Source organism: Melospiza melodia, unplaced genomic scaffold (genome assembly GCF_035770615.1).
Source record: "Melospiza melodia melodia isolate bMelMel2 unplaced genomic scaffold, bMelMel2.pri scaffold_37, whole genome shotgun sequence".
Classification (NCBI taxonomy): domain Eukaryota; kingdom Metazoa; phylum Chordata; class Aves; order Passeriformes; family Passerellidae; genus Melospiza; species Melospiza melodia.
The window spans coordinates 2,129,245-2,201,333 of record NW_026948690.1 but is presented as its reverse complement, the minus strand read 5'-3'; the positions used below and the strand labels follow the sequence as shown (position 1 = coordinate 2,201,333).

Genomic DNA, 72,089 nt, shown 5'->3' with positions numbered 1-72,089 from the left:
GCTGTGTCAATCTATACGTTACTCCGTTCAGGTACCTCATCTCTCTTTATGGCCACCCCTGGGGAATGATCCAGCATTTCTCACTTTCCCCATCCCTTTGCCCCCAGCTCTTTCTGCCCTGAGCACCGTCCAGAGCAGGAGGTGGAGGCGACTCCTGAGCCGGACACCGTTTGCCCCATCTGCATGGAACCTGTGGAGGACAGAAAGACCTTCACAACATTGGTGTGCCCAACGTGCAAAAAGGCCTGGTTCCACAGGGACTGCATCCAGGTAGGAGCCCTCCCCTGAGCCCCGGGGCACAGCAGGTGCTCAGCAGCAGCAGCAGCAGCAGGGCCTCGCTCACCCTGCCTGTGTTTGCCCTGCAGGGACAGGCCTTGCGCACTGGTGCTTTCTATTTCCAGTGCCCCTTGTGCAGAGACAGTGGGGAATTCCCTGTTGAAATGTTCATCTTGGGGATCCGAGTCCCCTTCAGGTTGGTGTCCTTCTGCCTGGCCCACCAGCCAGGAGGGTGCAAGTGCTGTGCTGTGCCAGGCCCTGCCCCAGGAGCCCTGGCCCTGCCCTGTCCTGTGAGTCTGGGCTTCAGCTTCACCCCCAACTTGGAAAAGCGCTGGAGAAAGAGCTGGGACACCCTGGACCTCCGTGAGGGAGAGCAGCAGAAATTCATCATCTCTTCCTTTCTCCATCAGACAGCCAACGTGGGAGGACAACGATGCCTTCGCAGATCTAGGAGTGAGGCACAGCCAATGCAATGCCAGGGATTGCCTTTACCCTGGGGGCAGGGAGGAGGCAGAGGAACAGGGGTAAGTTGGGAAGCTGCACCTGGGGCTCTGCAGGGAACCTGTGTCTCGACAAGGGCTCAAAGCAGGAAGAAGCAGAAACGCTTGGCTAGACAACCATGTGCTGGTACACTTTTTGTTCTCAGTGCTATGAGCTTGTTTGCCTCCCCAGGCCCTGGCAATTGCTCCTGTGCTCCTCCTGTGCTGCTGAGGGCACCCACAGGCGCTGCTCTGGCCTGAGGAACAGCACACAGAGATGGGAGTGTGACAGCTGTGCTGGGCTCGGAACATGTATGAGTCAAAGTCCCTGGTGTCCCTGGGCTGGGGGCAGTGCCCAGGCCGGGCTTGGCAGAGCGCAGCATCCACTGCTGGAGGGCTGGAGGCACTGCTCTGGCCTGGCCTGGCTGGGGCCTGGGTGATCTTTGACATTCCTGCTTGCCCTTACAGCCTCCAGGGATGAGACAGAGCTCAATGGCCCCAGGCCGGCCAGACAGTCAGGACTACAATCTGCTCGTGGCTGGTCAGAATCTGAGGCCATCAGCCCCAGCTCCCACAGCCCTGTGCCATTGGTGCTGGTTTCCCCACCTCCATCTCCGGAGACGGGCAGCCACAGCAGGCCCCAACGCGCAGCATGGCAGCAGGCGCTGCCATCTTCCTCACTGGACACCAGCAGCATCAGCAGATCAAGGGCAACACGCAGCACGTCCCCTGACCCTGAGGACAGGGTCCATTCCAGACGTGCTGGGCCCAGCCGCAGGCGAAGCTACTCTCGCCGGCAAAGTCGCGCCCAGAGTCCACCTGTCTGGTCCAGGAGTCGCCGTGACAGGAACAGTAGGACAGGGCCAAGGGCTGAGAGGCCCAAGCAAAGGGAGACACCATCACGGACATCCCCCAGACGCAGGTGCTTCCGCCAGCAAGGTCGCGCCCAGAGTCCACCTGTCCGCTCCAGGAGTTGCCATGACAGGAGCAGTGGGACAGGGACAAGGGCTGAGAGGCCCAGGCGAAGGGAGACATGGTCAGGGCCATCCCCCACACGCAGGCGCTCCCGCCAGGAAGGCTGGGCCCGGAGTCCACCTGTCCGCTCCAGGAGCTGCTGTGACAGGAGCAGTGGGACAGGGACAAGGGCTGAGAGGCCCAGGCGAAGGGAGACATGGTCAGGGCCATCCCCCAGACGCAGGCGCTCCCGCCAGCAGCGCCGGGCCTCGACTCAAACTGTGCGGTCCAGGAGTTGCCAGGACAGGAGCAGGAGGACAGCAGTGAGTGCTGAGAGGCCCAGGCGTAGGGGGACATGGTCGGGGACATCCCGCAGGAGCAGCCGCTCCCACCAGCGACGTCGTACCTCAACTGGGACCTCCAACAGCAGCACGTAGCGCCGTCATCTTTTCTTTCTAGGCCGTGTGTTCCTTGCCGGAAGTGAAGGTGAGAACGGTTAGTGCAGGGACCCTGAGATGTGCAGCTCTGTGGGCAAACCCGATTAGCTCTTGATGTTTCTACTGGCAGGAAGAAGTCTGGGCTAAATACCTTGATTTCTGTGTAACTGTGTATTCAGTGAAAAGTCACTTAAGGATGTGGCTAATTAAAAAGGACTCTTGTTCCTGCCTTTAGACTTCAACCTCAGATGTTTCCCCACTGCTTACCCTTGATAATGAACCACTCCTTAATGGGCTTGGATATGCTTAGGGAGACATTCAGAGCAAGGTGGCTCTTAGGGAAGCTGTGTCCAAAAAGGACGTGTGCTGTGTTGCTATCCTTGAACAATCTCATTTCAGTAAAGCCAAAAAAAGAAGAAAGAGAGTGAGACACTGCCTCAAGTGTCTGAAGACAACTCCTACACCATTGCTGCGGATTTGAAAGAGGCCTTTCAAAGAACAAACCAGAATAGACAGTATTTCCTCTGTCTATTCTGGTTTATTCTTTGAAAGACCTTCAAAGAGCAAACCAGAATAGACTGAGGAAATACCCTGGGACAAAGAGGATGCACAGGACTCTGCCCCAGATGACCATTTGGGACCTTTGCCTGAGGATGATGCAGCTCAGGAGACGAGTTACTTCAAGTTTTCTTTCTTTGGAGGCACAGAGGAGTTGGGCATCAAAGAAGGTAACAGCAGAACCCTTCTAACAGTGCCATTGCTAAGGAAGAGCTTCTGGCAGGCACTGTAGGGCAATATGGTGTAAAAAAGGTCAGGATGCAGGGGATTTTCAGCAACAGAAGTCAGTAATTAGGCAGAAGCATTTTGATCTTCATTTCTGCTTGCTAGGGTTGTGGTAGATTATTGAGAGGTGCCTCATGCTTGCATCTCAGGAATTCTGAAAGGCATGCTTTGAGAAGGCATTGGGGGTTTTTGCTGAGTGGTGGAAAAGCTTGTTCTCATGCCCTGAATTCCTCAAACAGGGAAAAAGGTGACACACCAGTCATATCAAGTTTCATAGGAACTCACAAGGCTTTTAAGGAAATGTGCGTTAATGTAGAGGGAGGAGCAAAGTCCGAGAGCTGGCCCCAAGATCCATGAACATTCTGTTTGTTACTGAATTCTACTCTTGGACCTTTAGAAAAAGGAAATGGAATGACACATGATCATTGGGGTGTCCTAACCATAGATAAAATGAGGCCGTCTGAAATGAAGATGAAACAACATTAACTCAAGTCCCAGTCATGTAGGAGAGAAAAGAAACCCCATGAAGTTATCCCAAATATTAAAAAACCCAATGCAACAGCACAAAGCAATGAGCCCCCCAGACTTGTGCTGAACTGAAAAGGTATTCAGTGTCTTCTGAATGCAATGAGAAATGTTTAAGAATACATAAGGGATCCCTGGAACAAAGTGGAAAATACTGGAGCAGAAATGTAGCTTAGAAAATCTGGCAGGAGCAGACTCTGTCCTTCCTAAATCTCTCTTCTCCACTGTAAGTATTTCACTTGAAAGGAGGAATTTTTCCTGATGATTAGAGGAATAATCTGGTTTTGGCTTTTTTTCTCTATTGGTGCTGTCATTGCAGAGCCTCACGCGCTTGGGACAATAAAGCCAGTAAAAGCCACATGGCAAGAGGATCCACGTTTCCAGGACAGCAGTTCTGAGGGTGACGATGAGCCTGAGATGACAGAAATGGAACAGGACCAAGAAATGCAAGTTGCATTTCTCTTTGTTGTCTACTTGGCTGTAGTAGTTGGATGCTGTGGGAATATTAATAGCAGCACTCAGGGAATGGGAAACTGACATTGCACACCTCTGAGCAATGAAAGTCATCTTAGAAAACCATTTGTGCTGCACAGAGTCAAAACTCTCAGCAACCCATTGGATGTGAATGTGAATATGGAAAGAAAGAGCAGAGCACAGGAAATTAACTGGGTCATTTTGGTTTGACCAACTCCAAACTGAGTTTGGTCAAAAGCCAAAGACACAGACAGTTTTCTCTTTAAAAGAGGATTTGGAAAATAAAAAGATTTATTTGGTTTCTAGGGAATAAAGCTTTTCAATGTATGGCATTTCTCTGAAGCACTACAGGATTAACTTGTGTTCATGAAATTTGATAGTACAATTTAGGATGCTCAAATCCCTTTGTCCTTTTCTAGGTTTCTTTCTTTACCATGCACAGGAAATGCTAGAGTTTTTTTTTTTTTTTTTTGTTCTCCAAAGATGATGAACGCCTAAGAGGTATGATAGAATTTCTTTATGCTCTTTTATATTTTTTTTTTCCTTTTAAACCCTTCCTGTAATTCAGTGAGGAGGAAAAAATGCTGTCTAGTTATCAAAGTTTTCTAGTCAAAATTTGCCACCCTCACTTGTGATCCAAGTTGTGGTAGAATCCCGTGAGAAAGTCCTGGCAAAATAAAGGTCAACCAGATTTCTGGCTTTCTTTTCTTTCAGACAATTACCGAATAGGAATCTGGACTTTTAGAGTTTACCAAAAACTTAGTCACTTGACAGCTTATGTAGACATTTCGGATCCTTTCAGGTATTTAAATCATCTTTATCTTTTTCCTCTCTTTCTGGCGTTACCGTTAGAAATGAGGAGTGTTCTTGTCAGCCACATATGTCTCTGTGGTTCTTTGTTCTAATGAATCTGGGGTTTCGCTTCTGAATCCAGTGAATTTTGTATTTAGAAACAAAGAAAACAACATCCAAAGGAAACATGCACAGTCCCCAAAACCTGCACAGGCCACCAAAACAATTGCTGGCTAGATTTTGTAGAATAGAGTCTTAAGCTTAAAGGATGTGCCTTCCATGTGAGTGATTCCATAACTCTGCTGAAATGCACTGCTGTGTTCACACAGTTACCAACCTGCAATCTTCCAGGCAGCCTGATTTACAGGGTGTGTTGAAATGGAGAGCTCAGGCCTCAGCAGGCCTCAGTTCTGGGGGAAGATGTGGGGTGCTGGTGCTGAGCTTCTAATGTAACAGCTGCAATTTCACTGCAATTCAGATTGCAGCATGTTGAGGAAAAGTGCTGCTGCCTTTGATTGTTCTTAGCACACCAGGCTGCAGTAGGGAACATTTCTGCTGGAGCCAAGGCGTGGTGGGGGCAGGAGAACAGGAAGGATGTGAAGAATTGATTTCTGATTTTAGTGCTGTGTTGGTCAAGATTGTTAGAAGTAGCAGCACAATCACAAGTGTTTAAGGCTATTAATTGGATGTTTCTTTTGTGCAGAGGGTCCACAGTTATTTTGTAGATTAGTAGAAGTCAGTGAAGAAAAAGAGGGTTAGGAAGACAGACGTAGATTATTGCTTGAGGTGAGTATGGAACATCTGTTCCCTGGTAAGTCTAGGTGAAAACTGAGCATGGGGAGGGATTGCAGGTATGAATGTGCATGCAAAATTAAGTCAGGACCTCGAGAAGAGCTTTAAATTTGTGATGAACAGGGAAGAGAAGTTTTTTAGTGTAGGGGTGTGTATAACATCCTGTTGTGTGGTCCAGTCAGGTAAACCACTACATCTTTGTGTGTTACAGGAGCAGCTACTTAAGTGTATGTAAGGATAGTGAATGTAGAGACTTCTCCTCATAGTGGATTCAAGAACTTCTCTTTAGAATTTGTTAGATTTTCATTATTTTCTGGAACGCCAAAGGAAGCATTAGGATACCCTATAGGAAGTGCAAGCAAACCAATAAAGTTTTTACTGATTAGAAGCGAATCACGTTTGTTCCTTGAAGGAGTTGCAAAACAAGGTTACTTTCAAAATGCTTTCAAAGGTCTAACAGGGATCAATATTAGCAAACCCTGTTAGGTCGTGTTTGGGAGCTGGGGCTGAGGCTCTCGTGCCCTGGGGAGCCATGGGAAGGCTCCAGGCCTGAGTGTGCGGCCAGGCCGGGGCCATTGAGCTGCAGCCCATCCCTGGTGGATGCAAGGGCAAGCAGGAATGCCAAGGGACCCCAGGGCCGGGCCAGGCCAGGCCAGAGCAGTGCCCTCAGCCCTCCAGGAGCGGACGGGCTCTGCCAAGCCCAGCCTGGGCACTGCCCCCAGCCCAGGGACAGGCGGGTGCTTTGCCAAGGGCTGGGCCCAGAGCAGCAGAGCTGTCACGACCCCAGCTGGTTCTGGTCTGCGTGCGGCCCAAGCAGGGCCTGTGGGTGCCCTGGGCAGTGCAGGAGCAGCACAGGAACAGTTGCCAGGGCTTGGGGAGGCATAGGGCTCAGCCTCGGCACAGCGACACAGCATGCAGGCTGCAGGAGACAGAGCCAATGGCACCGGGCATGAGCAGCTCTGCGGGGCTCTGAGCCTGCAGCAGCATCGGCCCCAAGGCTGCTCTGTCCCTGCCTGGCTGATGGGCAGCGCTGGAGGCCTTGCAGAGCAGGGGCCATTGCGGGCACGGCTGTCCCAGGAGCTGCCCCCTGGCCCAGCTGGGCCCCACTTGGGCAGGAAGGAGGCTCCCAGCCCTGGCATGGCCGAGCAGCTCCTGCCTCCCCCTGCCTCTGTTCTGATCCCCACGCTGCCTGCTGCCACAAGAGCCCCTGGGCCAGGCTGTCACAGGGCTGCTTTGCCCTCACTTGGCTCCCTGGCACCAGCGCCGTCCTGCTTGCTGCCAGACATCGCAACTGTAAGCAGATAGTCCCTTTCCAGGAATGACGCAGTCACCTCCAGGTGCTGATCCTCTCTTTCTGTGGGATAAACAAGAGCTTGGGGCGCTGCCATGGCAGGGCTTCCCTCAGCTGTCGGCACTTCCAGCCCGGCTCTGCCAGGGGCTCTGGCAGTGCCACGGCGCACGGCAGCTCTGGCATGGCAGCTCTGCACTGCAGCCTCGGCCAGCAGCCAAATCTGCGGGCTGGGACTCCGCAGCAGCCGCACGCTTCTCCCAGAGCCCGAGCAGCGGCGGCTCGCTCCCAACCCCGAGCCGGGAAGGCGCCGAGGTACAGCGCGGGCTCGGCTCTAGGCACGAACCACCCCGCCCCTCACACCCGCCCGCCCTTTCCCGCCCTCTGGCCCCGCCGCGCGCCGCCCGCGCTGTCGAGGCGACTGTTGCCCACAAGGAGGCGCCCTGAGCCCTGCAATGGCGCCGCGAACCTTCTGGCGCTCTGGAAGGCGCGGGCCTGGACCTGTTGCAAGCTGGGCCCTACGTCCCATTTCCTGAAGAAAACATATCCTGTCATGCCTGGGCTCAAGTGTGTTAGGAGAATACTGTGAGCATTGGCAGCGGTGAACAGTCAGTGTGAAAAACGCCAATCACTTGTTTTTAAAATTTTAAAAAGTTTAATAGTAATAAAATAGTTATAAAAATAGTAACACAATTAGAGTAATAACAATTTGGATAAATTGAATTAAGACAATATGAGACAATAAAAACAAAGAGTTACGGATGTCCGGGTACCTTTTTCTGGGCATCAGGAGCCTGAAAAAGGACACCCATTAACAAAGGATTAACCCTTAAGAACAATAGCCTGTTGCATATTCATATACTTCATACATGATGCATAAATTCCATTCAAATACAGGATTCTGTCTGGTCATTGTCAACTTCTTTCCTTCTAATCCTAACAGTGCCTCCAAGGTGAGAAGAAGTTCATTTTTTCTGATAAGAAGGCAATAAATTCCCTTTCTCTGAAAGATCTAGATGTCCTGTGGCTGCTATCTCGCTGCAAGCCCTTTCTGTTAAACAAAGCATCTTACATAGCATAGTTTCTATTTTTATAACGTAAAACTATATTTAACACAGTGCTTAAGAAAATTAATACAGCATTGCTTTCTAACACAACACATATAATATTCATTTTAATATTTGCGAAAAGCCAATCATAAAATACATGCATTTTTCACAATCCCCACTCTTATTCTTTGTAAATCATTTGGCTTGAGCAATATTTTTTTTCTACCTATATCTTCTGTACTATGCTGGTAAAATAAAACACGGGATTACACAAGAAAGAAATATAAAAACAGTTGTAACACAAATGAAAGATCTTAATTTCTTCTAATACATTACCCCACCAGCTAGATTTTAACATTGTTTTCTAATTTTTGGACTGGTACCTGGGTTGTTATATGCGTATATATTTTTCTTTTTGATTTCTTTTGCTTTTTCTAGAATGACTTTTCTGTGGTCATCAATTTTCAACGATCTGATATATTGAACTTTCCACAAACACCCCCTTCTTTGGCCAATAAATAGTCTAAAGCGAACCTTTCTGATACCCTACAGTTTTTGTTTGGCTTAGCTGACTTAGTATTAACTCTAATGCCTGGGCAGCCTTATTTGCTATCATTTCTATAACTGCTTGGAGTCTTGTAATACAATTCAACAGATAATTTGGAGTCAATACAGAGTTAGATTGCTGTGCTGGTTTTACCTTTTCCTTTATTATTTGGGGTTTTTTTTCCAAATCTTGAACCGCATCTTCAAGATTAAATTTAAAACAAATCCATCTCTCTCCTTTTGGACATTCAGTTCTAAATCTATTGCCGCTTTTTCTTAAGTTTCTTGTAATCCAATAATTTACTCAGTTTTGCCTACAGGTTCTTAATTTGGATGGGTTATAACAGTGGCTGTTGACATAGGTGTGTGTAATAAAGGAGGAACTTTGGTTTCTTTCTATGTGATGCTTTCTGTAGCATTTGTGACACAATCCTGCTGGTATCCCGAAAGGGAAAAGACAACAGATGAGTGCCAGAAACAGGAATAACAGAAGTCCAGTATGGCTTATACTCCCACCTCCCATGACTGTGAGGCTGCAACCCACAGCAGGTTTATTTGATCTTCTCGGTGGCAAAATACAGAGGCCAATTTGGTCTTGCCCTCTATTTCCTTGTCACTTTCTCTTAACTAATTTCTAGGCAAATTGTTTTTGACACTCTTTAACTGTGGTCTCTTACTGTTCCTCAGGTATCTCTCATTTAACAGGCACTAATAATTCCCATCCACAAAACCAAGTCAGTACTTTAACACTTTTTGCAATAAGAGCATAAATTTTGCGAATCACAACACTAATTACTCTTACAATTTAAGCATTTACTTATAACCCACCTAGCATGTCCAGTATTGGAATGAATCAAGTAAAGTTTACTAATGGAAATAGTAATTCCCCTTCTCCCTTGTACAATTCTAGGGCTAAGGTCAGAATACAAAAACATTCTTGATCTTTCTATCTGAGGTATTCCTCCCCCAAGGAGATGTTTTATTCAGGCAGTGCTCAAAACCAGTGATATAAGCATTATCTTATTTCTTAATTCAGTGTAATTCTTTGTACATTTCTTGGATTATTTGGGTTTTCTCAAACCATTACCACTCAGTCCCCATTGGAAAGTCAGTTCAGTATCACCTGGTTTAAATATGATAGTCCGTTCCTCAAGTTTCTTCACAAGTCCTTTGATTCTGCTGGCATGAATTCACTCTCTTTCCGTGATTTTGATTGTTGCTTCAGTAGTACCTGGAAAGGACTTCTTAATGGCATAGTAATAAAAGAAAGATAATACTGCATTAACTTTTACTATTCGCTTTCCTTCTAAACTTTCTGGGTTTAGCTAAAAGCTTTCTCTACAGCAGCCTCTTCTTCAGGAAAAAAGCCTTCTCATTAACGGCAAACAAAACACACAAAAGAAAAAAAAACCAAAAAACTTCTTACTTAAGGAAAACAAACCGCTTTGTGAGGTTTGGAGAGTCAGCAATCTCTGCTTTGATTCTATCTTTTAGTGCTAGTCCCCCTCCCCCTCTCTTCACGGCCTTGCTATCAGTGCTGTTCTTGGCCCTTCCCCTGGTGCTGCCCCTTGGCCGGAGCAGGGGACAGCAGCCACGGGCATGGGGACCCTGGGGGCTGCCCTGGGTCTCTTTCGCCCTCTCTCTCTCTCTCTCTCTCTCCCCTTCTCTCTCTCTGCCCACTTCCCGGACCGACGCTGCCATCCTGGGCTCGGGGCCCCGACAGTCTGGGAGCCCCCCGGCAGCTCTGCCCCAGAGCCAGCCCGCTCCTGGCCGGCAAACCTGTGTCCTCTGCTGCCAGCACCGCCCGGGGCACCTCCATGGATCGGTCCCTGCCGCAGCCCCTGAGACCCCGCCGCTCGTAGGGAGCGCTCAGACACCTCCCAACCTTGACGACCCCAAACTCGGCGTCCCCAGGTGCTCCTGACATTCTTTTTCTTTCTCTAGGCAACTTACCCTCTTTTCTCTTCAAGGAGGGCCCGTTCTGCTAAGGCTTTTCTGGACCCCAGTGTGGCATTGAATAACCTCTTAACAATCATGTGTTAAGATAGTTCTCTGCCTTTCATGCAAAAAACTTGCATTCACACTTCTGCTCTCTTCTAGCACGAAGATGTCATCACATTCTAACATCTCAGAGTTTCCTAACTACTTCTCTACTTCAACTTCTCTCTTTCTCCTCTCTCAGTTGTAACCCTTATGGGGTCGATATTTATTCTTCCCCTATTTCTTTCTCCAGCCCAAACTTCTTTGTTGATTTTTTTTTCTTCATCCTCTTGGCTTAATTTCAAAACTCTAGCTGTCATTTTCTTATTTTCTGATATAACTCTTACTCTTAATTGCACTTGTAAGACTCTTCCCAATAAATTGCTACCTGCCCCTGGGACCAATAACACATCTCCCATCTAAATTTTAGTTTCTTCCCTCAATTACCACATCTTTAATGACCAGAAATGTAAAACTTCCTCTTTTTGCCCCTGTTACTTTCACTATATGTTTGCTTACACTATAACCTTTTGGAACGTTTAACAGGCAGGTTTTCTCTGCCCCTGTGTCTATAACAAATTCCAATTCTTCTTCTTGGGGACCCACTTTTAAAGTTATCACAGGCTCCTGATGGTATTTGTTTGTTCCCCCCCAAAAAAATTAAAGCCTATGACTTTTTATTTTTTAATGGGCCCATTTCTTTAAAGATTTTCAGATCTTCTGCTTACTTAGGACCATTTTCCTTTTTCTCTAAAGTTTGTTTATCTATTTAGTTGGAGTTTTTTCTTTCCCCTCTAAAAGCTGTCTCTCAAAAATCTTTTGTTTTCATATTTCGCCTTTGATATGCTGTCTGATTTATTCTCTTGGTTATGTAATTACAATAACTGTTCATGTGTTTACTCCCCTCCTCATTATTTTAACCCCATTCAGGAGGTACAGTTGGCATTTTGTCTTCTCTGGGGGTCCCTGCAGATTATCTTTTTCTTAAGCTTTTATTTCAGTTGCTCTGATTAATTGCTTTTCTTCCTGAGAAAAATATTATTTTCATTACCAACCTCATCTGTTCTCAAGTATACATGTTTGGACCTAAAAGTTGGTCTAATTGTTCAGCTATGCCTATGGGATTCTCCAAATATCTCTTTTATTTATTTCTTAAAATTTCAGACCTCAGACAAAGTCAAAGAAGCATTTACAAACTCTGATCCATCACCCCCCTTTGAGAACCTCTCTTAATGGAAATAGACCAATCTCTTTATCCCATTCTTTTTGGATTTTTATCTTCTACAGCCTTTCTCCCATATTTTTAGGAAGAATCAGGAGAGGGCTTTCTTCTAACTGATTTTTTAGTGTTTCAATAAAGTGATTCCTTTAGAGAGTTTCCTTAAGCAGCCGGAGCTGTGGTTACCAAGGGAATGGAGCTCAGGGCAGGACGGGGAGACTCGGCCCAGCTCAAGAGTCTCGGTGCTCCAAAGGCGGGGTCTGCAGCCGGGATGGCCCGAGGGGATCGGCACAGCTCAGGGTCTGGGGGCTCCAAAGGCGGGGTCTGCAGCCGGGATGGCCCGAGGGGATCGGCACAGCTCGGGGTCTGGGGGCTCCAAAGGCGGGGTCTGTGGCTGGGATGGCCCGAGGGGATCGGCACAGCTCAGGGTCTGGGGGCTCCAAAGGCGGGGTCTGCAGCCGGGATGGCCCGAGGGGATCGGCCCAGCTCAGGGTCTGGTTGCTCCAGAGGCGGGGTCTGCAGCCGGGATCGCCCGAGGGGCTGTTCCGGTGCAGGCCGAGCTGGAGCGTGGATCGCCCCCACACGGCTCACGGTGGCTGATCCGGCACAGACAAAGCCGGGACTGACCCCGGCTGCAGCGGCGGGAGCCGACAGAGTCAGGGCAGCCGGGGATGGGACAGATGGGACAGACGGGACTCCCCTCGGTGCGGTCAGCGCGGTAACCGCGGTGCACAGGGCAGGACAGACCCCCAGCCCCGGCACGGCCAGCGGAGAGACCGCGGGCCAGCCGGCCGGACTGGGACAGACGGACCGGGGCAGACGGACCGGGACAGACCGACTCTGCCGGAGCCGGCACAGGGGCTGGGAGGGGTGGTGCAGCAGCCAACGAGTGGGGGAACGAACGGGAATGGATGAGATAATTTGTTCTCAGCTTTATACTTTCCCCGTTTTGCTTTTATTGCCTTTCAAAAATGTTATTTTCTTGCAGCCTCCCCCTTCCCCACCATGTGGCATTCTCTTTTTCTTCTGGATTAATCGGTTTTTACAAATAAATCCAGAGTTTAACTTAATTTAAATCTAAACTTCTGCTTGGATGCTTTGAAATGGTTGATAAGCTAACTCACAACCTTCTCATATTGGTTTTCTCATCACCCTTTTATTTATCTTTTGGCAAATTATACATGTTTCAAGTACTTGTTTTTCTACTCCTAAAGTCTCAGTGCACCCATAATTCTTTTAAAAAAATGATCACCCAAAGCCTGAGTATCCCACAGGGCTTTTTGATACATATCCTCTGCTGTTCTCTAATAAGGGTTTTATTATCTAATTGTCTTCCATCAAGATGTTTCTATTTCCCCGATTTCTCTTGTTCGCGACCTATCTTGTTTTAATTCCCTTTTTTTTTTTCTTCTCTAAACTTAGGAATTTCCAATTTTTCTTCATTTGGAGTTAATATTAACTCTTTCAGCTCTATTTTCTGCTGCATTTTTAGCTTCTTGATCTGCCAATTATTTTCTCTTATTTCTGGGTTTTTACCTTTTTGTGTCCTTTAATATGTATTATTACAATATCTCTTAGATAATTTTAATGCCTCTAAAACCTCGAAAATAAGTTTCTCATGTACTAATCTCTTTCTTCTTTAATGAAGTAATCTCCCTTTTTAAATTTTTCTTAAGGTATGTCCTACTCCAAAGGCATACCTTCAATCAATATATAACTCCTTCCTTTTGTGTTATATTTTCTAATGCTCTTTTTAAGTATATAATTCACAAGTTTGCATGTTTTTTCTCATCAACTTCTGCATACCCTGTATTTTGCAAGGAGTTATATTTCTGTTTGTTAACATAACTCCCAAAGTGCTATCTTGTGGTATTTCTGTTGGTAATTTTTTTTTTCTCCTGCTTTTCTTTGCTGTATCCACCTTACTGGATTTTTGTCTCATTTTTCAATATTCTATCTATTCGTCCCCTGCTTCCATTTTTCACTTTTTACTAACAATTTAAATACCAGTTTTCTTTCAACTACTTACACCCAAAAATCTTTTTTTCTCACACTGCTTTTCAATACAATCCACCTCCCTCCAAGGAGATATGGTAAGGCTTAAAATGCACAATCGACATTACCTATACTTTCATTCATCTACCTTCACTCACTTTTATTTCTCATTCACTTTCACACATTCCTTCGCACTCTCAAGACACAAAGTGGATCCTTATTGCTAGAAAATCATGGCTCCCTGTGGACCCCTCTTTTGCTTTGGGGTTTACAAACTCCAGGTCTCAGTGTCTCCAGGCCCCCTAGAAGAGCCCTGACTCTGGCTGCCTCTGGTGTCTGTTCACCTGTGAGGCTGTCTGCGTGTCTTTCACACTCTTCAGCTACGGCCCCTCACACACCCAGGGAACACTAGCTTGGTTCGCAGGTCACTCACTCCTCTTTGGCCCAGAAGCCCACACCTACCCGGGAGCTCCAGCCTTTTGTGCAGGTCACTCACTCCTCTTTCCACTGCCTCCCCCTTCCCACCTGCCCGGGAAGTTGAGGCTGACTTTGTGTGGGTCTCACTCTCACACACCACAAAGCAACAATAAGGTTCCTTTTACTTTTACATCACCTACTACAAGTTTAGGTGTTACTGGCCAGTCCCGGTGCTATTGGATACCCCTCAACCCAGCTGTGTTATCCAACCCCAAATGCTCTTGGGCAATTTTTCCCTCAATCCTGCTGTGTTGTCCAACCCCAGATGCTCTCGGGTAATTTTCCTTCAGTCCTGCCGTGTTGTCCAACCCCAGATGCTTTTGAGTATTTTTCCCTCAATCCAGCTGTGTTGTTCAACCCCAGATGCTCTTGGGCATTTTTGTCCCTCAACCCAGCGGTGTGGTACAACTACAGATGCTCTTGGGTATTTAATTTGTTTTGCTGTGTTGTCCAACCCTGGATGTTCTTGGGCATTTTTATCCCTCAATCCTGCTGTGTTGTTCAACCCTGGGTCTTGTTGGGCAAAAATTTTTCCCTTAATCTAGCTGTGTTGTCCAACCCCGGATGCTGTTGGGCAAAATTTTCATCCCCCAATCTAGCTGTGTTGTCCCACCCTGAGTGTTCTTGGGCATATCCTCAGTCCGACAGAATTCTGCTCAACCCTGCTCTTGGATGCTCTTGGAATAAAATCCCTCAACCCAGCAGGTTTTAGGGGCCCCTCCTGTCCCGTTTCCTAGTGGATTGGGCTAGGAAACCCTGCTCCCTACCTCCGAGGGGTCCAACCCCTCCCTGAGACCCAGTCCCAGTCACCCCGGGGGATTCTTTCACTCTCTTATCTCTCACTTTGTCTCTTTACTGGCCGCTTTTCTTGCGAAAAGACAAAAATGCAGCATGGTAGACTCCTCACTCACTGTGCGGGTCTGGGACAACCAGCCCGCCTGTCATTCACACACATTCATCCCCCCATACCTGCCCCCCCGAGAAGTACTTACCAATCCTTTTTCCTTCCCGGGTTCTTCGTGCGCACTACTAGTCTTAGGGGGCCAATTACCACGGTTGTAGGGAGCCTTTTCCCCTTCTCTTTGTTTTATTGCCTTCTTTTGTCCACAGATCGTAACCTGCGTCTGTCGGTCACCCCAGGGGAGACAGAGCGAGGCTGCCAAAGAGGGCAGGGCTCGCCTTCCCCACTCTGACTCTCCTAAAGCATCGGCAGCGAGGTGTTAGCAACCATCCTCTGCTACCAAATTGTGAAAAACGCCAATTACTTGTTTTTAAAATTTTTAAAGTTTAATAGTAATAAGATGGTTATATAGTAACACAATTAGAGTAATAAAAATTTGGACAAATTGAATTAGGACAATATGAGACAAGAAAAACAAAGAGTTACGGACGTCCGGGTACCCCTTCGTGCCCGCCTCCGCCCATCTCGGCCACGGCCCTGTGGTTGTCCTTGATGAGGCCGAAGGCCCCCAGCCCCTCACGGTGCCCCTGTGCGCCGCCCACGCCCAGCGCGTACTTCTCGGCCGCCCTGAAGCCGGGCGTGCCCTTGCGCGTCCCCGCCACGACCCCTCCCCAACTCCGGCTCTCGGCGACGCCCCGGGCCCGGGCGGCCATGGAGGCCACGCCGCTGCAGCGGCCCAGGACGTTGAGGGCCGTGCGCTCGGCCAGGAGCAGCCCGGAAACGGGGCCGCGAACCTCGGCCAGCAGCGCCCGGCCCGGGCCCAGCCGGGAACCTTCGGGAACCTTCCAGAGCACGGAGCAGCCCGACACCGCGAACACCGCCTCGGCGAACGGGCAGCCGGCCAGCACCCCAAAAAACGGGGGGGTTTTGGGGTTAAATGCGGGGGTTTCGGGGTTAAATCGCGGGGTTTTTTGGGTTTTTGACGAGGATGTGGGCGTGGATCTCGGCGTTCCCCAGTGGCGCCACGGTGGGGTCGGGCCAGGGCGCGTCCTCGTCCAGCCAGGAGCGCGCCAGGGCCCGCAGGCGGTGCGGGGGAGGGGGGGGGCGGCCAGGGGGTCCCCGAAGTGTTCGGGGGGTTCGGGGGTCCCGCGGGGTTCGGGGGCGCAGAGCTGGACATGGTGCGGAGAGACCTGGGGAGAGAGAAAGGGAATTAGGGGGGGGATATTGGGGTCCTTGGGGGGCATTTTGGGGGTCTTTGGGGAGTCTCTGTGAGGATTTGGGGGTCCCAGGAGGGTCCTTGAGGGGATTTGGGGGTCCCAGGAGGGGATTTGGGGTAATGGGGAGGGGTCTTCGAGGGGTTAATGGGGTCCCAGGGGAGATTTGGGGGTTCCCATTGGGATCTATGGGGAGATAATTGGGTCTGGGGGGGATTTTGGGGGTCCTAGGAGGGTCCTTGGGGGGATTTTGGGGTCCCAGGAGGGGATTTAGGGCGATGGGGAGGGGGCTTGGAGGGGATTTGGGGGATCCTTGAGGGGATTTTGGGGTCCCCATTTGGATTTCTGGGGAGCTATTTGGGTCTGGTGGGGATTTGGGGGTCCCAGGAGGGGGCTTGGAGAGGATTTAGGGGTCCCAGGAGGGTCCTTGAGGGGATTTTGGGGTCCCCATTGGGATCTATGGGGAGATATTTGGGTCTGGGGGAGATTTGGGGGTGTGGGGAGGGGGCTTGGAGGGGATTTTGGGGTCGGTTTTGGGGGATTTTGAGGGGATTTTGGGGGTTTGGGGGGTCCCAGGAGGGTCCTTGGGGGATTTTGGGGCTCTTTGGGGGATCCTGGAGGGGATTTTGGGGTCCCAGGAGGGGATTTGGGGTAATGGGGAGGGGGCTTTGAGGGGTTAATGGGGTCCCAGGGGAGATTTTGGGGTCCCCATGGGGATCTCTGGGGAGATTTTTGGGTCTGGGGGGATTTGGGGGGTCCCAGGAAGGTCCCTGAGGGGCTTTGGGGGTCTTAGGGGGGGGCCTGGAGGGGATTTGGGGGTGTGGGGAGGGGGCTTGAGGGGATTTTGGGGTCCCCATTGGGATCTATGGGGAGATTTTTGGGTCTGGGGGGGATTTTGGGGGTCCCAGGAGGGTCCTTGGGGGCATTTTGGGGTGTTGGGAGGGGGTTTGGGGAGATTTGGGGGGTCCTTGAGGGGATTTTGGGGTCCCCATTGGGATCTATGGGGAGATATTTGGGTCTGGGGGAGATTTGGGGGTGTGGGGAGGGGGCTTGGAGGGGATTTTGGGGTCGGTTTCGGGGGATTTTGAGGGGATTTTGAGGGTTTTGGGGGTCCCAGGAGGGTCCTTGGGGGATTTTGGGGCTCTTTGGGGGATCCTGGAGGGGATTTTGGGGTCCCTGAAGGGATTTGGGGCAATGGGGAGGGGGCTTGGAGGGGATTTGGGGGGTCCTGGTGGGGATTTTGGGGTCCCAGGAGGGGATTTGGGGTAATGGGGAGGGGGCTTCGAGGGGTTAATATGGTCCCAGGGGGGATTTTGGGGTCCCCATTGGGATCTATGGGGAGATTTTTGGGTCTGGGGGGATTTGGGGTCCCAGGGGGGATTTTGAGGGATTTTGGGGTCCCAGGGGGGTATTTGGGGGGGTCCTTGAGGGGGTTTTGGGGTCCCCCTTGGGGTTTTTGGGGAGGTTTTGGGTCTGGGGGGGATTTTGGGGGTCCCTGGGGGGATTTGGGGGCGCTGAAGAGCAAATTTGGGGTCGGGTTTGGGGGATTTGGGCCAATTTGGGGCCGATTTTTTTCCACTTTTTTCCCCATTTTGGGGATTTTTGGCCGATTTTGTGCCAATTTGGGTCAATTTGGTGCCGATTTTTGCCTTTTCCCCCCTTTTTTGGGATTTTTTGGTGATTTTCGAGTTAATTTGTGTCAATTTTTGCCAATTTGGTGCCGATTTTTCCCCTTTCTTTCTGGTTTAGGGTATTTTGGGGGGATTTTAGTTTAATTTTTGCCAATTTTGTGCCGATTTTCTCCCCTTTCATTGGTTTTGGGGCTTTTAAATAATTTTGTGTCAATTTTTGCCAATTTTGTGCCGATTCTTTGCCTTTTTTCCCCTTTTTTAGGATTTTGGGGTAATTTTGGGGTGAATTTGTGTCAATTTTTCCCAATTTTGTGCCAATTTTTCCCCTTTCTTTCTGGTTTTGGGTAGTTTGGGGTGATTTTAGGTTATTTTTTTCCAATTTTGTGCCGATTTTTCCCCTTTCTTCCATTTTAGGGATTTTTTGATTATTTTGTACCAATTCTTGCCAATTTAGTGCTGATTTTCCCCTTTTTTTCTGGTTTTGGGGCTTTTTAGCTGATTTTTTGTCAAATTTTGCCCATTTTGTGCCGATTTTTTGCCTTTTTTTCTGCTTTTGGGCCGATTTCTGTTGATTTTGTGTAATTTCAGTCGATTTTATGCCAATTTTTCCCATTTTTGCGCTGATTTTCCCCCTTTTTTCCGGTTTTGGGGCAATTTCTTCTGATTTTGGGCAATTTAAGCCGATTTTGTGTCAATTTTTGCCATTTTTGTGTCGATTTTCCCCCTTTTTTTTCCCTTTTAGGGATTTTTGGATTATTTCGTGACAATTTGAGTCAATTTAGTACCGATTTTCGCCCTTTATTTAAATTTTGGGAGATTTTAAAATAATTTCGTTTCAATTTTTGCCACTTTTGTGCCGACTTTCCTCCTTTTTTCCTGATTTTGGGCAATTTAGGGCGATTTTGAGTAATTTTAGCTGATTTAGTGCCGATTTTTCCCGATTTTGTGTATTTTGGGATGGTTTTGGGTGATTTTGTGTCAATTTTTGCCAATTTTGTGCCGATTTCTCCCCTTTTTCTGGTTTTGGGCCGATTTCTGCTGATTTTGTGTAATTTCAGCCGATTTTATGCCAATTTTTGCCAATTTTGTGCCGATTTTTCCCCTTTTTTTTCCGATTTTGGGCCGATTTCCGCTGATTTTGTGTAATTTCAGCCGATTTTGTGCCAATTTTCGCCAATTCTGCGCCGATTTTTCCCCCTTTTTTCCGGGTTTGGGCCGATTTCTGATGATTTTGGGTTATTGTAGCCGATTTTATGTCAATTTTTGCCAATATTGTGCCGATTTTTCCCCTTCTTTCCCGTTTTGGGCCGATTTCCGCTGATTTTGTGCAATTTCAGCCGATTTTGTGCCGATTTTTGCCCTTTTTGCCCCAAAACCCCCGGTCCCGGGGCCGTTTTGGGACCGGCCCCGCCCCCTCCCCTCACGCGCCCCTCCCCCACTCACCTGGCGCGCGCCGGGCCCGAGTGAGGCCCCGGGGGGGGAGGGGGGGGATCTTACCCGGGGGGGCGGGGCCACAGCGCGGGCGCTGATTGGCTGCCGCCGCTGATTGGCTGCCGCCGCTGATTGGCTGCCACGCCCACCCAAAAAAAAATTTCCGAAAAAACCCAAAAATAAACCCGGAAGTGTTTGGGGGGAGGGGCAATGGGGGGGTGGAAGTTGGGGAAAAATGGGGGGAAATTGGGAAAAATTGGGAAAAATGAGATTTGGGGACATTGGGGAAAATTGGTAAAAAAATGGGAAAAATGAGATTTGGGGACATTGGGGACATTGGGGGAAAAAATGGGGAAAATAGGGGAAAATGAGATTTGGGGACATTGGGGGAAAATGGGGAAAATTTGGGAAAATTGGGGAAAATGAGATTTGGGGACATTGGGGAGATTGGGGGGACGTTGGGGAAAAATTGGGGGAAAATGGGGGAAAATGAGATTTGGGGACATTGGGGAAAAATTGGGGAAAATTGGTAAAAAATGGGAAAAATGAGATTTGGGGACAATGAGAAAAAAATGGGAAAAATTGGGAGAAATTTAGAAAAATGAGTTTTGGGGACATTGGGGACATTAAGGACAATGAGAAAAAAATGGGAAAAATTGGGGGAAATTTTAAAAAATGAGATCTGGGGACATTGGGGGAAAATGGGAGAAAATTGGGAAAAGTTGGGGGAAAAGTGGAGAAAAATCGGGGAAAATTTAGAAAATGAGATTTGGGGAAAATTGGGGAGATTGGGGGGACATTGGGGAGAAATTGGGGGAAAATTGGGAGAAATTTAGAAAAATGAGATTTGGGGACATTGGGGGAAAATTGGGGGAAAATTGGGAGAAATGAGATTTGGGGACATTGGGGACAATGAGAAAAAAATGGGAAAAGTTGGGGGGAAAACGGAGAGAAATTGGGGAAAATTTGGGAAAAAATGAGATTTGGGGACATTGGGGAGATTGGGGGGACATTGGGGAGAAATTGGGGGAAAATTTAGAAAAATGAGATTTGGGGACATTGGGGGGAAAATGGGAAAAAAATGGGAAAAATGGGGAAAATTGGGGAAAATGAGATTTGGGGACATTGGGGAAAAAATGGGGAAAATTGGGAAAAAAAGAGATTTGGGGACATTGGGGACAATGGGGGAAAAATGGGGAAAATTGGGGGAAAATTGGTAAAAAATGGGACAAATGAGATTTAGGGGAAAATAAGATTTGGGGACATTGGGGGAAAAATAGGAAAAAAAAGGGGAAAATTTGGGAAAAAATTGGGGAAAACAAGATTTGGGGACATTGGGGACAATGGGGGAAAAATTGGGGAAAATTTGGGAAAAAATTGGGGGAAAATTGGTAAAAAATGGGAAAATGAGATTTCGGGACATTGGAGGGAAATTGGGGGAAAATAGGGAGAAATGAGATTTGGGGACAATGGGGGAAAAATGGGGAAAATTGGGGGAAAATTGGTAAAAAATGGGACAAATGAGATTTGCGGGAAAATGGGGAAAATAAGATTTAGGGACATTGGGGGAAAAATGGGGAAAAAATGGGGAAAATTGGGAGAAAATTGGGGAAAATGAGATTTGGGGACATTGGGGACGATGGGGGAAAATTTGGGAAAAAATGGGGGAAAATTGGTAAAAAATGGGAAAAATGAAATTTGGGGACTTTGGGGGAAAATTGGGAGAAATGAGATTTGGGGACATTGGGGACATTGGGGACAATGAGAAAAAAATGGGAAAAGTTAGGGGAAAATTTAGAAAAAATGAGATTTGGGGACGTTGGGGACATTGGGGGAAAAATGGGAAAAAAATGGGAAAAATTGGGGGAAAATATATTATATTATGTTATGTTATGTTATATTATATTATATTATATTATATTATATTATATTATATTATATTATATTATATTATATTATATTATATTATATTATATTATATTATATTATATTATATTATATTATATTATATTATATTATATTATATTATATTATATTATATTATATTATATTATATTATACTATATTACATTACATTGTATAGTATTATATTTTATTATTTTATATTTTATTTATTTTATTGGATTTGATTTATTTTATTTCATTTTATGTTTTAATACATTTTTATTTTATTTTATAGTATTTATTATTTATTTTATTGTATTTTATTGTATTTTATTTTATCTTGTTTTATTTCATTTTATCTTATTTTATTTCATTTCATTAATTTTCATTTTTATTTTATTTTATTTTATCTTATTTCATTTCATTTCATTTTTATTTTATTTTATTTTATTTTATTTTATTTTATTTTATTTTATTTTATTTTATTCTGTCTTTCCCCAGCAAAACTCGATTTTATCTCTGGTTTTCTTCAGATTCCAAATTCCAAATTCCATCAGGGGCCAGAAATGCTCTGCAAACAAACCCAAAATGCTCTGCAAACAAACCCAAAAACAGATTTGGGTTTTATTTATTTTTATTTCATTTCATGTTTTAATCCATTTACATTATATTATATTATATTATATTATATTATATTATATTATATTATATTATATTATATTATATTATATTATATTATATTATATTATATTACATTATTCTATATTACATTACATTGTATAGTATTATATTTTATTATTTTATATTTTATTTATTTTATTTTATTTTGTTTATTATTTATTTTTATTTCATTTTATGTTTTAATAATTTTTTATTTTATTTTATTGTATTTATTATTTATTTTATTGTATTTTATTTTATCTTATTTTATTTTATCTTATCTTATTTCATTTCATTTCATTTTTATTTTATTTTATTTCCTTTCATTCATTTTATTTTATTTTATTTTATTTCATTTCATTTCAATTTATTCTGTCCTTCCCCAGCAAAACTCGATTTTCTCTCTGGTTTTCTTCAGATTCCAAATTCCAAATTCCGTCCTGGGGCCAGAAATGCTCTGCAAACACAAAAACCCAACAAACAGATTTGGGTTTTATTTATTTTTATTTCATTTCATGTTTTAATCCATTTACATTATATTATACTATATTATATTATATTATATTATATTATATTATATTATATTATATTATATTATATTATATTATATTATATTATATTATATTATATTATATTATATTATATTATATTATATTATATTATATTATATTATATTATATTATATTGTATAGTATTTTATTTTATTATTTTATATTTTATTTATTTTATTTTATTTTATTTATTATTTATTTTTATTTCATTTTATGTTTTAATACATTTTTATTTTATTTTCTTGTATTTATTATTTATTTTTTTTATTTTATTTTATCTTATTTTATTTTATTTTATCTTATCTTATTTCATTTCATTTTATTTCATTTTTATTTTGTTTTATTTTATCTTATTTCATTTCATTTCATTTTTATTTTATTTCATTTCATTTCATTTTAATTTAATTTAATTTTATTTCATTTTATCTTATTTTATTTCATTAATTTATTTTATTTTATGTTATTTTATTTATTTTATTTTATTTTATTTTATTTTATTTTATTTTATTTTATTTTATTTTATTTTATTTTATTTTATTTATTTTATTTTATTTTATTTTATTTTGTCCTTCTCCAGCAAAACTTGATTTTATTTCTGGTTTTCTCCAGATTCCAAATTCCAAATTCCAAATTCCATCCTGGGGCCAGAAATGCTCTGCAAACACAAAAACCCAAAAACATATTTGGGCTCTGCAAACACAAACCCAACAAACAAATTGTGGTTTTTCAGGGCATTTATGGCCCCGAGCAAAGGGCAAACCCAGCCCAGGGAGGAGAGGTTTGGAGAAAATCAATCCAGCAATAAAATCAATCGATAAAATCAATCAATCGATACATTAAATCGAACAATAAAATCAATCCAAACAATAAAATCAATCCAGCAATAAAATCAATCAATCGATAAATTAAATCCAATAATACAATCAATCCAACAGTAAAATCAATCGAATAATAATTTAAATCAGTCGATAAATTGAATCGAACAATAAAATCAGTCCAAACAATAAAATCAATCGAACAATAAAATAGATGGAAATAAATAAATCAAACAATAAAATAAATCCATTAAATAAATCGAACAATAAAATAAATAAGTCCATAAATTACATCGAACAATAAAATCAATCCAACGATAAAATCAATCCGGCAATAAAATCAATCAAAGTAAATGAATCAATCAATAAAATCAATCAATCGATAAATTAAATCGAACAATACAATGAATCCAAAAAATAAAATCAATCAATTAAATAAATCAAACAATAAAATATATAAATCAATAAATTAAATCAAACAATAAAATCAATCGAACAATAAAATAAATCCATTGATAAATGAAATCGAACAATAAAATCAATCCAATGATAAAATTAATTGAACTATAAAATCAATTGATCAATAAAATAAATCAATCGATAAAATCAATCAATTGATAAATTAAATTGAACAATAAAATCAATCCAACAATAAAATCAATCAAACAATAAAATCAATCGAGCAATAAAATCAATCGATAAATTGAATCAAACAATAAAATCAATCCAAACAATAAAGTCAATCGAACAATGAAATAAATGGAAATAAATAAATCAAACAATAAAAATAAATCCATTAAATAAATCAAACAATAAAATAAATAAGTCAATAAAATCAATTGAACAATACAATCAATCCAACAACAAAATAAATCCATTAAATAAATCAAACAATGAAATAAATCAATCAATAAATTAAATTGAACAATAAAATCAATCAAACAATAAAATAAATCAATCGATAAATTAAATCGAACAATACAATCAATCCAACAATAAAATCAATAGAACAATACAAGCAATAAAATAAATCAATCGATAAAATCAATCAATCGACAAATTAAATTAAACAGTAAAATCAGTCCAAACAATAAAATCAATTGATCAATAAAATAAGTGAAAATAAATAAATCAAACAATAAAATAAATCCATTAAATAAATCAAACAATAAAATAAAGAAGTCAATAAAATCAATTGAACAATACAATCAATCGAGCAATAAAATAAATCAATCTATAAAATCAAGGAATCGATAAATTAAATCAAACAATAAAATCAATCGAGCAATAAAATCAATAAAAATAAATAAATCAAACAGTAAAATAAATCAATTAAATAAATCAAACAATGAAAAAAATAAATCGATAAATTAAATTGAACAATAAAATAAATCCAAACAATGAAATAAATCAGTTAAATAAATCAAACAATGAAATAAATAAATCGATAAATTATATTGAACAATTAAATCAATCCAAACAATAAAATCAATCGAACAATAAAATAAATGGAAATAAATAAATGAAACAATAAAATAAATCCATTAAATAAATCAAACAATGAAATAAATAAGTCAATAAATTAAATTGAGCAATAAAATCAATCCAAACAATAAAATCAATCGAACAATAAAATCAATCAAGCAATAAAATCAATTGAAATAAATAAATCAAACAATAAAATAAATTAAGTAAATAATTTGAACAATAAAATATGTCAGTACATTAAATTGAACCATAAAATCAATCCAAACAATAAAATAATTAGAACAATAAAACAAATGGAAATAAATAAATCAAATAATAAAATAAATCATTAAAATAAATCAAACAATAAAATCAATCAATCAATCAATAAAATCAATCCATCAATCAAACCAATAAAATCAATCAATAAAATCAATCCATCAATCAAACCAATCAATCGATCAATAAAATCAATCCATCAATCAAACCAATCAATCAATCAATCAATAAAATCAATCCATCAATCAAACCAACCAATCAATTAGTAAAATCAATCCATCAATCAAACCAATCAATCAATCAATAAAATCAATCCATCAATCAAAAAAACCAATCAATAAAATCAATCCATCAATCAAACCAATCAATCGATCAATAAAATCAATCCATCAATCAAACCAACCAATCAATCAGTAAAATCAATCCATCAATCAAACCAACCAATCAATCAATAAAATCAATCCATCAATCAAACCAATCAATCAATTAATAAAATCAATCCATCAATCAATCAATCAATCAATAAAATCAATCCATCAATCAAACCAATCAATCAATCAATAAAATCAATCCATCAATCAAACCAATCAATCAATCAATCAATCAATAAAATCAATCCATCAATCAAACCAACCAATCAATCAATAAAATCAATCCATCAATCAAACCAATCAATCAATCAATAAAATCAATCCATCAATCAATCAATCAATCAATAAAATCAATCCATCAATCAAACCAATCAATCAATCAATAAAATCAATCAATCAATCAAACCAATCAATCAATCAATCAATAAAATCAATCCATCAATCAAACCAACCAATCAATCAATAAAATCAATCCATCAATCAAACCAATCAATCAATCAATAAAATCAATCCATCAATCAAACCAACCAATCAATCAGTAAAATCAATCCATCAATCAAACCAATCAATCAATCAATAAAATCAATCCATCAATCAAACCAATCAATCAATCAATCAATAAAATCAATCCATCAATCAAACCAATCAATCAATCAATAAAATCACTCCAACAATCAAACCAACCAATCAATCAATAAAATCAATCCATCAGTCAAACCAATCAATCAATCAATAAAATCAATCCATCAATCAAACCAATCAATCAATCAATCAATAAAATCAATCCATCAGTCAAACCAATCAATCAATCAATAAAATCAATCCATCAATCAAACCAACCAATCAATCAATAAAATCAATCCATCAATCAAACCAATCAATCAATCAATCAATAAAATCAATCCATCAATCAAACCAACCAATCAATCAATAAAATCAATCCATCAGTCAAACCAATCAATCAATCAATAAAATCGATTCCTCGGCGGGGGCCGGGACACGCGATGGGCGGGGGGGGCACGGAGGGGACAAAAGGGGGAGGGGACAAAAGGGGGGCGGATAATGGGGGCCCCTCCCTGCCCCCCAGTCCCCCCCAGCCCTTTTGGACCCTCCCAGTCCATCCCAGTTCCTCCCAGTCCATCCCAGTTCCTCCCATTTCCCTCCCAGTCCATCCCAGTTCCCTCCCAGTTCCCTCCCAGTTCCCTCCCAGTCCCTCCCAGTTCCCTCCCAGTCCCTCCCAGTTCCCTCCCAGTCCATCCCAGTCCCTCCCAGTCCCTCCCAGTCCCTCCCAGTTCCCTCCCAGTCCCTCCCAGTCCATCCCAGTTCCCTCCCAGTCCATCCCAGTTCCCTCCCAGTCCATCCCAGTCCATCCCAGTTCCCTCCCAGTCCATCCCAGTTCCCTCCCAGTCCCTCCCAGTCCATCCCAGTTCCCTCCCAGTCCATCCCAGTTCCCTCCCAGTCCCCCCCAGTTTGTCCCAGTCCATCCCAGTCCCTCCCAGTCCCTCCCAGTTCCCCCCCAGTCCCTCCCAGTTCCCTCCCAGTTCCCTCCCAGTCCCTCCCAGTCCCTCCCAGTCCATCCCAGTCCCCCCCAGTTCCCTCCCAGTCCCTCCCAGTTCCTCCCAGTCCATCCCAGTTTGTCCCAGTCCATCCCAGTTCCCTCCCAGTCCCTCCCAGTCCATCCCAGTTCCCTCCCAGTCCATCCCAGTCCATTCCAGTTCCATCCCAGCACTCCCCTCCCGCCAAAAGGGGCGTGGCCAGAGCTGTCAATCAAAGCCGTTCATTGCCCCGCCCCTGGCTTGGGGTCAGGGTGGTGGCCAAGGGGTCACTGGGGGGGTCAGGGGGTCACTGGGGTCCATGAGGGGTCACTGGGGTGGCCAAGGGGTCACTGGGGTCACGGGGGTCACTGGGGTGGTCAGGGGGTCCGTGAGGGGTCACTGGGGGCTTCACTGGGGTCAGTGGCGTGGTCAGGGGGTCACTGGGGTCCATGAGGGGTCAGTGGCATGGTCAGGGGGGGCTCAGGAGGGTCCATGGGGGGCTCAGGAGGGTCCATGGGGGTCCATGAAGGTCACTGGGGTCACTGGGGTCCCTGAGGGGTCAGTGGGGTGGTCAGGGGGTCACTGGGGTCTGTGAGGGGTCCCTGAGGGGTCACTGGGGTGGTCAGTGGGGTCCATGAGGGGTCCATGGGTGGTCACTGGGGTCACTGGGGTCCCTGAGGGGTCACTGGGGGCTTCAAGGGGGTCCATGGGGTGCTCAAGGGGTCACTGGGGAGGCCAAAGGTTTCGTGACGAGTCCATGGGGTGGTCCCGGGGGTCCGTGGGGTGGCCAAGGGGTCCCGGGGGTCCCTGAGGGGTCCCGGGGGTCCGTGGGGCCCTCCAGGGGGTCCTGAGCACCCAGTGGGGTCAGGGGGGTCCATGGGGGGGTCCTCAAGGGGGTCCAGAGGGTCCATGGGGGGGGTCAGGGGGGTCCCTGAGGGTCCCGGGGTGGTCCCAGGTGGTCCATGAGGGGTCAGGAGGGTCCATGGGGGTCCATGAAGGCCCTGAGGGTCCTGGGGTGGTCCCAGGGGGGTCCATGGAGGGTGGGGGGCTCAGGAGGGTCCATGTTGGGGTCCTCAAGGGGGTCCTGAGGGTCCATGGGGGGCTCAGGAGGGTCCATGGGGTCAATGGGGTCCCTGGGGGTCAAAGGGAGTCCATGGGGGGGTCCATGGGGGGCTCAGGAAGGGTCAAGGAGGGTCCATGGGGGGGGTCCGTGAGGGTCCTGGGGGTCATTGAGGGGCTCAGGAGGGTCCATGGGGGGCTCAGGAGGGTCCATGAAGGTCCTGGGTGGTCCCTGAGGGTCCGTGAAGGTCCTGAGGGTCCATGGGGGGGTCAGGAGGGTCCAAGGGTGACCATGGGGGGTCCATGAGGGTCCATGGGGGTCCATGAAGGTCCTGGGGGTCATTGAAGGGGTCAGGGGGGTCCATGAGGGTCCATGGGGGGGGGTCCTGGGGGTCATAGAGGGCTCAGGAGGGTCCATGGGGGTACCATGAAGGTCCTGGGGGTCCCGGGGTGGTCCCTGAGGACCAGGGGGGTCCAAGGGTGGCCATGGGGGGGTCAGGGGGGTCCATGGGGGGGTCCCGGGGTGGTCCCTGAGGGTCCTGGGGTGGTCCCAGGTTATCCATAGGGGGGGGGTCAGGAGGGTCAGTGGGGTGGTCACTGGGGTCCGTGGGGTGGCCAAGGGGTCACTGGGGTCCCTGGGGTCAGTGGGGTCACTGGGGTCACTGGGGTCACTGGGGTCCGTGGGGTGGTCACTGGGGTCACTGGGGTCACTAGGGTCACTGGGGTGGTCAGTGGGGTCACTGGGGTCCATGAGGGGTCACTGAGGTGGTCAAGGGGTCAAGGGGGTGAGACAGAGTAAAGATCCATTCTGAATTAGGTGAAGTGTCTAAGAGAGGTGAAAAGTCTGTGAGGCCAAAGCTGAGGAAGAACTCGCATGCCGAGACAGCAAGGAGACAGAGAAAGAAAAACAGAAAAAACCACAAGGTCGATTTGCCCCCGACTTAGAAATTCCTTTGATAAAGAAGAACTGGTGCTAAATGTCACACGGAATGAATATGTATGAACTTATTGTGAAACTGTATGCATATGCATTTGGAAGGGGGATAAAAGAAGACCCGAGGTCTTCAGAAGCACACATGCCTTGTTGGGGGACTTGCGTCCGACGCGCGCCGTAAATAAACATACCGGGCTTTACAACTTTTATAAAGTTGTGAGGTTTCTTCTTTTCTCCGCAAAACATTATGGCGAGCCAAGCCGGGAGTTCTCTGTCCCCGCAGGGGCAGGGGGGATAGACGGACCTCCAAGGCGTGCCCTAGGATTTTTTCCTGGTGGGGCTCCGCTCATCTCAATTTGCCACCTGCGAGGACAGACAACGACCTGCTGGCCTGCGGAGGAAGATACGGTATGTACTGAAGGGCCCCCGGGGGAGGGAAAGGAGAGCAAGGGAGTAAACCACCCAGAGACGTCTGGGTTCAGCTGATAGAGCAGCTGTATTAGAGACAGGATTCATCGTTCTGATAGAGCAGACCGCTAGTGGCTCTGGGGGTGAGCCGGGTGAACCCGTGTATGTGTGTGTTGGGGGTTCATAGTTCTGATAGAGCAGAACCGCTAGAGGCTCTAGGGGTGAGCCGGGTGAACCCATGTATGTGTGTGTTGGGGGTTCATTGTTCTGGTAGAGCGGAACCGCTAGAGGCTCTGGGGGTGAGCTGGGTGAACCCGTGTATTTGTGTTGGGGGTTCATAGTTCTGATAGAGCAGAACTGTTGAGCCCGTGTGTGTTTTGTTTGTGTGTGTGTGTGATGTCCGGACACTGTGTTGCTGTATGGTTAATGTGTGCATTGTGTGGTTGGTGAGCTGTGTTTCTAATCGTGCAAGTGTATAAGTGTATGGTGTATAAAAGGAATAAATCTACAGTGTGGGGGGGTCAGTACTACCCGTGTTTGAAGCAGCCGAGAGAGGCCTGAGGCGCCGGCTGCAGCAGGCTGCGGGGGCAGGGACAGAAGTGCCTTGCAGAGAAGCGAGTGGAAGAATGTCAGTGATGGTATTTATCGTGTTTAAATGTAGTGATTTGTGTAGATTTGGTACATTTTAACCGTGAGTATGAGCTCAGAGAGTTCCTTTGCCTTGGATGTTTGATTTTGATCTCTAGACTGTATGCTGTTATTTTGATTGTGTCCAAGAAAATTGATTTGAGTAAATGCTGAATTATGGTATGCTATGTTGTGTTGAGAAAAGCGAGCACTTTGAGAGATATGCCCTTTCCCAGTGGTTTTGTGTGGTGATTTTCTTCCGCTGCATTGTGGTAATTTGATTCTCAGATTGTATAGTAGTGTTTGTAGAGATTTTAACATTTTGTTGCAACAAGAGTAGCATTTTACATAGGAGAACTATAGTACGGTGATTTATGCTTAACTACGATAGAGTTAAAGGAATTCTAAGAATTCCCCCTTCACAGCAATTCAAGCCTTGGCTCTAGTGAATTTGAGATAAAGGGGGGGTGCGGGTGCGAGTGTTTGTGTCTGTGGGCATATCAGAGTTTCGGCTGTGACTAGCACAGTCTTTTTGCAAAGCAGTAAAACAAGTGTAAGTAGACACAGGGCTTAATTAGATTGTGCAAGAAGAGAACTAGAAAAGACTGATATTTTCTTTGATCAGAATATAGTGTCTATATCACGTTTTTGATTAGCATGCTGTGTGAGGCGACAGTGGCTGTCCCCTGGGCACAGGGACAGCTCTGGCTGCCCCGTCTCCCCAGGGAACACGAGAATGGCCTGTGAGCAAAAGCTGGATGTGCAGGTATTATTGCAGTGCGGTGTTTATGGGAAACACTGGTTTTGCTGTTCTAATAAGTGTCAGGGCACATGTAAATTAGAGGTTTCTGGTCAAGCGGATTCAGAACCTAAGGTCTTAGAGCTTGTGTGTGGGAACCACATCTGATACCTGCCACCTGGAGCTGTGTATAGGAGGAAAGTTGAGAAACTACTGTGAAGGTCTGTAAAAAGGTTTGAGTAGAAGCGAGATAGGGCAAGGAGAAATAAATAATGAGAACTGACCAGAGCAAAGAAGTTCCTAAATTAGCCCCTTTTGGGAGGGGCTCACTGGGAGAAGGCTGCCAGTAGGAGCAGCTCAGAAAATAAAAAGATTTATAATACTTCATTGCTGTTAGTACTGTTTTAAAATAGGAAGATAAATGGGATAGAGTTTTGTATGCTGAAATGTCTTTGTGTTTTAAGAAATCACCCAGAATGGCAAAGAGACTGTAAGATCAGACCACCCTCTGGTCTTAGCCCTTGAAAAAGGAAAACAAGGCAAAGAGAAAGCAAATCAAACATGTTGTTCAGCATGCAGCATAAGATAGCAACGTATGAAATCAAGCAAAGATTATCATGCTGAAATACAAAGCAATCACAGTTCACAAAATGAGTACATATGATTTGCTAAAGGCTCCTCCCAAGGTAAGGGAGGAAGGGTAAAGATGACCTCCCCAAAAGGGAAGAATTTTTGTTGACACAAGTGCCATATATTCAGTTTTAAATAAAGCTTTAGTACCTGTGGAGAATGTTTATGTTGCAGTGTGGGGAAAAACTGAACAACTGGCCAGTCTGAGAAGGCATACTTGTGCAAACCTTTAAAGTAACATGTGTACTATGTGTACCTAAAAGCTTTTGTACAATTCGCTCAATTTGCTAAACATTCTCAAATGAGAAAGGTTACTCTGGAAGCAAATGACATAAAGATGTTAGGCTTAACATTAACAGACACTGAAATTAAGAAAGACATTAGTAAAGAGATATTAGAATAAGTAAATAAATGTTTTCAAGAGTATGGGCCTCTGCTGTACCAGGGAGACTGAAAGATGCTCCCCCATGAGCATCAAGCTTAAGGAAAGAACACAACTAGTGAGAACTGAGTAGTACCCTCAAAAGCAAGATAAGGAAGGAATCAGCCCAATAACTGATAGTACTTGATTAAGGGCTGTCAATAAGATAACACAGAATTTATACCCTGTGGTAGCAAATCCATATACCTTACTGACTTGTTTCGCACCTGAGCTAACCTGGTTCACTGTTTTAGGCCTAAGAGATGCCTTCTTTTGCCTCCCTATCCACAAAGCCAGCCAGAAAATTTTTGCATTCAAACTCAAGCTCACATAGTCCATGTGCCTGAAGGCTTCAAGATTCCCCACTCCAATTAGAGAACAGCTTGCAAAGACCCAGAGTCCCGAGAAGCTCCACAAGAGGAAAGGAGGCTGTTGCAGTACGTGGACGATCTTCTAGTAGCCACTCGGATGAGGGAAGCGAGAGAAGCCTGGACGGTAAGCCTTTTGAATTTCCTAGGACTCCAAGGATGCAGAGTCTCAAAGAAAAGGCACAGGTAGTGAAACAGAAAGTAATCTACCTAGAGTAAGAAGTGAGTGCAGAGCAGTAGACTTTAAAGAAAGAGAGGAGACTGCTGATCTCACAGAGAAAGAAGAGACAATCCAGCTGCTAGAAGGAGTTCAGCTACCTGAAAAGGCATATTAAAGCACACTAGAGAGTGAGCTTAAAATTAGAAGAAAGAAATGAGCTAGCAGATAGAGAGGCAAAGAAAGCAGCAAAGGGTGAAGTACAGATTTTCCTCGAAAGTAAGCCATAATACAATAATACTAACCAAAAGAGATGTACAACTGCAAAAGGTGAGCTACCATTGAAAGAGAGCTAGTAATCCCTTCCCATTTTCATGGTTACTAGTGAAGGAAGGGCACTAGAAAACACACTAGAGCCTAACTACTTAAAAGCCTTTTATAGAGTGTGGCTCCTTTCTCAAAATGACCAAAGCTGCGAGTGATACAGAGTGCATTAAATTGAAGTGTTGACTTTGAAGCAGTAATTTCCACAAGCTTTCTAGAACACACATCTGATTGAAACAATCGTTGTATCGTTGTCAGGAATTTATATGCCACTATCAATCAGGTAAGCCGACAATGAGATCCTTGCCTCCAGACTAACCCCAAAATACCCCCCGGCCAAAACTCGGTCAGACTGGGAGAGGCCATGGGCCTGTACAGCAGTGGCAAATTAACTTTTCAGAACTCCCAAGGAAAGGGGGGTATCAGTATTTATTGGTATTGATAGATACATTTCCAGGGTGGCCAGAAACATTCCCCACCAGAACTGTCAAAGCTCAAGAGGTGACCAGATTATTTTTACAAGAAATAATACCACGCTTCAGAGTTCCAGCCACGATATCCTCAGATAAAGAATCACATTTCATTTCCAAAATAGTGCAACAGATTAGTAGCCATCTGAGCACAGATTAGGAACTTCACACCCCATACCACCCCCAATCAAGTGACCAGGTGGAGAGAATGAATAAGACTGAGGCAAGAAGTTAATCTACCCTAGCCCAAGCTCTTCCACTAGCAATATTTCAAATTCAAACTAAACCTTGAGCTAAAGGAATGCTAGGTCCTTTTAGAATGCCTTATAGAAGACCATATAGAACACAAAGAGAATGTCCAGAATGTCCACCTACATGGTGGCATTAAGCAAGCAGCTCAGAGTAATTGAGAAACATGTGGCTGGAACTCAGAGCAGGGAGTTAGACAGCCTGGGGATGATGTATATGTTAAGTCTCTTACAGAGAAGACTTCAGAACCACAGTGAGACAGACCACTGTGAGTACTTCTCACCACCTTCACTGCAATCAAAATCAAGGAGCAGAATGCCTGGATCCATCACTCTCGGGTGAAGAAGGCCCAGAAACCCCTTAAGGAGTGACGCCAAGAGACAATGAACTGAGATTAAAACTTACTCGGGCAAAATGAGTATATTGCAGTCAAGAGTAGCTCATATTTTAGTTTGTAGAATTGTATTGTGTGTAATCATAACTGAAGTTTCAGAACTTGAGAGTACCTCTGTTCAAAGTAATGCTAAATGGCCTTGGTCCTGGGCATTTAATTAGTATACTAGATCCATAAGAAAACCTTCTGAGATAAAAGATTTAAACATATCTACTGTAGTAATCCACGAAAATCAGATATGTGAGGAGCAAGAATGGCAAGAACAAAAACTGTAGACTCTTCAAAGAATCAGAAGAGAAGAAATCAAAGTAAGGTGCCAAGTCATCAATAGAGTAGCTTATGAGAGACCAGATGTAATTAGTGTCTGAACCTCCCCTAGTGTATATGAACACCAAGAAGTCTGTGATAACCTAAGTGAATCAGACTGTTGGTGTAATTTCACCTTGATACAGCCTGTAGAAGTGACCTGCCTTTGAGCTCGAATTAATATCAGACTTTCATTTGAATTCAAAGTAGACACTGTACTTTTTACCACAGCAAGGCCTTATACACTCCATACTAGTTCAGACTCTACCCAAACTCCAAACTTGAACCTAACGTAGTAAAGAATGTGACTGAACAACAGCTATTATTCAATCCAGAAGAGTCTCTCAAATGTGTAAAGTTAATAATGCAAATTAACATCTCAAAAATCCAACCAGCCTGCTCCTCCTTCCTAAAAACTTCCTTTGAGAGCTAGACAACATAGTTACAAAAACAAGCATATCTCAAGAGCAGAACAAGAAAAGAAAGAGCCAGCTCTCCTGGTGCCTAAAACCAAGAACACCAAGAAATCAGTTTCCTTAAGTCATTTTCCAAGCCAGTTAGCTGAACACTCAGGCAATGACTAGTAAAAGGTGCTGAACTGCAAGTGGTAAATTAACCCAAGCAAAGAAAGTGATTTTCTTTATTTATAGCTATCCCTTTTCCTACTGAGATTTAGATCAGTGATTGTCCCAGTCTGAGGCAGTTGGATTCTGCTTAAAAGAAGTAGAGAGAGACCCCCCCTCAGAGCTCAGCAGCAGGCTGTAAGATTTGGAGCATCACTTTTGTGCTGAGTGTTTCAAGTAGCAGAAACCTGATCCCAGTTTCTTCTGAGGCACTGCAATGAATTTAGGCTCTTCTCTCAGATTTCCCCTTCATTATTTACTTGAAGCTTAGACCTGAAGCTAAGAGCAAGGTGAGTGAAGTTTTGTAGACCAAGAGAGACATTCCTGCTTGCCACACATCTGAGAAATCAGGTACTTTAGAAGGAGAAAGAGATTCCTGAAGTCTCTACATTTCAGAACAAACATCTGCCTCAAATATAACCTAAACCTCTGTCAGATACACTTGTGAAGTGTGTCTGAATTTGCAGTGTGAGCCCAGCACATCCCTCTGGCAAGGAGGGATAGTCATAAACAGAAAGCAGTTCCTGTTCCCCATAACAAACATCTAACTGGCATATTAGAGACAAGATTAAGAGTTTTAAATAGAATTGATTCAGAAATACTGGTGAATAAACTAGCTACTGCAGCAAGTAGCCTAACAAAATTGAAGCAGCCTTTATAGTAATCTCTATTAGCATTAAGAACTAGCCAGTGACAGATTTCAAAAGTACTGCCAAAGTAAAGAAGTATGAAAAAGCCAGAGACCAAGACCACAAGTTAATAGTAGAAGCACTAAGTATAGTACAAGATAATGTGTCTTTAGCTTTCAGTTGTATACAAGCACAGTTATAGATACAAGCAACAGCAGCTCTGATCATATGAGAAAGAGGTGAAAGTAATTTTCCAGCTAAAATTCAAGAAATTGTGTGAGATAATGCAACTGATGTTTAAAAGAAGTTTCAAACCTAGCAGACTATAGTGAATTTCACCTATGATCCTGTTTCTAATGTAACAACTGCCTTTGTGCTTACCATACATAATGTCACTGTTTATGTTATCCATCCCATCGTTGCTCTAAGGTTAAACCATGAAAAACAATACTCTATCCTTCAGAACATAGAGTGTGAGCACAAAAGATGAATGAGAAGTGGCAGACAGTAAACTTAGAATCCTGCACTGCTAGAGAACAGATAGGATTCATTTGTGAAAGCAATACTATTAATGCTCAAGGTGTGTGTTTGAACACTGAGCAGAGTATTTGTCACTTCGAAATTCATCCAGTCACTGACCAGAAAACTGTGCTCGTATATACTAGAAAAGGATGTATGCTTGAGAACTGCTTGTGCTGCTGTACAAATTGATAGCAATGATGTTATTCTGTCTAGTAGAAACCATTCTAGTCTCTGTATATGTAATTTTGTTAAGATTATTAGATGTGATCTTTAAGTAGTCACCAACTGCAAATGGAATCTTTAATAAGTTGTACCACCCCATTGTAGTTTTACTACTATTAATTAGAGTAAGCTTAAGATTATCTATTATATTGTTAATTTAGAACTAGAGAATACTACAACAAATAGCTGTACTAACATCTTTGTCAAAAGCACATAGTGAAGCACTAAAAGACACTTACTGTTGTGAAAGTTTTCATTAAGTAAAAGAATTTACTTATTTCCTAGGAAAGGGGGGAATGAGACAGAGTAAAGATCCATTCTGAATTAAGTGAAGTGTCTAAGAGAGGTGAAAAGTCTGTGAGGCCAAAGCTGAAGGAAGAACTCGCATGCCGAGACAGCAAGGAGACAGAGAAAGAAAAACAGAAAAGACCACAAAGTCGATTTGCCCCCTACTTAGAAATTCCTTTGATAAAGAAGAACTGGTGCTAAATGTCACACGGAATGAATATGTATGAACTTATTGTGACACTGTATACATATGCATTTAGAAGAGAGATAAAAGAAGACCCGAGGTCTTCAGAAATACGCATGCCTTGTTGGGAGACTTGCGTCCCACGCATCGTAATAAAAGCATACCAAGCTTTACAACTTTTACAAAGTTGTGAAGTTTCTTCTTTTCTCCGCAAAACATTCCCATGCCCGGGGGGTGGCAACGAGTGGAGGATCCCACATGGGGCTTCCCAGAGCTCCCCGTTCCAGTGCTCCCAGTACACCCAGGAGCTCCCCTTTACCCTCCCCCCCACCCCAGTGCCAGAGAGCAGTGGGGGCCTTGTCACTCTTAGTGAACCCGAAACGCAGCTTTTGATGAAACCGGGGGGTTTTTTAGCTCAGTTCTTCCTGGTCAGCTCGGGAATGAACAAGGAGGGTCCTGGTCAGGTTGTAGAGCAGATTGTTGTGGGATTCGCAGGATTTTTGGGGCTCCCTCAGTCTCTTGGGAGTCACTTCACAGCACCACCGCAAACAGCGCCCCCTGCCGGTACCCAGGGAAACCGCACTCCCTGTTTCCATGGCAACATACACCCCTTTCTCATAGCAACAGCATCCCATCTCCATGGCAACCGTCCCCCGTTCTCATGTCAGGGGCCCCCTGTCCCCATGGCCTCAGCCCCCTAATCCCATGGCAACAACACCCTTCTGTTCCCATGACAACAGTCCCCTCCCATTCCCATGCCTACACCTCCCCATTCCTACGGTAACATCCCCCAGGCCCATGGCACCTGTAGCCCCCGTTCCCATGCCCACAGCACATGCGCCGCACTCTCCCCGCCTCTCTGTCTCTCTGACTACATTTCCCATCACCCCCTGCGGCCCGCGGCATGCTAATGGCGCTTGACAGCTCCGTGGACTCTATTTCCCATCACTCCCCGCAGCGCGGATGGGAGAGAGGGGGTCTCTACAGTGGCTGTCGCAGGCTCTGTCTTGTGAAATGAGCGGTGTGGGGATGCCAAGATGGCGGACAAGGAGGGGGAAGCACCACCAGAGGTGCGGAACAGGGCTGGGGAAGGACCCCCGGATGGGCCCTGCATCATCCGCATTGTCAAGTCCAAGTTGGGTTATGGCTTTAACGTCCACGGGTAAGTGAGCGAAGGCGGGCAGCTGCGCAGTGTTATGAGTAAAAAAAGGCTACCCATTATTTTGCAAATCGTTTGTGTTACGTTTGCCCATTTATCCCATCATAAAAAAGCCTAACCAATATTAAAAGTAGTAGCAATTTTAATTGAATAGTTAAAATTAAAAAAATATATAGAATTGGATACATTATATTTTGATTAAATAAGGGATAATTTGGTTCTAATAATAGCACATACGAAAAAGATAACCTCAGGGTATGGAGGGCAGAGTTCTGGGACCCTTGCCACCTCACATACAGGCCTGCCAAGTGAAAATCACCCCTTATGTGCCATGTGTCAATACCATCTCCTCCCATTTTTGGTTCATCATATCTCTAGCTCTGCCCTCACTACCACCCTTATCACGCATGCGCCACCACTCGGTTTGGTGGTCGCACAAGTCTTTGGGGGTCATTTTGGATGAAGACCTCTCTTCTTCCTCATTGTCCTTTAATTCACCTTTGAGTTACGCATGCGGACCAAGCCAGTACGATGTAAACCAAGACTAACATATCACTGCATGTACATATCAAGGCAATAAATCTCTTATAATTAGCATTTTCTGGGACCCAACTTGGTTCTTGCTCTTTTTTATCAACTGTATCTTCAGCTTCTTTCCTGTGGTCCTTGGGAACATCTGATGGGAAGGGGGAGGGGGGGTGGAGCCCCTCCTCTCCCTCTCTTCTTTGGCATTACAACTTTTAGCTATTTTATTATTCTCAGATATATATTACTGTATCAACATTGATTACTGTTTCAATATTTATCAGCACGAATCATACCTATTTATCACAGTTGCAAAGTGAAAAGGTTGGACCAGTTGCTTCCAAGGTGGATTTCTACCTGTTTGCTATTGTAGTCATCGGTCGTTTTCATTAACTACTCATTTTGTATCGGTAAGGCCCTGCCTGTGGCTAAGTTGATAGCCCTTCTCCCCAGACAGTGAGAGGGGACATGGTAGGGGGCATCAGAGGGAATGCAAAATAACTTCAGAACCAGCATGCCATGGGAATCCACTCCTCCAAACTTAACATAAAGACCCCCAAAACAATGAGCCAACAAAGAATTAAGAGATCAGAGTGATGTCTGGACGTGAGGAACAAAGTATTGAGCCTGCAGAAATGTGAGAACTTTTGTTGCCCCTCACTCTGAGCAAAGACCTCAGGTGGAGCAAAGACGCCGAGACAGCAAAACCCGAAAGTTGAGAAAAACACGGGGTATAGCCCCACTGCTCTCGTGAGGACAGGACCCCCAGCTCTGCTCCCTAGGGGACAAGGCTGCACATTTCTCCTCCTCTGAGTCACCCTGGGAGCGGACCCGTTGAGCCTCCCAACCTTGAGCTGATCACTTTTAACAAAGGCATTAAAAGGAGAAAAAGTCTCCTGCCCTGTTAATTTCACTCAGCATCAATGGTGAGCTGTACGTGCCCACTGCAGAGCGTCAGCACCCTGCTGGGCGGAGGGGCTGCCGACCACGCTGGGGTGCGCAAGGGGGACCCGGCCTGCAGGAGCTGTGAGCATGGGGGGGCCGCCCAGCCACAGCCCCCCTGCGGCCGGGCCCGGGAACGCACCCCACACACAGGGGCAGTCCCGGGGGAGCAGGAATGGGGGTCCTGAGGGGGCTCTGGGTGCGATGAGTGGGCTCTGGGGGCCATGAGGGGGCTCTGAGGGGCCCGGTCTGAGGGGACACTGAGCCCTTGGTGAGGTGTTGGGGTCCTGAGAGGCTCTGTGGGGCTTTGGGTGAGGGGGTCATGAGGGGGATTAGGACCCCCGGCCATTGAGAGGTTTTGGGGGGTCGTGAGGGGGCTGAGGATCATGTGATGAGGAGGGACTGAGACCCCCGGCCCTTGCTGGGGGTTTGGGGGGAATCCTGAGGGGGCTGAGGGCCCTTTGGTGAGGTTTGGGGGTGTTGGGAGCTCTGAGGGTCTCCTGGTGAGTGTATGACTGAGGAGGAGGCGGAGCCCCCAACCCTTGGTAGGAATTTGGGGGAGTCCTGAGGGTTCCTTAGTGAGGGTGACATGAGAATAGGTTGAGACCTCTGGCCCTTGAAGGGGATCTGGGGGTCCTGAGGAGGCACCAAGGGGGCAGAAGTTCCCTTGGTGAGGTTAAGGATCTCTGAAAGGGGGGTCTTGAGGGGGCTGAAGGTGCCTTGCTGAAGCTGTCATGAGCCTACAGCCCTTGCAGGGAATCTGGGGGTCCTAAGGGGGGGGCTGAACCCAGACGGAGCCCCCCAAACTTTGCTGGGGGTTTTGGGGCGGTGTCTTACAGGAGCTACTCAAGGGGGAACACTTGGATTCCAACATGGGGACCCACCTGGGGAGGGTGTGCCTTCCCTTTGGATTTCAACATGGAGATTCCTATGAAGGGCAGGGAGAATTTTTGGGGATAAACCCCTCAGATTTCAGTGTGAGGACCATCCTGGGGAGGGCAAAGGAGCATTTTTAGGGATAAACCCCTTGGATTCCAACCTGCAGACACTTCCTTCCCATTCCTGGCTCTCGTGTTCTCCATCTGCTGCTTTTTATCACACAAAATTGTAACTTTGCCCCAGAAAACACCTTCCCATGGGAATATTCCTGCTGTGTGGAAACTCATCTTCCTTTTCCCAAAGAAAGTCCTTAAACTTTGTGGCTAAAATCCCGCAAACCCCAGCATGGGGGTTGGTTTTCAGGGATCCCTCCAGATCCTCGCACCGTCGCACTTTGCTCTGGGTCAGTTAAGTCCAATTACTGATTAATTCCAGGGGTTTCCAAACTGCAGGAATGTTTTGCTGCCAGCTCTGGAATTCCAAGGGGTGTGAGGAGCTGTCAGGACCTGCCTGTGGCCAGCGAATACCACAGAAATCCCAGCTGGGATTTGGCTCTGTCCCAGCTGACCCAAATTCCCAATTCTTTGATTTTTCCATGCAGAAGAAGTATTGGGAGAAGGAGAAATTCTGTACCTGGATGTGCCAACTGGGGGACCAGCATTCCCAGGCTGAGGGGTGTTTTGTGGGTGCTGGGATGAAATTTTCCCTCATTTTTGAGTGTTTTGGGGAACATTAAAAAAGCTGTGTTTGGCATGAGAGAGAGGTATGGAGCTTGGTGCTGCAATTTTGGGATCCAGTGGCCGGTCCCAGGTAATGACTGGGGGATGATGTGTGAAATAATTAAGCCCTGGGGTTAATGATGGTTGATGAACGGGGTTTGCTTGTGGTCTCCCAATCCTGGTATCCCTATGGGAGATGGAAGGATTGGGAATTTCCTCTTGGTTTATCGACTTATTTCCTGGGAGAGGTGGCTTTAATTTGTCCCTGTGTCCCGAAGGGCTGCCAGGTTGGCTCTTGCCCTATTCCAGCATTTATGTATGCCATTATTCAATATTCCACCAGTATTTCTGTATCCCAATATTTCCATAATCCACTGTTCCTGCATTCCAGTGTTTCAATTTTCCAACAGCTCTGTTTTCCAATATTTCAATATTTCAATATTCCAATAGCCTGGCATTCCAGTATTTCAACATTCCTATATTTCAATATTCCTGTGTACCAATATTTCATTATTCCAATATTTTAATATTCCTATAATTCAGGTTTTTTTAGTAATCCTGCCTTCCAATATTTCAATATTCCAGTATTTTGATATTCCAATATTTTACTTTTTCAATATCCCAGTATTCCAACACTGCCGTATTCCTATTTCCCTATATTCCAATATACCAATATTCCCATAATTCAATGTCCCCATATTCTAATATCCCTATTTTTCAATATTCCAAGACTACCCAATTCCCATAGCCTGGCATTCCAATCTTTTTCTGCAGCAAACAACCCAAAATTCCCGAGTCCCATCCCTGTTGTGGCAGCATGAAAGCCCCCTCATTTTCCTCAGCTCTGTGAAAGTCCCAACTCCTGGAATTCCTGGAGGAGGAAAAAATAACCCAGGAATCCCAAAATAGCTCTGATTTCCCTCCTTTTCACAGGAGCAGTGGGATTGGGGTGGGAAATCCGCTCTCCCGGCCCTCTCGGTTCCTCCAGAGGGAACTGCCCAAAATCCAGGCCCTGGAGCTCTGGAAGGAGCTGCCTGGGTGGATTTGGGATGTTCAGGGTGTTGATTCTGTGCAGGATTTCCTTCCCACTTCCTGGAATTCCCAGCAGACTGGCCCCAAGGAGGAGAATTTTTGGGGAGGAAGAGCCTGAAGCAAGGAGGTTCTTCTGCTCCTGAGGGATTCCTGCTGAGATTTATGGGGATATTTGGGATGTGGACACTCACCTGTGGCTCTGGTCCTCCACAGCTCATCCCTATCCTGGAAAACCCTGGAGATTACCCATCCAAGTGTGTTTTCCATGAAAAGCCCACTCTTCCCCATCCTTATCTGACACCAACGGATGCTCCAGGTCTTTTTTCCATCCTTCCCTCCCTGATCCAGCATCCAGCTCCTCCCTGTGTCTTCCCAGGCTCTGGAATACTCTGGAATCTACAGGAAAAGACAATGCGAGCTAATTGACCTCTTGAGTCATGCCCAGAATGTCGATCATCACCAAACCACCAGGAAGAGAAGCTCTGGAGCTGTTTGAGGAAAGACAGAATGGAGGAAAAAGGGATTTATCCCTAATGCTGAGTGGGAAAATGGCTGGATTTAGGTGGGGTGGGCAGGGCTGGGGCATCCTGGATCCCACCAGACTTATTCCTGCTGCAGGGAAACCTCTGGAACAGGTGTAGCACTGGGAAGGTGTCAAGTTTTGATGGAATAACCTCCGGAATTGGCATCTTCCCAACATTCATGGGTGAGGCCAAAGGCTTTTCCCTCAGGAGGTTGGACTATCCCTCTCTCTGTGGGCTCAGTTTCCATTTTGTGGGATGGAAGAAACCAGCTCTGCCTTGGAAAGGTCTGGAATGGTCTCTACACTGCAGTGGGAGCTGCTGGCTTGGCGGATTCCCGGTATTCTGCTCACCAAAGGCGCTGCTGGGAATTCACCCCAGGAACAGGCAGTGGGAATTTCCTTGTCCAGAGGCTCTGAGGGGTCTTTAACCTTGGAAAATTTAGGAAATGGATTGGAAGTGGAAGCTAAAATCCCTTTGATCACCAGCTGATTCCTCTTCCTATTCTTTTCTTTCCCCTTTTCCCCTTTTCCTCCCCCTTTCACCCCTTTTCCCTTCCCTCTCCTTCCCTTCCCTCCCTTCCGAGGAATTTCTCGGATCCTTCATGCACCTCATCCATTCCCAGGGGTCTCCAACTCCAGGATGCTCCTTGCCCTGTTCCTCACAGTGAATTCCCCTGACAGACGCAAAGTCAGGGAATTTTCCCAAATCCTGGTGGAAAATGACTCAATCCCTGCCAGAACAGGAACCTGGGAATGTTTTTTGTGTCATGGGGCCTTTGCTTATCTGTCTTGGCTTGATGGGAATTCTTCTTCATCCTCATGCTATGCCAGCAGCTCTGCTCTTCCCAATGGAAGATTCCCAGATTCCAGGATGTCCCAGCCTTTGCCAGCAGCTCTGTTGTTTCCAATAGAAGAATTCCAGATCCTGGCCTAGCTGGTGGATGAGATGTTTTCCACACTGCCTCCATTATATCCAGGGAAGATTGCACTGGGCTGAGGAGTTTCTTTCCAGCTCCCTGGAAAAGGGGTGGGAGAGGAATTCCATGAGAAATCCAACCTCCACCTTCCACCCACTGAATCCAAAGCTTTTCACATGGTAATTTCCCATTGAATAAAGGAAAAAGAGGCTATTCCATCCTGTATTGGGAAATGCCAGAACCTCCTGCTCTGGGTAGAGCCCCTTCCACATTCCCAAAAAAGGGATTTATCAGAGGAAGTTGTTCCTGCAATGCTGCTGGGAATGGCTCTCTTCAATTTCCCATCCAGCTCTAAAGCTGCCAGAATCAAAGCCAAGGGGGCAGGAGGGACCTTCAGGTGCTGCCTGCCACCTGGGGCTGGCCAGAGCAGGGCTGGGCAATGGCCATCCCTGTGCAGTGGGGCTGGGCCATGGCTGGGCCCCACCCTTGGATGGCCACCCCAACAACACCAGCCACTCCACAATACACATCACTGTCCCAAAGACATCACAATATTTAATCAACCAAATAATCAATAGTGTAATATCAATTTGTATAATATCATGTGAAAGTCAACTTCCATTAACTTGATTCTCACAATACATACCAGTGAAGAGCTGTTACTCCTGTTCCCACATCTTTGCCTAGAATTCCCATAATTTCAAAGTTATAATAGTTCAGAGAGAAGGGGGTCGTATTTTCCATTGCAAGGGAGGTTCCCACCTTGTTCAGCTTCCTTGACAGAGCTGAACAAAGAAACACCATTTCTGCCAGGTTAAACAAGGAGCTGTATTTTTGTCCCAGGAGCAGGGAACCAAGTCCTGTGCCCCCTTGGAACTGGGACAGGCACCAGTAAGCCACTTTAGTGGGAGCACTGGGAGGGGGACTGCAGAGCCACTAAGCACATGGGGGTTAAGAGAAACAAATCTGAATTTGATTTATGTCTCAACATATGCTACACATGAGGTGAAAAATGACTCTGTGGGTTGTACATGTGCTGGGAACCCTGTCCCTGGTGAGGCTTCATGCAACAGAGAAGCAGGGGAGAGAAAGCTGCAGTGATGGGGCTGTGAGTGACCCCCACTGACTGGTGGGACAGATGCCGAGGAAAAATGTCTGTGAAAAAATACCCAGGAAAGGGGGCTGTGGGAGAAGCCTTTGCAAATAAGAGCAGCAAACTGTGACACAACAGGAGTGTTTTGCTTTGAGTTTCTTGGAGGGATCTGGGGCTCACTCAGAGGGGCAGCTTGGCCCTCCTCCCCTATGGAATTCACATTCTCTGAACCTGTGAGAAGCAGTGAGAGAAGTAAAGAATGACCCAAACAATTCTCATCTCATTTACAGCTCCTGTGTTTTTCACAAGTGGAATGCATTGTGGAAGATTCTTTACCTGAAGGGAATTGGTGATTGGATTCTGGCGTCAGTGTTTTGATTCACTGACCAATTGAATCCAGGTGTGTGTGTGTGTCAGGACTGTTGGCTGACAGTCATGAGATTGTGTGCAGTGGAGTGCAGTTGAGGGCTTGGCAGATTCAGTTTAGATGTAATGTAATATAATATAGAATAATACAGTATAAAAAAGTAATTAATTAGCATTTGGAAAGATGGAGTCAGATGTTGTAGTGTATTCTGTTAGTTTATTTAATTACTCCCCTATTTTCTGTATCACTCCCCCATTTTCTGTAATGGTTCTGCCCTCACCATTTCTTCCCACCATAGTATTGTCAATTATTTGGTTACCTTGGTTACTCCCGCCACAGTTTATGTCAATCCTCTCTGTTATATAATTTCCCCTCCCCTGTGCTTCCTTACATGTGAATTTGTTCTCTTCCCTGGGCCCAGTCAATCACTCCCCACTCCTCCTAGTTTGCCAGAATCTTCTGTGCTTAGGGAGACTTAAATGGCTGTGGCTCCGGGTCCCCTCCTTTACATTCTTTCTATTGGTTTTTCCCTCATGTCAGTTATCCTAAGTCCACTCCCTTGCCTTCCCCTATTGGTTCCTTTTAAACCCCTCCCTTGAATTCCTCCCCCCTTTATAACCCTGTTGCAACCTTAGTTCGACGTCACTCACTGGCAGACACGTTAGATTCCACATCTGGGTGTCTTGTCACTCCCTGGTTGCTACAATAAATCTGACAATTCCCCAGTGAGTGTCCGGACTCTTTACTCTCGTCGGTCAGCAGCAATTCCGTCCTCTGTGAGCACAGCCCGAAGCCTTCTGATGCCGAGGGGTGCTCACACATTTGCAGTTGGGTGTTGGCCGCCCTTCTGCCAACCTCGCTGCAGTCAAATGCATCATTCCTCCCAGACGTCAGGCAAAAATATCACTGACAATCCCCCCCTCAACTTTTCCTCTGGATGGTCCTTCTTCCCTGTCCACACCCGTTCTTCCCTGCTTCGCTGCTTTCATGAGGCAGCTCATTCCTGCTTGTCCTGGACGTTCCTTCATTGCCTCCTCAATGGAATGGATGCTGCCTGCACCCACCTACCGCCTCTGCCATGTTTCCCATGCTGCCCACAGCACCGAGCCTGCTTCACCTGCCCACCGCAGCCCCAGCCCCCACAGCCAGCCCAGAGCCACCAGTGCCGCAGCACCAGCCCGCAGCCAGCCCGCAGCAGCCAGCCTGCAGCCATCGCTCGCCCGTGCCAGAGACACGCAGGTGCCATCCTTGGAAATCACGCCCAGCCACTCACAAACGCCATGTGGGCTCACCCTGGCTTGCAGCACACACACTCCATCTGCTGAGCTGATGCCCACAGAGCACCTGGGCTCCTTGCGGTAACACTGTCCCTGTCTTCTGTTTCTCTCTCTATCCTTTTCCCGTTCTACTCCCTTCTCTCCCCCTTCAGTACGAATGCTTCTTCTCCTTTATCAATAAACAGTTCTCAGATATAATATTGCTGTGTTTGTGCTTCATTTTCATCTGAGAAACCTTTCATAAAGAATCCTCCCCGACTCCACCTTTTACAGCGGGATGGGACAGGGGTAGTGGGAGGGGGAATGGGGAAGCCCTGAGTGTACTGCAAGCACTATGGGGAGAGAATGGGGCAGGCCCTGAGGGTACTTGGGCACTTGAATGGGGCTGGGGAACCCCTGCAGGAACGAGCAAAGGGATGGGGGAGCCCTTGTGGGTACAGGGAGAGGAAATGGGGAGCACAGGGTGCCCTGTATAGCCTTCCCCTGACACATGACCACCTCCCTTGGAAGGATGGGCAACCACAGGAGGCATGGAGGGAGCACTCTCAGAGTCACCCAGTGCCTCCCGCTTGCCAGAGCATCACAACTTTTGGTATAGATTGTCATAGATGTCACTGGGTTCCAACGGTTGCCTTTGCAGCTCCATGTACGTCGCCTGAGGATCCTCCACCAAGGGTGCTAGGGGGTCTTGGGGGGCCCTGTTGGAATAAGGGGGTGTTTGGAAGGGGATGGGAGGTGCTGGGGGTTTGGGTAAAAGGTGTATCATGGCTGGAGGCGGCACTCACCTTTCCTGGTACTTCCTGGCATCTGCAAACGAAAGCTGGTAAGGTGACTGGAGACCCAGGGGGCCCCATCCACCCTAGGGAATGCTGAACCACCACCAGACACACAATTCTACCCAGGCCCCACGAGTATCCCTGATGCCCCCCCAGTATCCCTGATGTGTCCCCAATATCTTTGAACCATCCTACTTATACCAACACCTTGAACTCCCAGAACCCTGAGCCTGACAGGGAGGGGAATGCCTGATAGGACCTCCAAAATCCCTGCATGACCCTCCAACAGCTCCCCAGGTCTCTGAGCCATGGTCATTGGGGTCTCAGCCTCTGCCAGGTCAGGGGCTATGGGTGCTGCCCTATGGCCCCCCTTCTCTGGCATCCTTCCCACCTCTCTCCATGTGCCCTGTCCCCCCATTGTCACCCACCCACACGGTGCCATCGGTGACAGGCCACAATGATACCCACGAGCAGGAACAGGAACAAAAGGGCTCCACCAATCCCTGCGGCCACTGCAAGAAACAGAGGGGCACACATCAGGATCGCCCATCACCGCAGGCATCCTGCACTCCCTTGCGAACCTCAGGGACCCCACCTGTTTCCCTGTGTGTCCCTTTATCTTGTGGAGTCACCTCCAGGACACTGGGGGTGATGGTGACATTGTCCACAGGCACTGTGGGGACAGAGACAGGGCTGAGGCCACAGGGAAGGGAAGGCAGCTGAAGTGGGGGCGTGGGAATGGGCAGGGATGGGTATGGTGGGGGATGTTGAGGATGGTGTCACGCCACGGAAGGGTGAGGGGACACATAGAGTGATGGAAGGACCCAAGAAATGTGTCTGGGGGACATGGAGGTCCCCAGGCAGAGGACCCCAGGAGGCTCCCTGTACCCATCCCCGCACTCACTGTGCACCGTGACACGGAGCCAGGTGCTGCTCTTCTTCACAGCCCCCCTGTATGAGCGCACCTGGCAGCTGTAATTCCCTGAGTGGGAGACCCCCATGGCGGGCACCAGCAGCTGCGGGACCCCTGTGGGCCCGCCACAACCTGCCCATCCCTGTAGAAGATGGGCAGGAGGGGGGCTCAGGGCCGCAGGGGGCTGGGGGTGCTGATGCAGCTGAGAGTCAGGAGGGACTCCATGGTGGGTTCAGGGGTCCCCGCAGCAGTGGCACCAGGTAGAGCTTAGAGCTCAGGGCAGGAGAGAGGACGTGAGGACTGTGACTCTGAGTCTGCTGGGAAGGGTCATTGGGGGTGTCAGGAGACTGGAGTTCCAGCCATGGAAGTGCTCACCATACACTTTCACTGTCACTGCTGCTGATCGTGACTGCCAGGACCCCACCAAGCCCCCGCAGCTATAGTGGCCACTGTGGTGCAGCTGCAGGGGAAATAGGGACAGCTCGGTCCTGTTGATGAACCCCCTCACTTCCTTCTCGTCCTGGTAAAATTGCACCCTGGTGACAATGTGGTTCCAATGGCCGCACCGACAGCGCAGTGTCATCGTGTCCCCCTCCAGCAGCACCCCTGCTGGCACCTGCAGCACCAGCAAATCTGAGAGACAGGAGGATCCCCTCTCACCAAGGGGCTCAAGACAGGTCCGAGGTGGTCCCTGTGACCCTGAGAACATCTGGGTGCATTGGGGTGTCCCTGTGTGCAGGGCTAAGGCTCTTGCCACACAAGGGTTGTGATGCCACCAAAGGAGTGGAGTCCACTCTGACTTGTCAGGGGTCATCCTGATCATTTAACATCCCCACTCACCATCTGAGACCACTACAGGGGGGCTGAGCCCAGTGCCGGGTCTGTGACACATGTAGGTGCCTCTCTCGATGGCAGTGAAGTTATCCGGTCCCTCCTGCCACCAGAGCTGCCCATCCTTATACCAGGTGGTGGCACCGGCGGTCCCTGAGCCCGGGCAAGTCAGTGTCACACGGTCCCACAGCACCGCTGGCCTCCAGGGGGGCTCCACCAGGATCTGCATGGTCTGGACACCTGCAGGTGACAGGGGACACCAGCCTGCCAGGGCCAGTGTGGGGCTGGGGAGAGCAGGGTGGGGCCATGGCATCCCACGAGGACTCACCAGCGAGGCCTAGGGTCTGGGCTGGAAGGGAGAAGGGAGTAGGGTGGGTGCGGGTGGCCCTGCAGGGGTAGCAGCACCTGGAGTATAGGGTGGGGGGGGGGGTGTCCCCAAACTGTGCCCATGGGGACAGCAGTTCTTGTTAGAAAATGTGTCTGGGTGGCCACAAAAGAATTGGATGGTCAGCGGACATGTCTGTGTCACAGCCACCCATGCACCATATCCCTGTGGCACAGACACCTTGGGAACAGGGAGACCGAGGCCACTTGGGGCTGAGGCAGAACATGGGGACACTGTGAACACCCTGGGTACAAGGACACAATGGACACAGCCCATGCTGGCCCAGGTTACCCCCACCAGCTCATGATCCCATCCCCATGATCCCATCCCCATGGCCACATCCTCACCATTCTTGTCCCCTTCTGTTCCTGCATCCCATTTCCCTTGTCCCCATCCCCAGAGCTCCCTGAGCCCAAAGGTACCAGTCCCCACATTCCCGTCCCCACATCCCCATCCCTGAATTCCTGCCCCCCTCTCCCTGTCCCCAAAGCTACCCTATATGCCCAGTCCCACCAAGGCCACTTGGGTAACAAGGACTGGCTCTGCTGGAATTGGGGATCTCAGGGGACCGCACAGCCCCACTGTGACCCCTCCTCTCCCCATTCCTGGGGTGTCAGGCCCCTGCCCAGGGCACTCACCCCACAGGAGAAGCACCACCTTCCCAGTCACCCCGGTGTCCCCAGCCATGTGCACTGGCTGTCACTTGCTGCTGTGGCCACCACTCCCCTGGCTGATGGCTCTTTGCCCAAAGGGGAAGGAAGCGAGGTCACATTTTGTCCTCATGCGTAGGTGGCCCTAGAGTGGGGGCAGGGTGGCCACAAGCTTGTCACATGCTGGGGACAAGGCTGGGTGGACATAGTGGGATATGGCGTTCCCAGGAGTGGGGGGCCTCAGTTCGTTTGGGGACCTGGGTATGGGTGTCCATGGAAATGGGAGATCCTAGGGATGGGGTCCGTGGGAATGGGGATGCCCAGGGCTGGGGGGACACAGGGATGTGAGTCGCAGGGGAATGTGGGCTCAAGGGATTTGGGGTCACGGGATGGGGATTCTGGCGGAATGGGGGTTCCTGTGGGAAGAGGGGTTCCTGAGAGTATCAAGGTTCTTGGGAAAGGAAGATTTCAGGGGATGGAATGAACAGAAGAGGGTTCCTTTGGAATGGGGGCCCTGGGCCATGGAGATCCTGGCGAATGTCTGTACTGGGATGGGGATGACAGGGAGGAATATAAGGAAGGGAGGTCCCATGATTTGATTTTCAGGGGAATGGAGGTTCCTAGGGATGGGCAGTGGCTCATCAGGCCCAGGGGCCTCAGCTCCCCTCCTGGGTGCCTCAGATTTTGGGGTGACCCTGGGTTGCTCATTTCCTGGGCATGAGGGTCCTTGGTAGCTCTGCCTCTGTGGCCGCCCTTGCCCTTCACTTTTTCATGTCTTTATTTCTCTTTTTTCAATAATTTCCTCACTTTTGTGCCATGTCCCCTCACCCCCAGTTCATGACTCAGCAATCCTGGAGAGCACCTGAGCAGGGAAAGGGTTGGGGGAGCGAGGGCAGTGGGGTGTGCTGGGAAGGGTAGGGAGGCTGTGGGGGATGGAGGTGTTGGGCTGCGCCCCCTCATCACTTTCACTATCTTTGCCCTGGACTAGAAGGAAGAGTCCGTTTGTGCTGAGAGTCAGATGGGAAAGGGGCGGTTCAGTCCTGGGGGACCACATCCAAGGGGTTCCTGTCCTGGGCGCATCCAGTCCCAGGGGGTGACACATCCTGGCATGGGGGGTCCTGTCCCGGGGAGTGGCAGTTCCAGAAATGTCCCTGCACATTCCTGGTTGGCTGCCTGTCCCAAGGGTGGCACATCCTGGGGTCCCCTGTCAATGCAAGGGTCAGGCCCCGCCATGGCCCAGCCCCACTGCACAGGGATGGCCATTGTCCAGCCCGGCTCTGGCCAGCCCCAGGTGGAAGCCAGGACCTGCGGGTCCCCCCTGCCCCCTTTGCTTTGATTCTAGCAGCTTTAGAGCTGCTGCAAAAGTGAGAATTCTGTGGGTGGAAAAAGGCCTGCCTGTGGTTTGCTCAGCCCTGCAAGAAGCACAAAACCACAAAGGGAGCTCAAGCAGTGGCTCTGTGGGGGTCTTTGGTGGTTTTCAGAACAGGGCTGGCTGGAAACTCCCCCTGCAAGGGCAGCTGTGAGGGAACCAGTCTGGAAATGCAGCAATTGATTATTTTGTCCCTTTGCCCAAGGGTCTGAGAAAACCACAAAACTACTGCTGAGACAACAACAATCTGTTCAACATCCTGACGTGGACCCTTCTTCTTGAACAAAACCTGTCAGCCCTTAGGAACCTCATGGAAAGAATGTTTGGATCCTGGATGTGCACAGCAGAAGAGAGGGAAAAGTGTGGAAATACTAAGCGGGGGCTGCACACGAGGGGCTGGGGAACAGGGGTGTCACAGCAGGAGCAGGGAGTGCCCAGGCAAGGGAATTCAGGGCAGGCTGGAGTGGATTTACCAGGGAATCAGACCCTGAGGCACACACGGGCATTTCCACAGATTCCTGTGCACTGTCCCAAGGATGGACAGAGCTTCTTCTCTTCCTCCATGGGAAGTCAGTCAAATTTCAGGGTGGGATGGATTTCAGCAAAATGGAGAGAGTTCCTAAATATGGCCCAAGTAAAAGCTTCATTAGGGGCTGTTTTGCTGCCCAGCAGGCAGGGAACAATCCCATGGAGCTGTTGGACACTCAGGGAGATTCCACACTCTCTGTTATCCACAAGCAAATGCTGCTCTGGGGTGCACCAATGGGCCCCTAAAGATAACAAAAATGTCCAGTTTCTTCAGTATTGGAATAGGAATCCCAATATTACCAGGTAGATTGTGCTTGGGCCAGTCTGACCCTTGCTGCTGGGCCAAAGGCGGCAACTGTGGTGTACCACCCCAGAGATACCTTTAGCTTGCTCCTGGTTGCAGCTGGGCAGCTGAAACAAGTCCAGGCTTGGTAGGAACTCCGTTTACCTACGGAGGGGAAGGCTTCCGGCGATGGTGAGGAGGAAAAGGAGACGGATTCTGCCGGAGGGGTATATCCAGGGCTTTATTCCGTGGTCACAGAGGTCTGAATGTCAGTAACAGCTCCAACAGAATCCCGAGCACATGGTCTGATTACCTTTTAAAGCTCCCGGGGGAGGGGGAGGGAAGGGGCAGGTGAGCTACCAACCAGGTTGGAGGGGCATGGTCTCAGGGGAGGATGACACCTAGACAGGCCAATGACCTCTGGGCATAGGGCATCTTTTGAACTTGACCAACCACACGACGACCTTGCTGGAATGTTAAGCCTGATTGACAGGACTCACTCAGCAAGGGGGCAAGGGGGAAGGGAGAGAGGTATAGGCACACCTGGGAAGGGACCCGGAAGTTTAAAACAGGACATTACAATACACTGCAACATCTCCCTCTAGTTTCGTTTAAAAAGAAGAGGACTGGTTTTGTGATGCGGAATGCTTGCCAAACCATAGTTGGTAAATCGGTTCTTCCTCTACAAGAGGGTCAGTGTTTTCCACTGAGGCTTCCAGGTCATCCATTGGAGCACTGAGGGTTTCCAAATGGTAGACCTCAGGAGGGCGGTATGAGCTTGAAATTAACTTGAGAACCATGCGTTTGATTAGTCCAAAAACAATGGTTACAACTACAATAACTATAACTAAAATAAACAGCACTAAAAACACAGTTTTCAGAATAGATCCCAACCAGCCCGAGAGTCCCCAGCCTTTGAACAGTCCATTCAGCCAGTTGTCAGTTTCTCTGTTGATGTCCGAGAACCTTTGTCAAGGTAGTCCATATGTGGTTTGGGCTGCGGCACTATGCAGGAGATCGCAGGTGGGATGATCACGAGTAGGACGAGAAGCAGGCAAGGTCTCATGGCGTCTCGAGGCTACACATGAACAGCGGGATCTAAACTGGTACAAGGAACTTGAGACAAACATATATTACAAACTATTCCAGATAGGAGGCTTAAATAGAATTTCCTCCAGAGAACGCGTGCAACGTTTCCTTCTCCAGGCAGCATGAGCAACCTGGGGTGCTTCTGTAGATTTCTCTGAGACTTTGGGAACATAGGGCTTTACCCATTTGGAAGGAACCCACCTTAAACTAGAGGGGGTGGACACACAGGCGTATCAACGTCCCCAAGTAACCAATTTGTAAGGTCCCACTGTTTTCCAAGTCTCAGGGTCCTTTACTAAAACTGGAGGTTTTTCTTTCATCAACCTATGACTGCTCCCCCCAAAGTGGTGTAGGATGGGTGGGTTCAGGCTGTCAAAAGAACAATTCAGAAAATTGATTGTGAATAGCACCCTGGATAATCGGATGTGGGGAGGTTCCACCTTCAGAACCTGTTGTTGCTGGTCCAGGACTCTTTTAATATCACGGTGAGTTCTTTCTCACAATGGCTTGACCTGTAGGGGAGTAGGGGATGCCAGTTTTGTGCTCTACTCCCCATTGCTGCAGGAAGCTCCCGAATTCCTTGGATTTATAAACAGGCTCATTATCAGTTTTCAGCTCCTTGGGGATGCCCATGAAAGAAAAAGCCTGTAAGAGGTGCTTAATAGCATCAATAGATGATTCTCCTGTGTGGGCAGAAGCATAGACCGCTCCAGAAAAGGTATCTACACTAACGTGAACATATTTCTGCCGTCCAAAAGACTGTATGTGTGTTACATCTGTTTGCCACAGTTCACAACTGTTCAGTCCCCTTGGGTTTGCTCCCGTACTCACTGTAGGGAGTGCATGTTGTTGGCAATTTGGGCATGTGGTCACAATCGCTTTGGCCTGTTCTCGAGTGATGTTAAACTGACGAACCAGGCCAGGTGCATTTTGGTGGAAAAGCTGGTGGCTGATTTTTGCCTGTTCAAAAACATTTGGGAGAGTGGCCATCACTGCAGGTGCAGCAAGAGCATCTGCCCTTCTGTTGCCTTCAGCGATAAACCCTGGCAAGTCAGTGTGTGACCTGACATGCATCACATAAAAGGGTTGCTCTCGGTGAGTGACTAACTTTACCAGTTTTGAGAGCAATTCAAAAAGTGTGATGTTAGACACTTCTTGCAGTATTGCTTGATCTGCCCTGGATACTACTCCTGCCACGTATGCAGAGTCTGTAATCAGATTAAATGGTTCTGAGAACCTTTCTAAAGCCCTAACAATCGCAGCCAATTCAGCAACCTGAGGTGAACCTTCCACCTCAGCAATGTCTGTCTCCCACTGCTGGGTTTGAGGATCCTTCCAAGTCATAACGGACTTGTGGGACCTCCTGGACGCATCTGTAAAGACAGTCAGAGCCTTTTTTAAAGGTCTCCTACTTAGAGCACTTCTCAATTTCAAAGTGAATTGAGAATCTTGTTTGAACAACTTGTGAGCGGGCCACGCTACCAAAATTTGTCCTGAGTAGGAATCCAGAGTGAACTGCAACACTTCATTTTCTTGAAACAATTGTTCCAGTATTTTCATAGTATTTTGACCCGATTTTAACTCAACTGGAATGTGAATGCACTTAAAATCACATCCTGCTAACTCCCTGATCCGGGTCCTTGCTTTCCGGATCAGTTCTGCTACCAGCTCCTGAGGTTTTGTCAATCTCTTGGACCTTTTATGACTGAGGAAAACCCATTCTATGATCAAGAGAGAGTCCCTCTGGTCCTGGTCCTTTTTTGGTGTGTCCTTTGCCTTAGGTGTTTGTTTTTCCTCCCACTGGAAAATAATTCCATGGAGGTGTGGAAACTTACCTAGGATGATAAATTTGAATGGCAGGTCAGGCCAGCATCGGTTGGCCTGTCTTGTGGACATTGCAATCTGAACCTTTTCTAGAGCTTTCCGTGCCTCTGGGGTAATAGACCTAGGAGCACCTAGGTCCTCTCCCCCTTTCAATAAATTGAAAAGAGGGGCAAGGTCTTCATTAGTCAGACCGAGCCATGGCCTTACCCAATTCAAAGACCCACACAACTTGTGGACATCCACAAGGGTCTTGATCCTTGGATTGATTTCTAGTTTTTGAGGAACAATGGTCCTATTTCCAATTTCTAAGCCCAAATACTTCCAAGGTGGCATCTTTTGAATTTTCTTTTCTTGGAGCTCGAACCCTGCAACAATCAATGCATCGATTGTTAGGTCAAGCGCATGGGTGAGTAAATCATCATTGGGGGCACACACGAGGATATCATCCATGTAATGATAGATGATGGCCTTCTCTGCGGCTGCACGCACTGGGGAAAGCAGGGAAGAGACATACCACTGGCAGAGAGCTGGAGATACCTTCAATCCTTGAGGAAGAACGGTCCAATGGTACCTTTTCATAGGGGCTTCCATGTTGATGGAAGGGACCGAGAATGCAACACGCGGTGCATTGTCAGGGTGCAAGGGGATTTGGAAAAAGCAGTCTTTATTATCAATAACAGCTAAATCTAATCTTGGGGAAGCATTGTTGGGGATGGCATATCAGGTTGGGGAGAACCCATATCTTCAATTACATTATTAATTTGTCAGAGGTCATGAAGAAGTCGCCTTCTGTTTTTGTCAGCTTTTTGGATGACAAACACTGGAGTGTTCCATGGGGACATGGTCTCCACAATGTGGCACTTTTTTAGTTGCTCTTCCACTAGTACCTCAAGCACCTTTATTTTTTGTTTACTGAGCGGCCACTGTTTCACGTCAACTGGTTTGTCTGTTTTCCACTTCAGTTTTTGGGTGGGGCGCTGTTGTTCAATGACTGCTGCACAAAAATGCTGTGGAGAGTCTGGAATATCAATTGTGACACCCCACTGGGCCATTAAATCTCTCCCTAAAAAAGGTTCCGAATAATCTAACACAAATGGACGGATATTTTCCAATTGTCTGTTTGGTCCCTCAATTTGAATAATGTTTTTGGATTGTCTTGCCAATTGCAGGCCTCCTACACCTCGAAGGTGACCAGCAACATTTTGCAAAGGCCAATGTGCTGGCCAGTCTTGTACTGGAATCACTATGCAGTCTGCACCCGTGTCTACAAGCATCTCAGTGCGTTTTGACTCCCCACCCCCACTGACATTACACCATAATTTGGGTTTGTCTTTCCCAATAGCTTGGACCCGGGCGATTGTGGGCCCTTGTTTTTCGATATTTTCAGGTAAAGATGGCACAGGGATAGCTTGTGCAACAATTTGTCCCTTGGGAAGAAACAGGGGTGGGTGGAAACAGTGCAGGCCGAGAACGAATTGCTCAGGATCTGATGTTGTCATTCCCCGAGCAATTTCAATCTCTTGTGGTGTGTGTTTGGTGTCCCCAGTGACGATGTACTTACAACGAATTCGGTTCCAAGTTCCCTTCTGTTCAGGATTTACAGAGACAAAATGCCAGTCAGTGTCCTTCAGGTGGAGTGACTCTGTCAGCTGCAGCCTGTAAGGCTCATTGACAGAAGACGTGGTTAACACAGGATCACCTAAATCATAACAAAGGTAATTTTTTTTCACTTTCAGCAGTGGACCAGTGTGGAAGGGGCTAGCAGCGGGCCTGTTGGCTAAAGGAGCGAGAAGTAAGAGGAAGAAGTTGAACCAAGGAGATCAAGAGAGGAAAGATGGGAGCCTTCTGCGACTGGAGGGGAAAAAACTGGAAAGTGTATCAGCCATTTTCACTAATAAAGTGTTGCAAACTGTTGCCAACGGTTGCTAATGGTGGCAAACGGTGCTAACGGTTGACAACTGAGACTAAGACTGAGTGTGCTTGTGGTCTCTGCTTTAATGTCGTGACCACCTCGACTGCGACATTTTGGTGACCGCCGATGTGATAAGAAAATAGTCGGTGGGGGCCCATACAGGGTGTGGTGGTTTGACCAGGAAGAAGTGGGAATTCTGGGATGTTGTGGTCAAACCAATGGGTGCTTGGATTTTGATATTGGCACCTGGGGTAGCCAGTGGTTTTTAGGACACACCTCCGAGAACACCCAGGGGTTAAAAGCAGAGCTTTGGCCCTGGGAGGCTCTCTTGGGACTTTGAGGGACGGAGTTCGGATCACTCCCCCGTCCAGCCGCTGCTGCTGGGCAGGGGAGGGGCAGCCATGAGGTAGGCCTGGGCCTGGACAGAGATGGGAGTAAGGAGGCCTTGGAGGATGAAAGGGTGGAAAGCCCCAAGAGACATCGGACAGCCATTCCCCCCCCTGCCCCCCCCCCGCCTTTTGAGACAGAGAGAGAGAGAGAGAGAGAGAGAGAGAGAGTGCAGCCTGTGTTACCTTGAAATTCAGTAAATATGTGCTGGCAGCAGGCAGCCCAGCTGAGGAGATGGGGGGGGGGGGTGCAGCCAGGAGTCCAGCTGCCTGGAGGCCTGGAGGAGTTTTTTAACCCTTTTTGGACAATGAAAGCCTTACAGAACATTAACCCTTCCTAGACGAGTGATAAGAGTGGAGGAGGACAAAGGAAATGAACGAGCGATGGAGGTCTGGACCAGAGAGAGAGAGTGAGAGATGTTGAAAGAATGGAGAAGATGGAGTGGCGTTTTATGTTGGACTCTTTTGTGTAGCCATGGACAGAGCTATGTTTCCGTGAGATACAGAGACTGAGTCCAGGGGGAGAAATGTCCTAGTGCCAGAGAAGATTCAGTGTGGGTACCCCTCGGCCCCAGGGGGTATATAAAATATGGGGGGGACGGATGTCCCAGAGGTGAAAAGGTGAGATACTGTGATTTTCTGGAACTGGACAAAGCATCCTTAAAAAAAGACAACCCTGGAAGCAGCCCTGATCCCTGTTCGGTGGTGAGAGCACCGGAACAAGGACGGAAGAGGCCACCGTGACACATGGAAGGACTCCCTCTCCTCTTGAGGAGTTGAAAGTTTGAGCAATCTTAAGGGGTGGTATTGGACCTAGAATTGGTGATTTTGGAGGATGTATTGTATTGGGAATTTAGGGGGGAGGAGGGGGAGAGTGTTTTTGTGAGGTTTTCATTTTCCTCGTGTTTTTTTTTCCCTCTTTTGTGTGTAGTTTTGTAGTTTAGTAATTGTTTGTGTGTAGCTTAGTTAATAAACTTTTCTGTATGTTGAAGTTGGAGCCTGCTTTGTTTATTCCTGGTCACATCTCGCAGCAGACACCGGGGAGAAGGTGTACTCATGAGGGCTCTGGCTTTGCCAGGCCCAAACCATAACAGAGGGTTCTAGCAATTGGCATACGTGACCCACTGGGACGTAGTGGGGGAGGCGGCGTTGGTGCAGCTGAGAGTGGCAGGTGGAAGCCACAGGGAGGTCCGGACCTGATTCTCTCAAATCAAGACACCTGGAAGTAAGTGAGCCACCAACTAGTAATAATGGGACAAAATTTATCTAAAGAGGAAGAAAATGTTCTGTCTGCATGGAAAATTTTGTTAAGAAATAAGGGAATTTATACGTCAGACTATGCACTTCGTAATATAATGCTGTGGGCTAAATCACAGAATATTGGCACTGATCCTGACACAGCATTTAGTGTTAAGGCATGGAAAAAGGTCGGGGACAGACTTTGGCAAGTCATTCAAGCGGGAGATAAAACAGTTGTTGATCTAGCAGTTACTTGGAACTCGCTCTTTGAGGCTTTAAAGGAATGGAAAATAGAGAGAGAAACGGAGCAAGATGCGGATGAAGAGTCGGGCCTGATAACAGAACCTGACGGGAGGCCCTCTGAGGTAGAAGGGGGCTCTGATGGGAAGGCTACCAGAGCTTCTGGGCTGGTTGCCAAGGCTTCTGGGAAAGCTGCCAAAACTTCTGGACAATCTGCCCTAGCCTCTTCTTATCAGGCCCCTAAGCCTCCTTATCTCACACCTGTGCAGCAGCTCACGATGGTGCCTGTATATATTACACCGCTATGCCAGTTAGCTGAAATGTCTCTAGCAGAGAGAGAAACCCAGCCATCTGCCCCCCCGCTTCCCTCCTCTCTGGTCCAGCCGTCCGCCCCCCCGCTTCCCTCTGAGTGGCTTGAACAATCTGCAAGGCCGTATCCTCCGTTACTTGACAGTGACAGCAACAGTGAGTCAAGTGATGAGTCGCCCGCAGTAACATCTAAGCTGGGGCAAGGAGCTCTGGTCCCTTCATCTCCTAAGAGCTCTAGCCTTACTGCCCCATGGACTTTGCCTCCATGTCAAGTAACTGTGCTTCCTCGACACCCTCAGGAGTTCTGGGAATTTGTTAGGAGGAAAGAAGTTGAAGAAAATAATTGGGACATAATAGAAAGGTTAGATGCTCCAAGAGTACCTCAGGAGAGCAGTGCCAATGCAAATGTTGCTTGTGATAACCCTATGGCTTTTCCAGTTTTCAAAGCAGTTCCTGGAACAAGACAGAACAACAGTCATCACGTCTTCGCCTGGAGGGTTGTGCAAGACATCCAATCGAAAGTAGCTCAGTATGGTATTAATTCCTCAGAGGTAATGCAATTAATACGTGTGATTAATGCAGATTTGCTTGCACCTTATGACATCACTCATCTTGCTACAATTCTATTCCAACCAGTACAATATGGTGTATTTCAAGAAACTTGGAGGCGAGTGGCTGAGCGCACCGCTTTAACAAATATGCAGTTGCCTCAACACGACCCTCGTCGTGCTGTGGGTGTTGATGCCCTACTGGGCACTGGGCCTTTTGCTAATCCAGATTTACAGGCAAGGTGGCATCCTTCGATTTTGGCACAAGCTCAGCAAATTGGCATGGGTGCTTTAACTAAAAAAATGGAAATGGCAGCTCCAAAACAGAAATATATCACTATACAACAAGGGATGAGAGAACCATTTTTGCAGTTTGCAGAAAAACTTGCTGCTGCTATTGAGAAACAGGTAGATGATTAAACTTTGCGAGACAAATTGTGCATAGAGTTGGCTAAAGAAAATGCAAACCCAGATTGCAGAAAGATTATTGACACTTTGCCTGGGGAACCCACCTTGTCTGATATGGTTACTGCTTGCTCAAAAGTTGGTTCAGTTGAGCATAAAATGGCAGCTCTTGCTGCAGTGCTAAGACCTTCAGCAAAGTGTTATAATTGTGGACAACAGGGGCATGTTAAGTCACAGTGTACTGTCCAGAAAACAACATTTAGGCCAAGTGCAAGCAGCGATGTTGTATGCAATCGTTGTGCTAAATCTGGGCACTATGCTAAGCAATGCAGGAGTAAATATCATGCAAATGGTCAGCTATTGCCGGGAAACCCAAAGAGGACCGGAAAGGGGCGTGTGGGGAAACAAATACCCCAACAACCGCAACAGCAAATGCGGGCCTTCCCAGCCCTGCAAAGCTACCCATTTGCGAACAATACTCAGGGGCAACAAGCGGGTCCGCAGGCATTGATATACCCACCGCTGACACAGCAACCATTTTAACAAAAGAAATATGTAAGGTACCCCTTGATGCCTATGGTCCAATAGGATGGAGATTGAGTGCATTTTTGATAGGGAGATCGAGTACTACACTTAGAGGTATTCATGTGCATCTAGGGCCTATTGACACTGATTATTTAGGGCAGATTCATGCCATGGTATCCATTGATGATCCTCCTGTCACTATTCAGAAAGGAGCTTGCATTCCTCAAATTGTACCTTTTGTGAGTTCTGTTCCAAATACAGTGGACTGAAGTCGAGGCACCGGAAGCTTTGGATCGACAGGAGTACCTCAAGTGTTCTGGACGGAGAAAGTAACAGAGAGCCGTCCAGAAAAGACATGCACTCTCACCGCCAGTGGATGTCATCCAGGAACTATATCAGTAACAGGTTTGATTGATACTGGAGCAGATGTCACAATACTCTTGCGACTTTGCTGGCCTCAATCGTGGCCTCTCACTCATACAAGTTTTGGTCTCCTGGGATTAGGTGGTGCTAAAACAGGTGGCCTGTCAGCCATTGTAATTAATGTGAAACATCCTGATGGCCAACAAGCTAACATCAGACCCTATGTTGCCGATTCTCCTCAAAGTTTGTGGAGACGAGATTGTTTATCTCAATGGGGTGTCAAAATTACTGCAGATTTTTAATGGGGGCCACTGTGTTGCAGGGCAATGAACGTCCAGTTGTACCCCTGACATGGTTGACAGATAAGCCTGTCTGGGTTCACCAGTGGCCCCTGACTACTGAAAAGCTTACTGCCCTGCAAGAATTAGTTACAGAACAATTGCAAGCGGGACACATTGAGGAATCATTCAGTCCCTGGAACACCCCTGTTTTTGTAATAAAAAAGAAATCGGGAAAATGGAGACTTTTACATGATTTACAGCAGATAAATACTGTAATGGCAACAATGGGAGCTTTACAACCAGGCCTTCCTACACCTACGATGATTCCACAGGAATGGCAAATAGTTGTCATTGATCTAAAAGATTGTTTCTTCACTATTCCATTGGCTGAGCAGGACAAAGAAAAATTTGCTCTTACGGTGCCTTCTATAAATCATGCTGAACCTGATAAAAGATAACAGTGGAAGGTACTCCCACAAGGCATGAAAAATTTGCCAACTATTTGTCAATGGTTTGTGGCACAGGCCTTGTCAAAAGTCCGGGAGCAATTTAAAAACTGCTACTGCTATCATTACATGGATGATATCTTGTTGGCATCTGACAACAAACAACAGTTGTCAGCTCTTAAACAATGTGCTGTGACAAATTTGAAAGCTTTTGGCCTGATCGTTGCTCAAGAGAAAGTGCAGGAACACATGCCTTGGAAATACCTAGGTATGTTGGTGACCAACACTCAAGTTATGCCTCAACCTGTAAAGCTAGACATTGATGTTAAAACTGCTACTGATGTACAGAAATTGGTTGGTTTATTAGGTTGGATTCGATCATATTTAGGCAGAACTAATCATCAGTTGCAGCCATTGTTTGATTTGCTTTCAGGCATCACTTCCTCTACTGATAAGAGGCAACTGACCTCAGCAGCAAAAAAGACCTTGGAAGAAGTTGAATTAGCCCTAGCACACAAATTTGTTAACAGGATAGATACCTCTGTTGGTGTTCAATTGTTTATTTTGAAAGACCGTGAAATACCATGTGGAATACTATGTCAATGGAATGATAATTGGGAAGGTCAATTGCATATTCTGGAATGGATATTTTTATCTTTCAGATCCTGGAAAACAGCTCCAGGACTTTATGAGCTTTTTGCAGATATTATCATCAAGGGCCGCAGGCGTTGTCATGAGATTTTAGGACAGGACCCTGTGACCATTGTGATACCTCTACACAGTGGTATTTTGAATGGTGCTTTCAAAATAATCATGAATTGCAATCTGCCTTATCTTGTTTTACAGGCCAAATCTCATATCATTTGCCTTCTCATCCTGTTCTAACACTGACTAAAGAGATTCCTTTTGAAGGCAAGCAAATTTGTTCTCCTGTTCCAGTGGAAGGTATAACGGTTTTTACAGATGGGTCTGGGAAAACCAGAAAAGCAGCTGTGGCTTGGAGAAAGGATGATCACTGGGAATATCAGACAGTGATTCAGCAGGATCTCCTCAACTGGTTGAACTTTCTGCTGGTATTTTGGCTTTTACTTTGTTTCCTGGTTCTGTAAATATAGTTACTGATTCAGTTTATGTTGCCAATTTGGTTAAGCATTTAGATCAAACAGTGTTGTATAATATTCAAGAGAAACCATTTTTTACCATATTAGTGAAGTTATGGACAGTTATTGGTGCTCGAAAACATCCTTACTTCATCATGCACATTCGCAGCCATACATCATTGCCAGGATTTTTTGCTGAAGGCAATGCCTATGTAGACTCTTTAGTAGCTGCTGCTGCAATCAAAACTGTACACAATGTGTTGCAGAAGGTAATTTTATCCCATCAATTTTTTCATCAGAATGCTCAAGCTTTACAGCAGCAATTCAAATTGTCTACTGCCAAGGCAAAATCTATTCTTTCCTCTTGTCCTGACTGTCATATGACTCATGTCACTCAGTATTATGGTACCAACCCTAGAGGTCTTTCTGCATTAGAAGAATGGCAAACTGATGTTACAAAAATGCCAGAATTTGGTCGCTTCAAGTATGTTCATGTTACAGTTGATACTTTTTCTCATGTAATGGTTGCTTCAGCATTCACAGGAGAAAAAACTCGAGATGCTATTCGTCATTTTTATCATGCTTTTTCTATTTTAGGTGTTTCGTGTCACGTAAAAACAGATAATGGCCCAGCATATGCTTCGCAGAAAATGCAAGCATTCCTTAGTGCCTGGGGCATTGGACATTCAACAGGTATTCCACATGTCCCCACGGGCCAAGCAATTATTGAAAGAGCTCACGGACTTCTTAAATGTCAGGTTCAAAAACAAAAAGGGGGAATGCAACATGAGTCACCTCAAGTGAGATTAGATAAAGCTGTTTATGTGTTAAACTTCTTGCGTCCCCTACCTGACTCACAGTTATCTCCAATCTTTTGCCATTTTTCTTCTTTGAATTCTAAGCAACCACATTTCCATAGAAATGTCAAGGTGTGGGTCAAGGATTTGATTACTGGTATATGGTCTAGTCCAGAAGAATTGATAACCTGGGGGAGGGGTTATGCTTGTGTTTTGACAGATAATGGTCTTTGATGGGTTCCTGCTCGCTGTGTCAAACCTTACCTAGACCGTGCGGGAAAGGACAGGATCGATGGTTCCGCAGCTGAAGCAGAACGTGCAGAGGACACTGGCTAAGACCATATATCAGTAATTAAAGATGGATGAAGGACAGGAATGATTGCATTAAGAATGGGAATTCTGTTGATGGTTGTGATTGTGATTTTGTGTGTCCCCTCTCTGCTTGGATTTTTGCAAAGGGCCCTGCAAAAATCCATAGCAACTGTATTTACAGTTCAAAAACAAAAAAGGGGGAATTGTGGAAGGGGCTAGCAGCAGGCCTGTTGGCTAAAGGAGCAAGAAGTAAGAGGAAGAAGCTGAACCAAGGAGATTGAGAGAGGAAAGATGGGAGCCTTCTGCGACTGGAGGGGAAAAAACTGGAAAGTGTATCAGCCATTTTCACTAATAAAGTGTTGCAAACTGTTGCCAACGGTTGCTAACTGTTGCAAATGGTGCTAACAGTTGAAAACTGAGACTAAGACTGAGTGTGCTTGTGGTCTCTGCTTTAATGTCGTGACCGCCTCGACTGCAACAGACCAGCAGACATAGTCTTTGAAGCACCTGCTTCACTTACACAAACATTAATATTATTGCGCGCTTGATTGGTTTTGCTACCCTTATTCCCTTGGCCTGCTCTTTTTGTGTCTGCACGTCTGGCAGGCGGGCGCTCCCTTTTCAGTTTTTTTGTTGTTGTTGACCCCCAGGGAGGGCTTGTAGTTCTTTTCCCCTGCTATTTCTGAATTCATCAAATTGCCTTTTCAGGGGTCACTGGTTACTCCAGTGCCCTAGGTTCTTACAAAGCAGGCATGGTTTTGTGGGCTCAGCCATTGCTGGTCTCCACTGCTGCCCAGGGTACTGCTGTACTGAGGGGAAAGGTGCAGGGCTGGCAACGGCGACACGCTGAGGTGGTCTTGGCAGCAGCCTTGGTCTGGTGTCTTCAGCCACACTCATCAGAGGCACTTTCCTGTTACACACTAGAAGCATATCTTTTAAGGTTGGGGGAGGTTCTAAAGGAAGGCTCAGGATTGCCACTCGACACTGTTCATTTGCATTCGTAAATGCCATTTCCTCTAAAACCGCTTCCCTAGCATTCACTTTTTTAACTTGTATTTCAATGGCTCTAGTTAACCTTTCTACCAATGTCAAAAAAGGCTCTGATGATAGCTGTTTAATTTTACTATAGGGCTCAAAAGGCCCCTCAGGTTGGAGGGAAAAGAATGCTTTTTCAGCTGCTTCTTTTACTTTCTCGAGTGTTTCTGCAGGAATTGCTGTAGCTTGGATTGAGGGTAAAGACCATTGGCCCTCACCACAGAGGTGCTCAATGGTGATAGGGTTACCACTGTTGTCCTTCGCTGTGTTTGGATCAGCATGCAAGCCTGGGAGAGCATCTTTTAGCAGTTGTTTCCATGCTAATTCCCATAATTTGAATTCCATGGAGGTCATGAGACAGGAAAAAAGCTGTTTTAAATCATGTGGGATCACCACAGTCCTACTCAGTTCAGAATTTAAAAGGCCACGGGAATATGGACTGTGTGGACCATATTCTTTATGAGATTTACAGATCTCCTTAATCAATTGTCATCCAAAAGAACTCCAATTAGCAGTTGGGGCTGCCCCTCCCTGAGCTGCAGGCTGAAAGGTAACAGGAGCCAGTGACAACATGGGACTATGCATTGGGTCTGCTGTTCCCAGCTCTGTATCCCTTGGATCAGAAGCATTGGGATGACAGATACAGGTCTGGGGACAGGCAGTGGTTGTGTCCCCACCGTGGCAACTCGGGGAGGGGGCGGGGACGCAATGGGCACAGGGGGCAGGGACAGGGAGCTGGCAAGGGGTGGGGATACCATGGGAACAGGGGGCGGGGTCAAGGGGCAGGCAGGGGGCGGGGACACCATGGGAACAGAGGGCGGGGTCAAGGGGCTGGCAGGGGGCGGGGACACCTGGTGACATCACGTCAGCAGATGCCCCCTGGGAGGAGTAGAGGGGAGGAGCTGAGGGTACTGCAGGAAAGGGAGGGGGAGGGGGGAAGGTGTCACGAGGAACAGGAGGAGAGGGGGATGGGTATGGAATTTTGAAATGCTTAAGAGGATTTTGGGAAGAAGACCAGGTTTGGGAAGATGCCACGTGGCATCCACCATCTTGTGGACCCCCTAGGGACTGGGGGCCATTTTGGGCATCACTGCTCTCTGGAAAGCTGACACGTGCTCTGGGTTTCAGAGGAGGGGACACAGGGGATTGGGAAAGGTTCCACGCAGCCTGGCCAGGGCCTTGTGAACAGGACAACTCAGGCATTTTAACAAATTCTGGGAGTCGACTTCCCAATGAGTGTGCTCTCTTTAAAATACCAAGTTTTGGGGTAAGAGGTTTAGGGGGTTTAGAGCTAGGAGAGGGAGAAACAGGGAGAGCAGAGGTACATGGCTTGGCATTTGGCTTTTTCTCCAATTCCTTTTGTTTGTGCAAGGCTGTTGGAATTTGTGAACTCCAGAACACAAATTTAGCTGAGGGTGTATTCCCAGACTGTCCTAAGGTTATCAATTCATTTCCAACTTTTTCCCAGAATTGAATATTGTGGATTTCTTCAGGGGAGGTTTGTGGGAAGTGCAGAAAAAGTCATCTTGTAAACTGTTTCAATTTTCCTTTTGAGAACTTCACATTACCACTGACTAAAATGCTAACAATATGATAATACACTCCTTTTTGTACAATGCTGAGATTCGAACCCATGTAAAATGTAAAAGCCAAAATCAGCTACCGATTTCTAAAAAAAAAACACAGATAGGAAGGCGATAACGAACAGACAAAAGCTTTACAATGCAGCTGTATATACTGCTTTTAAAATTCCCGGGCAGCAGCTGCAGGGAGCTGAGACACGCCCTGCCAAGCCGAGGCAGACAAAGCCTCCCCTGCGGAGCTGAGAGAGAGCAGCTTTCCCCCACATCACATGGCCAGCCGATACCGGGGCCACCCCGCGTGTAGAGGGCACCCCCGCCCCACAGAGAGAGAGATCCCCGCGGCCACATGTAGAGAGCCCCCCTTCCCCGCACAGAGAGAGAGTCCCCCGCGGAGAGAGCCGAGAACGCTGCGCTGCTGAGCCGGGGGGAAGGGCAGAGAGCAATCCCGCTCTGGAAAGAATTCCAAGAGACAGCAACACACGCGGCTGAAAGCTAAAGCCTAGAACGCAATGGATTCCCTCTGTGGGGCTGCGCAGCCAAAATGCTAAGGCAAAAAAGGAACAGAACTCACGGCAGAGTCTGTTTTTGAGCTTCTGCTCCACCAAGAGCAGAGATACTCACCCAAAATGGAAGCTGTAGCTGGCTAGGTCTCCTCACCAGAACAGGACCCCTCTATGGGCAGGAGAGGCTACCCTGTTCTTCCTCTGGAAAATCTTCTTACCAGAAAGGAGCTGGGGTTTCCTGAGGCACTGAACAGTCCACGAAACTTCTTCTGGGATAAAATCCCAAAGTCTCTAACTGAGAGCATTGCAACCAAGGCTCTTTCAGCTGGATGCACGGCAGCCGAAGCCTGCCCGAGGTACTGAGAGTCCTTCTGGGGCTGCAGAGTCACTTTGCCCACCCAGAGATGCCAAAATATTGGAATATGAATCCCAATAGTGCCAGGTAGATTGTGCCTGGGCCAGTCTGACCCTTGCTGCTGGGCCAAAGGGGGAAGCTGTGGTGTATCACCCCAGAGACACCTTTAGCTTGCTGGAGGTTGCAGCTGGGCAGCTGAACAAGTCCAGGCTTGGTAGGAACTCCGTTTACCTCAGGAGAGAAGGCTTCAGGCTAATTGTGAGGAAGAAGGAGACGGATTCTGCCGGAGGGTTATATCCAGAGCTTTATTCCATGGTCGCAGAGGTCTGAATGTCAGCAACAGCTCCAACAGAATCCTGACGGCATGGCTTGATTCAGCTTTTAAGCTCAGGGACAGGGGAAGGGGAGGGGCAGGTGAGCCACCAACCGGGTGGGAGGGGCAGGGTCTCAAGGGACGAGGATGACACCTAGACAGGCCAATGACCCCCAGGCCTGAGGGGCATCTTTTGAAAGTGATGAACCACACAACGCCTTGCTGGAATGTTAAAACTGATTGACAGCCCAGCAGGGGGTGAGGGGGGAAGGGGAAGAGGGGTATTGGCACACCTGGGGAAGGAACCCGAAAATTTACGACAGGTTATTACAACACACCGCAACATCTGGAGACATTGTGGAACACCTGTGAGTGACAGGAGTGAGTCAGGCCTTGCTTTTGCTGAGACAGGCCCCGTCTGTCCATCAGTCTGTCAGCCATGGCACACTGGGGACAGTGTGATGCTCTGCCAAAGCCAGCTCCTGAGTGGCCGTGTGACCAGAAGTACCAGCTGGGGAGAGGGCTCTTGGTGTCTCAGCTGGCTTAAAAGACAGAGCATGAGATGGCCATGTCTCTGACTCTGTCTCCACTGGGAGTGTCTGTCCCATCCACGCTACAACCCAGAAGTTGGCAACTCATTTAAATGAGAAATATCTGCCAGGAAAAGTGGGAACTGTCCTAGAATGTAAAGAAGACACATGTCAAAAAGGTTTTTTAATTTCAAAAATGATGGGGCCAAAAGGCAAAAGTGTAAGAAAAGGAATAACAGATCTTTCCTGGGAAATTTATAAACCAGAACAGAACAAACAACACAAAATTTCCCTACCACTCAGCGCTGTTGGTTTTGTGGCAGTTATAACCGCAGCCAGCAGGGGGCGCTGCAGGGAGCACTCCTGGCCACCAGGAGGCGCCCCGGTCCAGTTCCATCCCCTCAGGGGCCGTGGCGGCCTCGGACAGGAGGGAGGAGGGGAAATCGCTCCTTTTGCAAACTCAGGGCCACCAATTGGTCCCAGCACCACCACCTGCAGCAGGCAGAAGCTGCCAAGGCAGCAGGTTGGATCTCAGTACCCACTGGCAGCGTAGCAGTTTTCCAGGGCCACGCACACACGCTGCGCAACACTCATGTCCGCTCTCCATGCTCCCAAATGGAAGGAAGGCAGCGCCTGACCACAGGCAGGTCTCAGGTACACAAAAAAACCCTGTGGTGGCTTCACACCACAAATCCTGCAAACTCTCAGCCTTTCCCTCAGGATACGAGGGCAGGGATGGAGCATCTTTGGAGACACCTGGAATCCACACAGGGTCACTCCCCAGACCTCTGCCACGGCTGGGGCCAGAGCCCCGGTGTGATATTTCCAAACCTTTCCCTCTTTTTTGCTGGCCACAGCCTGAGCTGAAACATTCCTTCCATGAGGTTCCAGAAGGCTGCAGGTTTTGTTCAAGAAGGAGGGTCCAGGTGAGCTTGTAGAGCAGATTGTTGCGGGACGTGCAGTAGTGCTGGAGCTCTCTAAGTCCCTTACAAAGAGGAACAGATGATCAAGTGCTGTATTTCCGGACTGGGTCACCCACAGCCTCCCCTGCAGGGGGGGTTTCCAGGCAGCCCTGCTCTGAAAACCACCAAAGGCCCTCCCAGAGACACTGCTTGGGCACCCTTTGGGTTTTGTGCCTCTTGCAGAGCTGAGCAAACCACAGGCAGTCCTTTTTCCACCCACAGAATTCTCACCTCTGCAGCAGCTCTAAAGCTGCCAGAATGAAAGCAAAGGGGGCAGGGGGGACCCTCAGGTCCTGACTGCCACCTGGGGCTGGCCAGAGCCGGGCTGGACAATGGCCATCCCTGTGCAGTGGGGCTGGGCCATGGCTGGCCCCCACCCTTGGATGGCCACCCCAACAACACCAGCCACTCCACAATACACATCACTGTCACAGCAGTAACATCACAATATTTAATCAACAATATAATCAATAATGTAATACCAATTCATATAATATCCAGCGAAACTCAGCTTCCATTAACTTGTTTCTCACAATATGTATTAGTTAAGAAGTGTTATTCCCTGGGACAGGGGAGAAGAGAATCCAGATTTTCCTGAAGGCCGCTTTGGCCATCAGAATGAGGAAGGTCCAGGGTTCTGAAAGGTTCCCCTGGTGGAGGAATTATGCTGGGGGAATCATCTGGGATTTGCCTCTGTTTTGGGGGCTTTCCCTTGAAATCATTCCTTTGTGACTCTCTAGACTCCCAACCTTGTTGCTGTTGCTTGTGGATCTATTCTCTCTCGTTGCTATTTCAGGAAATTGTTCTTCTCTCAGCCCTTTGGGATCTTTGTCCCTCCACGGGGAGGGAGAGGGGCAGTTTTTAGTGGCAGCACACACACGAGTGGGTGCCCATGGGTGGGGATCCCCACTGCCCCCCTGTGGCCCCCAGTGTCACAGCACATTCCCGTAGATGTCACCGAGTTCCCGCAGTCGCCCCTGGGGTCCCCGCAGCTCCGCGTAGGTCACCTGGGGATCCTGGAGGGTGGTGGCACGGGGGGACACTGTGAGAGTCACGGGCTGTGGGATCTGGGTTGGCTGAAACTCGTGGGTGACGTGTCCCTCTGCATGTGTCCCCCCCGCACTTACCCCTGCTCTCTTGGTGACCACAGCGTGGGTGTACAGCGCCTCCCCCTCCTCTGCGTGGGGTGGGGGGGGGCCTGAAGAAATAAAGGGGATGTGAGGGAGGGAATTGCAGTGTTTGAGGTTTGGGGTAAAAGGGGAGAATGAGGTTTGAGCCCCCAAGTCACTTTTCCTGTTTCTTTCTGGTGGCTGCAATGAAAGAGGAGAAGGGTGAATGTGGGGTCCCAAGGCCCTGAACCCTCTCAGGATTCCTGGTCCCCCATAGGACTCTCACTTTCCCTTGTCTGTCCTTGTCTGTCCCCACATCCCCATCCCTGAATTCCTGCCCCCCTCTCCCTGTCCCCAAAGCTACCCTGTATGCCCACTCACAACAAGGTCCACTGTGGGTAACATGGACTGGTTCTGCTGGAATTGGGGATCTCAGGGGACCGCACAGCCCCTCTATGTCCCCTCCCCTCCACATCCCTGCTGTGTCAGTCCCCTGCCCAGGGCACTCACCCCACAGGAGCAGCGCCACCTTCCCAGCCATCCCGGTGTCCCCAGCCATGGGCACTGGCTGTCACTCATTGCTGTGGCCACCGCTCCCCTGGCTGGCAGCTCTTAGAATGAAGGGGAAGGAAGCGAGGTCAGGTCTGTCCCCATGCGTAGGTGGCACCTGGTGGGGGCAGGGTGGTCAGAAGCTGGGCACAGGCTGGGGACATTATGGGATAGTCTGGGGACATGGTGGGTGATGGTGTTGCCAGGAGTGGGAATGTGGGGAACCCAGGATGGGTGTCCAGGAGAATGGGGCACCAGGGAAATTGGGGTCTCCATGCCTGGGGGAATTCAGGGATGGGGGTGCTGTGGGAATATGGTCCCCAGGGATTTTAAGTCATGGCATGTGGGTGGCAGGGTTAGGGGTGCCGGGGAAAAAATGGGACTCTCAGGAATAGGGGTTCTGGAGGGAGAAGCAGCCCATGGGATGGGATCAGTGCAATGGTGGTGCTGGGCAATGGTGGTCCTGAGATGGGGGTGCCCAGGGAGGAGCAACCAAGGCAATGGGGGTCCCATGGTTGGGTTGCCAGGGGAATGGGGGTGCCAGGGATGGGCAGTGGCTGGGTGGGCACAGGGGGTCACAGCTCCTTCCTGGGGTGCCTCAGAGTTTGTGGTGAATCAGAGCCCAGCACAGCCCCCACCCTGGGGCACCCCAGGGCTGTCCTGGGAGTCTCTGTGTCCCTGCCCCACACGCAGATGGGTGTGGTCGCCCAATTTCCTGGCTCAGCCATCCCAGGCAACACTTGATGCTCAATTGCTTTAGACAAAATTACACATCCATAGAATATAAGCAAAAATCTTTCCGTTACCATTATTTTCCCAATAAATAACAAACTCAGCAAAAATCAAACTGACAAGGTATAAAATGCTCTGCTTTATTAAATCCATTGCTTTCCCAACAAGTCCCTAACAATAAAAACACAAACAAATCATAATGAAATGAGATTGTTTTTTCTCCCTTTAGGAGCCCCTTGCTACATCCAACAGCAGCCTTTGGTGGTGGATACCACAGAGTGCGTGGAATCTCCCTGAGTGTCCAGCAGCTCCATGACATTGTTCCCTGCCTGCTTGGGAGTAACCCAGCCCCTAAGGAAGCCTTTGTGTCGGCGGAAGGGAACCAGGACACCAGTTTGATCATCACAGGCTCAATTTTATTGATGAGTACGGCGGGTTAAATACAGTTAATAATGAGCTTCATACATATTGCAAAAGTTGAGCTCAGGATTGATCAGCTTACATATCAGCACCTATGCCTACTTCTGCATTCCTATGGTTCTACTTTTGATACTTTCTACATATTCTTAGGATATATTCAGGACTAATCTCAACTCCCTATCCTCATGTTGCAGCAAGGTCGCTGCTGACTCTTCCTTTCAGCTTGCTGACTGCTGACTTTTCTCCTTCAGCTTAACCAGTGGCATTATATCAGTGTGGCCTTTCTCAGCTAACCAATTATTAATAATACTCTCCACATTTCCCCCGTTTTCTTCTTGTGCAAGGAGATTAGTTTGCCATGTTTTTGCTATTGTTCGGCTGACCATGTTTTGAATACAGTTAAAGATACAAGGCAAAATAAGCAAAAACAGTAAAATTACACCCAGCAGTCCTATAGCATAGATCACAAGGTTCCTCAGCCACGGTCCGAGTCCCAAGCCTTTAAGCCATTCATCAATTCCTAAACCGTCTTCTTCCTTAAGTTGGTGAAGTCCCTGTTGTAATTCTTTTATCTTAGTGTGAATGGACACCGAATGATCAGACAGATTCATGCAACACATTCCCTCGAACTCTTCACATCCATGCCCTTGTGCTAAGAGCAAAAAATCTACAGCAGCTCTATTTTGCAAAACAGC

General features: G+C 47.1%; 1 long non-coding RNA gene across 1 annotated transcript; it reads right to left on the bottom strand.

Moving 5' to 3' along the window:
- Window positions 1-51,741: 51,741 nt before the first annotated feature.
- Window positions 51,742-66,615, bottom strand: LOC134434491 (uncharacterized). The gene is made up of 3 exons (XR_010031864.1): window positions 66,543-66,615; window positions 56,002-56,139; window positions 51,742-52,643 (listed from the first exon to the last, which is right to left on the bottom strand). It is a non-coding gene; the product is annotated as an uncharacterized LOC134434491 (long non-coding RNA).
- Window positions 66,616-72,089: the final 5,474 nt, after the last annotated feature.